This window comes from Thamnophis elegans, chromosome 16, assembly GCF_009769535.1.
Source record: "Thamnophis elegans isolate rThaEle1 chromosome 16, rThaEle1.pri, whole genome shotgun sequence".
Classification (NCBI taxonomy): domain Eukaryota; kingdom Metazoa; phylum Chordata; class Lepidosauria; order Squamata; family Colubridae; genus Thamnophis; species Thamnophis elegans.
This window is the reverse complement of record NC_045556.1, coordinates 11,554,487-11,626,575: the sequence shown is the minus strand read 5'-3', so window position 1 is coordinate 11,626,575 and position 72,089 is coordinate 11,554,487. Positions and strand designations below refer to the sequence as shown.

Below are 72,089 nucleotides of genomic sequence, written 5' to 3'. Positions count from 1 at the left end.
GCTGCCACAAAGAGGAGGGAGTCAAGTTATTTTCCAAGGCACCTGTAGGCAAGACAAGGAATCATGGATGGAAAATGAACAAGATAAGATTTAACCTGGAAATAAGGAGAAAATTTCTGACAGTGGGAACAATCAACCAATGGAACAGGAGTTGTGGGAGCTTCATCACTTGAGAGTTTCAAAAACAGATTGGACTGTGATTTGTCAGAAAATGGTGTAGGGTCTCCTGCTTGGGTGGGACCAGAGGTGGGTTCCTATCAGTTCGCACCTATTCAGTAGAACCGGTTCGTCAAATCTACCGAACCAGTTAGAAGAGGTTCCACCAGTGGACCCGGAAAGCAGGCATCACCTACAGAAGAGGTTCCAAAATTTTTTGAAACCCACCACTGGTCCTTGGATATGATTATTCTACACTATCATGCTCCTATTTATAAAACTCAGTGCCTCTGTGAAAGGTAAGGATGACTACTGCGTTTGTGGTGCAATCAGAACATTGCGTGTGTTGAAGTTGTTTTAACGCAAACCAAAGATGCCTTTTAAAAAACAAGCATACATCATATTCTTATGCATGCCAGTGCTGTGTGTGAGGTAATTTAAGGTGGTTCTGACAAGTGTCGTCGGCATCCTCATATCCAGTCACATGGGCGGCAAGCCACTCCCATCCGGTCACATGGGCGGCAAGCCACTCCCACAAAGGAGGCCACACCCACAGAGTAGGTTCAAACAATTTTTGAAACCCACCACTGGGTGGGACCTATATGACTTACAAAGTCCCTTCCAACCCTGTTAATCTCTTAGACCTCGGGATAATTTTGGGATGCAATTTGGATGAAAACATGAAAAAAAACCCAATTCTTTTAATTACAAATATATGAAACTTTACAACACACATTCTGAAAGTCGGAAATAGTTTTATTCCTGTTTGTAGATATGCTACAGCGAACATTATTAACCCAAACTCTTTTTGCAGGTACAAAATGCCCTCCTTTATGCTGAAAAGAAGCATGATTTTGCTGCTACTGTTCAAGAGGAACTGAAAAAAACGAAACTGAAGGTTGATAACCTCTCATCACAGGTAAACCAAAAAACCAGGGAAAACTAGGCCATACACGAGAGTGAGTAGATGCCTCTTGGGCTTTCCATTAGGAAGACTATTTTATTAGCTCATCAAAATATAAAATATAGAAGTGCAAATAAAAATAAAAATAAGGGGGAAATAAGGGAGGAAAGGGGGAAGAGAAAAAAGTATAGGGTAAGAGGGTAAGAGCGTCTCCTTCTGATGCAGTAGAATAAGTTAGTAGCATAACACTTTAACTTTTTACTTTTATGTAGTAAAAATGGAAATAGAAATAGCAATAGCAATAGAAGTTAGAAAATACCGCTTCATAGGGCTTTCAGCCCACTCTAAGCGGTTTACAGAATCAGCATATTGCCCCCAACAATCCGGGTCCTCATTTTACCCACCTCGGAAGGATGGAAGGCTGAGTCAACCCTGAGCCGGTGAGATTTGAACAGCCGAACTGCAGAAGTGCAGTCAGCTGAAGTAGCCTGCAGTGCTGCATTTAACCACTGCGCCACCTTAGCTCTATAAATAGCACTTATAGGACTTATATATGGCGAGATAGTGCTTTACAGCCCTCTCTAAGTGGTTTAGAGTTAGCCCCCAACAATCTGGGTCCTCATTTTACCGATCTCAGAAAGATGGAAGGCTGAGTCAACTTTGAGCCGATCAGAATTGAACTCTTAGCAGTGGGCAGAGTTAGCCTGCAATTACCGCATTCTAACCCCTGCGCTAGCATAAGGATACATACTAGCCATGTCTATAACAACGAATCTATCAAATTGGCAAAATCCAAAATAAAGGTTTCAACGCTGGCTTGGGCCCCTTCAATCTTCTAAAAACAGGCATCTGTTCTTAGAACCAGTCTGTTCTTAGCTCTGCGCTCAAGCCTGAAGTGCCTAAACTTAAAAAAAAACCCATTTCTGTAAAATCCAAGAATGCCGAATTGCGAGCCAGGATCAAAGAGCTGGAGACTAAGATCAAGGACCTACAGAGGGGGATTGATACGGAACGTGACTCTTCCAAGAGATGCCTGGCTGAGAAAAACAGAGAGATGGCAGAGATGCAGCAACAGATGCAGTCCCAGCTGGACAAATATGAGGATCTGTTGGACGTGAAGATGTCCCTGGACTTTGAGATCAATGCCTACAAGGTGTTGCTGGAAGGAGAAGAAAAACGGTAAGCTTGTACATCTCCTCTTAGGAAGTACACCGTTGAGTTATAACGTTTGTTTAGTAATAGCACTTAGACTCATATACCGCTTCACAGTGCTTTTACAGCCCTCTCTAAGCGGTTTACAGAGTCAGCCTGTTACCCCCAACAATCTGGGTCCTCATTTGACCGACCTCGGAAAGAGGGAAGGCTGAGTCAACCTTGAGCCAGTGAGAATCAAACTGCTGGCAGTGTGCAGAGGAAAGGAAGGGAAGGGAAGGGAAGGGAGGGAGGGAGGGAGGGAGGGAGGAGGGAGGGAGGGAGAAAGGAAGGAAGGAAGGAAGGAAGGAAGGAAGGAAGGAAGGAAGGACGGACAACAGCAATAGGACTTAGATTTATATACCACTTCATAGTAATTTTACAGCTCTCTCTAAGCAATTTACAGAGTCAGCCTGTTACCCCCAACAATCTGGGTCCTCATTTTACCCACCTCGGAAGGATGGAAAGCTGAGTCAACCTTGAACCGGTCAGGATCAAACTGCTAGCAGTCGGCAGAATGAGCCTGCAACACTACATTGTAACCACTGCACCACTATGGCTTGCTTGCTTGCTTCTTTCCTTCCTCCCTTCCTCCTTCCCTCCTTTTCCACTTAGCAATAGGACTTAGACTTATATACCTCTTCATAGTGCTTTTACCGCCTTCTCTAAGCAGTTTACAGAGTCAGCTTCTTGCCCCCAACAATCTGGCTCCTCAGTTTACCCAACTTGGAAGAATGGAAAGCTGAGTCAACCTTGACCCTGGTGAGATTTGATCTGCCAAACTGCAGGCAGCTAGCGGTCAACAGAAGCAGCCTGCAGTACTGCATTCTAACCACTGGGCCTCCATGTCTCTTGAAGCCTAAACCTGGATCTCCAATCCCAATGCAACAGCTTAACCTCCATGCTACACCGTCTCCCACACTTCATGACCAACATGCCTCTTAATTATTAAATTAACCCTTAATCCGGTTTGCAGGATGCATTAAACCCAATAGTCTAAATTCACACAAGATGCACAACCAGAATGGCAATAGCACTTATATACCGCTTTACAGCCCTCTCTAAGCAGTTTACACAGTCAGCCTCTTGCCCCCAACAATCTGGGTCCTCATTTTACCGACCTCGGAAGGAGGGAAGGCTGAGTCAAACTTGAGCCTGTCAGGATCGGACTGCTTACAATCAGCACAATTAGCCTAAAATGCTGTATTGTAACCCCTGCACCCCCATGGTTCTTCCTTGCTTTCCTTCCTTCCTTTCCTTCCTTCCTTCCTTCCTTCCCTCCCTCCCTCCCTCCCTCCCTCCCACTTAGCAATAGCACTTAGACATATACCACTTCACAGTGCTTTACAGCCCTCTCTAAGTGGTTTACAGAGTCAGCCTATTGCCTTCAACAATCTGGGTTCTCATCTTAGCGACCTCAGAAGGACGGAAGACTGAGTCAATCTTGAGCCTGGTGAGATTTGAACTGCAGAGATTCAAGATTGAGATTCAATCTGCTAAATTGCAGGCAGTCGGCAGAAGTAGCCTGCAGTACTGCATTCTAACCACTGCACCACCGGGGCTCTCAAAGTGACTTTCAAAGTTATAATGGCACAGGGAAAAGTCACATATGACCATTTTTTTTACCCCTATAACCATTGCACCATCTCCATAGTCATATGACCAAAATTCAGATGCTTGGCAATTGACTCCTATTTATGACGGTCGCAGTCTTCCCGGGGTCATGCGATCCCCTTTTGTGACCTTTCAACAAGCAAGGTCAACTAGAAAGTCTGACTCCTTTAACCATCGTGTTACTGACTTAAGAACTGAAGTGGGTTTGTGGAAATATCATCCCCAAGAAAACATAAACTGGGATTTGAAAAAGACACCTATAAGAATAGAAAAAGAAAGGGAGGGAAGAAGGAAGGAAAGGAGAGGAGGAAGGAAGTAGAGAAGGGAGGGACGAAGGAAGGGAAAGGAGTGGAAGGTGGAATGGAGAGAAAGAGAAGGAAAGATAGTAGGAAAGGAAGAAGAAGAGTGGAGGAGAGGTAAGGGAAGAAAAAAGAGGTAAGGAGAGGTGGGCGGAAGGGAGAGAAAGAGAAGGAGGGGAGGGAGGAAGAGAGAGAAAGAGAAGGAGAGGGGGGAGGAAGAGAGAGAAAGAGAAGGAGAGGAGGGAGGAAGGGAGAGAAAGAGAAGGAGAGGAGGGAGGAAGAGAGAGAAAGAGAAGGAGAGAGGGTAGGAAGGAGAAGAAAGAGGGTAGGGGAGAGGTAAGGGAAGGAAGAAAGGGAAGTAGAGGAAGAAGGAAGGAAGTAGAGAAGGGAGGGAGAAAAGAAAGAGAAAATAAGGTGGTGATACAGCAGGTGCTAGGGATGGTAAACAAAGCAATCCAAACTATACCTTATAACCTTTTAAATGGAATAACAACAGTATAAGAATGGCAAAGAAAAAGAATAATTATGTGAATGTATACCTATAATTGTATGTAAAAGAATAAATGACAGTAAAAATATAAAGCACAATATAGATAAATAATATTTGATTATAAATAGCTTATAAATAAATATAGAATTGTACATAAAAATGGATAACGAATAAGGAGATTATGAATGCAAGATAGAAATGTATAGAAGGGAAAACACTAACTGCAAAGAAACCGATACGGAACTGCTCTATGATATATGATGGAACTTATTGTTCCTAAGTTGTTTTAAGTTATGTGTCTGTTTCTGTTGATGTGTTTATGTGTATAAAATAAAAATTTATATATAAAAATAAAATAAAAAAAGAACTGAAGTGATCCGCTTAACAACTGTGGCAGGCAAGGTCGTAAAGTGGAACCAAACCTCGCTTTACAAATGTTTCACTTAGCAACATAAATTTTGGGCTCAATTGTGATCATAACTCGAGGATTACCCGTGTCTTCTTCATTTAGGTTGTGGCTTTTAAGAGTGACATTTTTTTGTGTGTTTCTTTGGTAGTTTGAAACTCTCCAAATTCTCCGCTGAAAGCCGGGAAGGAGAGAGGAGAAGCGATGGGAGTTGGACCACCGTAAGTCATGGCCACCGCCTCTTCCTGCAAGGAAGGAAACGGAAACGCGTATCGGCCAAGACACAGGCTCACAGCCTGAGCTTCAAAGTACTCCAACGAGCATCTTCTTCCGGGAGCATCTCCATAGAAGACATTGACATGGAAGGGAATTTCATCAAAATTAAAAACAATTCTGACAAGGTAAAAACCATCCTTCTCTAACACCTGGATGTCTGTTTGCATCTGGAAAAAAGTTATTATTTTGGGAAGACAGGTAGCCCTCAACTTGCAACCATTTGTTCAGTGAGTGTTCAAAATTACCGTTCTGACCCAGCTCGCCATACACGACAAAATCTCTGACGTGAACTCAAAAGATTCCTTTATTAGGAATGCCGGCAGCCCCGGGCAAAAAGTTTATCTCACAGGCTAACAAGCCCAGCCGGAAGATGAATTAGTTGTCTGCTGCACTTATTCATCTCCATCCCCTGCCTTTTATTCTCAGGACTAGGGTGGGGCTTCGCTAGCAACAGTGGCTCTTCCGTCCCAATGACTGTGTCAGCGTTCCAAATATCATGCAGAATTAAATCAGAGTCCAAGGCAAAGCTATCCTTAAAGTTCCAATTTAATAAGACAGACATGTTGGCATCATGCTATGGAATCCCAATTCTAAAGCACTTCCTGGGATTCCACCCAGTTAAAAGTTCATGATCTTGTCCCCACACCCACAAATCGATCACATGGTCCAATCGTCTTCTTCCACGCTGGCATCTCCACCCAGCTGCTTCCAGTCAGGTGCAAAGGCGCAGAGACAAAAGATGACCTTGGTCTTCTAGAAAAGAATGACGACAATACATTCCACAATCCTATTCCTTTCTATTCCCCCCTCCCAACTACTACCCTAATGAAAAAGCATAATGAAATAAGAGAAAGTGTGGCAGGCCAAAGATCCTAACAGGAATATAATTGCAGGCCTGACAGACTGGCACATAGATTTCCACTGTTCTCCTCTCCTCTGCCTTCTGTGCATCCATGCGTCGGGCACTAGACCCACCTGTTCCTCCTCTTCCTCATCAGCCACCTCCAGACCTGTGGGCTGCTGACTCTCCATCTGAAGGTTGATGGACGGCCCAGGCTCTGCCTCTGTCTCTCTCTCTCCCCTGACAGCTCCATTCCCTCTTCTCCCTCGGAGCTCTCAGGTTGCCTTGATGCTGACCCTGACTCCCACGCCTCCTTCTCCGAGTCAGCTGCTGGAGAGGCGGCGTATTACAACGGCACCGTAAAATGGGATTTAAAGCTTCTGGGAGAACAGCAAAATAGAAACACTAAACGTGAATAAATGAGCTTGAAGGGGTGTTCCAGAAGCTAGGATTCTTTGGCAAAAGAAGTTAAACATTTTCTCACCAGGACTTTAGATCAGTTTGTTTCTCAAATGCAACGTTGATTTGCAGGATCAACTACTAGGCAAATGGATGGTTAGGAAGCAGCACAGAAATGAAACTGACATGATGTACGAGTTTCCCGCACAATTCATTCTTCAGGCTGGTCACGTAGTAACTGTGAGTGTCAATTTTAATAGTCCTCTTACTTTCTTGGTGGGGGGAGGACTTAAAATTGCTTTATTTTGCTTCTCATCGGTAAGCCTGCTTGAATAACTATACACATTCTCTTTCACATCGGTCATAAGCCATTTAAAACTGGGTTTAACTTACGTACCAATATTTCTTTACAGATCTGGGCGAAAAGTCTGGGTTTAAAACCAAGTCCTAGCACCCTAATTTGGGAATCCCAAAGGGCATGTAGACTTGGAGAGACCCTGGGTATTGTTCTCCTCGACGGTGATGGGAATGTAAGTACCAAATTGACTTTACCCAATTATTACTCAGTCAGTTTAGCTTGATGGTTTAAGATGCCAGCCTAGAAACCAGGTGACTTACGAGTTCTGGTTTCTAATTTAGACACTTGGGTCAGTCACTCACTCTCAGGCTAAGAAGAAGAACACAAAACCGTTGCAAAGAAAACTCTATGGGTTTATCCAGGCAGTTGCCGGGAGTGAAGACTAACTTGAAGGCACAAAAATATATATTTTTAAAAAAGTTAATCAACATCTGCATTCAGATGCTGCATTCAAAACTGCATTCAGTTTTGGTCGCCACGATGTAGAAAAGATGTGGAGACTCTAGAAAGAGTGCAGAGAAGAGCAACAAAGATGATTAGGGGACTGGAGACTAAAGAATGGTTGCAGGAACTGGGTATGTCTACTTTAATGAAAAGAAGGACTAGGGGAGACATGAGAGCAGTCTTCCAATATCTCAGGGGTTGCCACAAAGAAGAGGGAGTCAAGCTATTCTCCAAAGCACCTGAGGGCAGGACAAGAAGCAATGGGTGGAAACACATCAAGGAGAGAAGCATCTTAGAACTAAGGAGAATTTTCCAGACAGTTAGAACAATTAACCAGTGGAACAATTTGCCTCCAGAAATTGTGAATGCCCCAACACTGGAAGTTTTAAAGAAGATATTGGATAACCATTTGTCTGAAGTGGTGTACGGTCTCCTGCCTAAGCAGGGGGTTGGACTAGAAGACCTCCAAGGTCCCTTCCAACTCTGTTCTATTTTATCTCTGTTACGTGTCTTCTACATTCAGGAGATTGCAGATGGGATGATCACGTATCTGGAAAGAGGAGAAGGTGAGGGAGAAGTGGAAGATGCTGCAGAACAAACCAAACTAGGGATTCACAGCCAGGTACGTTTCGCTGGGACCGTCAGCGACCCAGGCCTGCCATGCCCCCGGTTCCCCATGTGGCGCCACAGGTGCTGCCATGCGCAGAACAATTTTAATTGCAAATTATTTTATTTTTTTCATTTTTCTTAACGTTTTCTGCATGCGCAGAAAAACCTATTCGTGGTCAACTATGCATATCCATGCACGAACGAAGCAAATTCACTGAACCGGCAGTAATACCGCCAGCAACCCCCACCCCTGACACAGAATCCATCAGGTCTAAACTGTCCATTTCTTCCCACAGCACAATGAGACTCGCAGCTGTCCCATCATGTAGCCAGAAGTCAGTGCCTTACTTGGATCAGCTCGAAATGGGGATGCCCAGAATTGAAAATTTTCTTCAGAAATGTTTGGCTCCGCCCGGAGAGTTGATGCTGTAACTTTCCTTTGTTCTTCTCGACCTCAAGGCTTGTGACTCCCAATGGCCAACGAGCGAAAGACTTAACATGCAAGGATTATGGCGGATGATACTGTCTTGATTAAGGACTCTCTTGGACTTGACTCTATGAGCCTTAAGAGACCTTCTCTTTTTCTGGCCTGCTATGAAACAAGCGAGAACTACATCTTGCTCAGTTTAGGAGGACAGTAAATGCACTGGGTTATTTAATCAAGTATCCAGTCCTTGGCGGACTGTTGCTTATATTGCACAAAGTGTGGCCTTTTTGCAAAGAAGGCTCTCAACCTCCTTATTCCTCTGTAAACTGAGGTTCTTCACCCTATATCAGTGGTTCCCAAACTTGGCAACTTTAAGACTTGTGGACTTCAACTCCCAGAATTCTCCAGCCAGCTCTGCAGCTCTCTTCTCTGAAGAAGAGCTCTGAAGCTCTCTTCTCTTCTCTGAAGCGCTCTTCTCTGCAGAGCTGGCTGGAGAATTCTGGGAGTTGAAGTCCACAAGTCTTAAAGTTGCCAAGTTTGGGAACCACTGCCCTATATGTATCCAAACAAGAAGGCTGACTTTGTACTGAGGTCGCAATTCTAGTTTTTTTTTTCAATAGCTGGGGAGAAATTCCAACAAACAACAAAAATTCCTACATGAAGGAATTCCTTTTGCTCCAATTATATATGGTAGCCATATACTACCCGCTTCCTCTCTTTTTAACGGAAATGGCTGTATCGGAGCATGCTGGAGATTTTGTCTAGAAGTTGACTAATGCCAAGGCTGATTTCAGGGGTGGGATTGAAAAATGTTAGTAACTGGTTCTCTGCCCAGTTGCTGGTGTGGGCATTTCCATGGTGGGTGTGGCCTCCTCGGCCTCTTGCACCATTGGGGGGGGGGGCATTTTCTGGGCTGAAAACGGGCTCCGAAGGCTGGAATGCCCCTTTTCAGACTTCCGGTAAGCCCATTTTTCGCCCTCCCCAGGCTCCGGAAGCTTTTCTTGAGCCTCCAGGAAGGCAAAAACTGCCTCCCCTGGGCTCTGGAGGTCCGTTTCCAGACTTCCAGGAGGCCAATTTTTCGCCCTCCCAGAGTCTCCGGGCATTTACCTGGCAGGATGATGGAGACTCCTGGGAGGGGAGGGGTGGAAAGGGCCAGCAAGTCGTTGCAACCTCCGGTTCAGCGAATCAGATTTGCTTGAACCGGTACGAACTGGCTGAATCCCACCCCTGGCTGATTTGCAATAGGAAAGACAAAGCAGAGAAATCTCTCCTTACGCTGTCCTCCTTTCAGAATGGATCTGAAGGAACATCCAGGGAGGAGGTCAAAAGTGCCCATCAGATTCAGCATCTCTTTCCAATCCGTCCCAGCAACAGTGGACAAGGCCTAAAATCCAGAATGATTCAGGACTCTTGTATTAATCCATGGCCAAAGAATGCTTCTGTTCCTACCAGCCCTCGGGGTAGCTCTTGAACATAGTGTCTTTTTCTGGAAGGATTCCTTTCACTTGAATATCCTTCAACGGAGACTTTTAGAAATGGTTAAATTATTAACGCCTGTGGTTTTTGATGTTTTAGAGGACCTAAGCTGTTTTGCTGTGCCGCTTGCTGTTTGGGTGGCTTCTAGTTCTGTGTCGGCCTTATTAAAGGCACAAATCTGATAAATATTTGCTTTCTATTAAAGCAGGGGTGCCCAAACTTGGGGACTTTAAGACTTGTGGACTTCAACTCCCAGAATTCCCCAGACTGGGGAATTCTGGGAGTTGAAGTCCACAAGTTTTAAAAGTCCACAAGTTTGGAAACCCCTGTATTAAAGGGATGTCCTTTCAGCTGATGGCTCTTTACGGTGTTTAAAACAAACTCTATATTTGGCAGGCTTAAGTCATATTTTGTCCGTATGTTATTTCAAGAGAGCGAAACTTTCTCCAAACTGGGTCCCTCTGTCTTGACAATTTTTTTACTCTATTCTATTTTAAAATTGTACCTCACATCCCCGTTTAGGGGAGACTGCTTAATAAAATTTGCACCAACGTTGTCAATTTAGCCATAATAACTTGGTAACAACTTGTAGATTATATGGTTTATGAGAAAAAGGAAAAGGGGGGGGGGACTACCACTAGTTAGATGAAATTCCCTGGTGTTTTACCCCTTTTCTGTTTAAATATTGCTTTTTTCAATTCTATTTGCGTTATTTCTTTGTTTAGCATTCCTCTACTTTCCTCCTCTATTGGGGGTAGCCCTTTTTCCTTTAAAGACTTGTCAATTTCTTCCTTCTTTATTTTACCTTCTCCGTATAACTCCTTAAAGTAATTTCTTATAATGTTTTAGCTTACATGGTTTATGAGAAATAGGAAAGAAAGAAAAAACTATCAACAGTTAGATGAAATTGCCAAGAAGGCTGAAATAGCTCCTTTCTATAATAATTAGGAAGGTTGGTCATTTTGCTGATGGGCTTTAGAAAAATCCGGTTTGCTGCTGTGAGACTTAGTGAAATAGCAATAGCAGTTAGACTTATATACCGCTTCATAGGGCTTTCAGCCCTCTCTAAGCGGTTTACAGAGTCAGCATATCGCCCCCACAGTCTGGGTTCTCATTTCACCCACTTCGGAAAGATGGAAGGCTGAGTCAACCTTGAGCCGGTGAGATTGGAACCGCTGAACTGCAGTCAGCTGAAGTGGCCTGCAGTACTGCACCCTAACCACTGCGCCATAAAGTAAAGTCATTGGTTGTTGAAAACAATATTATATAGTGTTAAACAAGATAGTGTTGGGAGTCTCAAGAACCTTGCTTCATCCAATGCAGGGGTCGGCAACCTTAAACACTCAAAGAGCCATTTGGACCCATTTCTCACAGAAAACACCGGGAGCCACAAAACTCTTCCCATGCCTATTTCCTGAGCGTCCACAAAACTAGCATATATAGTTGAATTAAAGATTGTTTTCTTCTGAACCTTTTTTTAAAATTGGATTTATCCATGGTTGGCCTACGGGGGGTCGAAAAGCTTGATAAATTGCGCATCGGTGGGTGTGTCACATTGGAAATTGTGATGCATATTTGGAACGACGGCAGAGGTGAGTTCCTACCAGTTCGCACCTATTCGGTAGAACCGGTTCATCAAATCTACCGAACCAGTTAGAAGAGGTTCCACCAGTGGACCCAGAAAGCAGGCCACACCTACAGAAGAGGTTCCAAAAATTTTTGAAACCCACCGCTGGTCCTTGGATATGATTATTCTACACTATCATGCTCATATTTATAAAACTCAGTTCTTCTGTGAAAGGTAAGGATGACTACTGCGTTTGTGGTGCAATCAGAACATTGCGTGTGTTGAAGTTGTTTTAACGCAAACCAAAGATGCCTTTTAAAAAACAAGTTTACATCATGTTCTTATGCATGCCAGTGCTGTGTGTAAGGTAATTTAAGGTGGTTCTGACAAGTGCCGTCGGCATCTTTATATCCGGCCACATGGACGGCAAGCCACTCCCATCCAGTCACATGGGCAGCAAGCCACTCCCACAAAGGAGGCCACACCCACAGAGTAGGTTCAAACAATTTTTGAAACCCACCACTGAGCGAGGGGGAGCCATAGCAGAGGGATAAAAGAGTCACATGCAGCTCCAGAGCCGTGGGTTGCTGACCTCTGAGCAATAGCAAATTGTGATGCTTCCAAAATGAATATCTTTATATTGACAATGAGAGCCATCAACCCATGGAACCAGAAGTTGCCTTTCCAAAGTTGTGGGAACTTCATCACTGAAAGCTTTGAAGAAGAGACTGGACTGCCATCTGTCAGAAATGATGTAGAGACTCCTACTTGAGCAGGGGTTTGGACCAGATGACGTACAAGGTCCCTCCCAACTTTGTTAATCTGTAATCTTACTGTACATTTTGGGAAAGGGACACATTTTAGTTTTATCCTTAGCTATATGTTATAGAGTTGATTTTAGCAAGATTTGATCTCAAGCCGAATATTCCTCTGGTTAGCTTGAGCAAGAAGTTGGATTTTTGAGCCCCTAAATGAGAAGGTGGGAAAAACAGATCAGGATAATGTGAAAAAAGAGTTTTAAAGAATCTTTTGTATCGTAGGAGGGAAGCCCGAGCTGATAACTCCTAAAAAAAGGTTCCTGCAGAGATGCGAGAGAACATTTTTTTTTTCTTATTCTCAGAGCCATTTTTCACAAAGCTAGTTCACAAGCGCAAAAACTCAAGTACCAAAGTTTAGCTGAGGTACGGCGGATGGTGTGAAGCCAGTAGCCAAAGAATAGCATACCTTGTAAGATGTAAAGGAAATCTATTTCCCACAAGAGTGTTTTATTCTATCTGGTCAGTGAAGAGTTAAGTGTTGGGAGGGCAATGTTGACTTCATACAGGAATATCAAGGAAGCAATCATTTTTTTCTCTAGTCGAAAAATACATGGTAAGTATCAGCTTTCCACAGTTAAGTTCAGTGTAACCGGAGTGGCTCAAGGATGACCAGCTTAAGGGTAGCTGTAAAATTGTACCCCACAACTAAAATTAATCACTCGATGAATGGTGTCTCATGATAATGGGTGTAAATAACTTGGCTTTCAGGCAAAGCGTCCGTGAGATTTTCAAGGCACAAAAAGCACAGGGGCCAGCTGCTGCTTGTAACTAAAAGAAGGTAAAGGTTCCTGTCGCACATATGTGCTAGTCGTTCCCGACTCTAGGGGGCAGTGCTCATCTCTGTTTCAAAGCCAAAGAGCCAGCGCTGTCCAAAGACGTCTCCATGGTCATGTGGACAGCATGACTAAACACCAAAGCGCACGGAACGCTGTTACCTTCCCACCAAAGGTGGTCCCTATTTTTCTACTTGCATTTTTATGTGCTTTCGAACTGCTAGGTTGGCAGAAGCTGGGACAAGTCACGGCAGCTCACTCTGTTATGCGGTGCTAGGGATTCGAACCTCCAAACTGCCGACCTTTCCGATCGACAAGCTCAGCGTCGAAGCCGCTGAGCCACCTAACCAAAAGAAAGGCCATCATTTATAATACAAGTGGTACGGCTACAAAATAAATATATTTCTTCAAAAGGCGCGTACAAAAAGAGTCCGTTAAGTTTGTCGCAAGAAGCACGGGCTTTCGGAGGAAAAATGAAAACACCGCTTTGGGCACGAAGATGAATGTTTTGGTTGCACCGGCAGAGGGCACATTCATTGCGGCAGGGCAACAATGACGTCAACATAGCTGATGGGGAAGAAGCCGGATTCCCCTTTTAACATCCCTTCGTACCAGTTCTCATCAATCTGATTGGTCAGCGTGATGATGTCGCCTTCCTTAAAGCCAAGCTCCCCTTCGTTTTCAGGCTCAAAGTCATACAAGGCTTGGCAGCATGGTTGGTCCATGTGCAGCGAAGAACCTGGTCAGAATGAGCAATTGAGATGGTCAGGTTGCTTTCCGACAAAACTTTGACTCAATTAATTTACATAATTTCAATTAATTATGGGTGTGCATAAGTGTACCAGTGTGCTTACCATCCCTGTCCTACTGTCCTCGTTTATTTATATTCATTTCTTTCATTCATGTCCATGCCTATATTTATAGCTGCTATCTTGTACACGTTGGACACAAATACAAATTTGCAACAAAGTCCAAGATTATAGCAAATAGACTTTCAGATATAGACTTTCATTTAGACCAGTGTTTCCCAAAGTGTGGTATGCGTACCCCCAGAGGTACGGGAAGAGTTTGGTGGGGGTACGCGTTGCACCGGAGTTTGGTGGGGATCACGTGGGAATATCACAACAGGAGAAGGTATTTTTACTGTTATGAATACATTTATGCAAGAGAACAAAATTGATTGGAATAGATGTGTTGGAATAAGCACAGATGGAGCAAAAAGTATGGTCGGAATTAATAAAGGACTCATTGCAAGAATTCAAAATGATGCTCCAAATGTCATATCCACACATTGTTGCATACACAGAGAGGCTTTGGCAACATGTAAGATGCCCGCTGATCTACAGAAAGTTCTGGATGAAAGCGTGAAAATCATTAACTACATTTTTTTATGTAGTTATGAGGGGTACTCAGCGTTTTTTATGAGGGGTACTCAGCGTTACGAAAATTATAGAAGGGGTACACATATGTCAAAAGTTTGGGAAACACTGATTTAGACTTTACAGCCCCCTTTAAGCGGTTTACAAACTCAGCCTCTTGCCTCCCCCCCCTCCCCCCCGCCGGAAAATCTGGATCCTCATTTTAGCTACCTTGGAAGGATGGAAGGCTGAGTCAATCTTGAACCTGGTGAGATTCGAACTGCCAAACTTCTGGCAGCCGGCAGTCAGCAGAAGTAGCCTGCAGTACCGCATTGTAACCACTATGCCACCGTGGCTTTTATAAAGAGTAGATTGGACAAAGTTAATGCAGGTAAGCCTTGACTTAACAATGGAACACTTACCAACTCTTTGAAGTTACAACAGACTCAAAATTATGACTCATCCCTGAAGTTACAACTGCCGCACTCACCTCAATTGTATTTGGGATGCTTGGAAATTGCTTTGCGTTTAAAACATGCAGTAGGCAAGTGATTACGTTTTGAGATATTTTTTGCCACGTTCTTGCCAAAAATACTCATTGGTTAAGCTGGATTGGGACTTACGGCAATGTGATTTGTTTAATGACCTTTTAGCCATCATTGTAAAAATGGTTGCAAAATCTAACTTGGTCACATGGTGACTCAACTTATCATCAAAATTCCGGGGTCAATTGTAGTTGAAAGTCCAGGATTACCTGTAGTTAAGCACTAGTGCCTACTACATCTTTGAATGATTTGCTTTATTTTTTTCTAACCAACCCTTCTTTTGCACATATTTACAGTTCTCCAGATAGAATAGAATAGAGTGGAGTGGAGTGGAGAGAGGAATGGAATGGAATAGAATTATTTATTGGCCAAGTGTGATTGGACAGACAAGGAATTTGTCTTTGATGCAGATGCTCTCAATGTATATAAAGAAAAATAAAATAGAATGCATTCATCAAGAATCATAAGAATAGGATAGGATGGGATGGGATGGGATGGGATGGAATGGAATAGAATAGAATAGAAATGCAGAACGGAGTGGAGTGGAATAGAATAGAATAGAATTCTTTATTGGCCAAGTGTGATTGGACACACAAGGAATTTGTCTTTGGTGCAGATGCTCTCAATGTATATAAAGAAAAATAAAATAGACAACAATGGGAAAGGGAGAAGATGGGGAAAAAAGGGGGGGAGGGGAAACCCATCTTCACATACAATATGTCATTTAATCACAGGTGCATCCCTACTAAGTTTATACATCCCGTATCTCTCTGTTGTATATTTAATAAACACCACAATAAGCTAGGGTTTAAAAAACAAAAAACAACAAAATAAAACAAGAGGGGAAAAAAAGGGTGGGGGGAGGGGGGGAGGCCAAAAAGGACAAAAAGAAAAGTCCAAAAAGGAAAGGGGAAAGAAAAGAGAAAAAAAAACATCATCACATGCAGCATGTCATTTGGTTACGGTTGTTTTAACATCTACATCTTCAAATAATATTTACCATCTCAGATACTTCCTCTAATGTAACTAAAAATAAAATAATAATAAAAAAATAAATAAATAAAATAGAATGCATTCATCAAGGTTCATAAGAATAGGATGGGATGGGATGGAATAGAATAGAAATGCGAGTGGAGTGGAATAGAATAGAATAGAATAGAATAGAATTCTTTATTGGTCAAGTGTGATTGGACACACAAGGAATTTGTCTTTGGTACAGATGCTCTCAGTACCATAAGGAGAATAAAATACATTCATCAAGAATAAAAAGATACAACACTTAGTGATAGTCAAGGTTTGTCAAGATATTTGCACTGGCTTAATTATTTCATCACCCCCTCCAAGAAATGGGGCTCCGTTGAAGGTAACTGCTTGCTGAGTTTGTGCATGAAGGATGAGAAGCAAAAGTTCTTCAAGGAAAAATGAAGTCCAGTAGCCTTTTGAAAACCCACCTTTGGGCCCCCCCATGACCTGGATGACTAAGAATCTCCACCGATCCCATGGTTACGTACCTGATGATTTAATTGATGGACTGAAGGAAATTCCATTTTGTGGTTGACCGTTGCTTATTTCCAGATGCATCCGCGTGATCGGTTTGGGCTTAAATTCACGTTTAGGGCGACTTGAAGCTACATTTATCCTGAAAGCAGGATGGAGAATAAAAGATCAAGCTTTTCAAACAGTCAGAAATGCCTGCTCTAAGTGTTTTAAGATCACCCCGTTGGGGATTTCTGCTTCCATCACTGCCACCCCAAAAGTCCTTGTAAACCAAGGAATTCATTCATACACACACACACACACACACACACACACACACACACACACACACACGTATGTATATGTGTGTGTGCATATATACACATACTGGTAAAGGTAAAGGTTCCCCTTGTACATATGTGCTAATCGTTCCTGACTCTAGGGGGCGGTGCTCATCTTAGTTTCAAAGCCAAAGAGCCAGCACTATCCGAAGACATCTCCGTGGTCATGTAGTCAGCATGACTAAATGCCAAAGGCACACACAGAACCTTCCCACCAAAGTGGTCCTTATTTTTCCACTTGCATTTTTACGTGTTTTTGAACTGCTAGGTTGCTAGAAGCTGGGACAAGTAAAGGGAGCTCATTCAGTTACGTGGTGCTAGGGATTCGAACCGCCAACCTGCCGACCTTTCTGATCAACAAGCTCAGCGTCTTAGCCACTGAGCCACCATGTCCCTATACACCAGTGGTGGGTTTCAAAATTTTTTTAGAACCTCTTCTGTAGGTGTGGCCTGCTTTGTGGGAGTGGCTTGCTGGCCATGTGACTGGGTGGGAGTGGCTTGCCAGCCATGTGACTGGGTGGGCATGGCCAACTTGTAAAATGTGGTGAAACTCACTTAACAACGCTCTTGCTTAGCAACCAAAATGGCTCAGAAACTCTGGCATTTGAAGCACGCAAGTCTTAAAGCTGTCAAGTTACAAGACCCTTGCATCCCTAAACCCTTTAGAAAGAAAAACAACCCCAGGGGTGTTCAAACTTGACAGCTTTAAGACTTGTGGACTTCAACTCCCAGAATTCCTCCTCTCGCTCTTCATCTTGATGATGTGCGGATGGGCAGGGGGAGGGAGCTGGAACCGGTTCTAAATGGCACTGTAGATTTGTGGAACCTCTTCTATAGAAGAGGTTACAACTGGCAGGAACCCAGCCCTGCTATACACATATATACATCACATTAATTCATGGTTTGTTTAACCACAGTCCATGGAATAAACAATAATTGGCTTAACTACACAGTAAGCTTAACCCAAATACCCTATGTTTTGATTTAGTAGGAAGTACAAACACACCCACTGATAGTAATTTTGAGCTTCACAGCTCATTGCTGATGTGACTCAGTCCTCTGAGAATGAAGAGGAGAAACTGTCTTCTGAGATACATATACAATATTAAATCTGTCCTATTTCCTCCCTCACAACCCTTCAAGAAAGTAGTTAAAGTAGACATAAACACGAGTGGAAAATCACTCCATGAGATCTGGAAAGCCACATAAGCTAAATTCACAGATGGGCTGAAGTCGCAATATGATTTATTTAATTCTCACTTAGCTTATTTTCCTAAGCCTGGTCTGTGTTTTTAAGCCTTAGTGTACAAACTCAGGCAATTGTGGTTTACTTAGCCAAGGAAAGGTTAGCCGAACATGGAAATCTTGTCATAACATTGATTTGAATGAAGGAGGACAGTGGGATGGAGAGAGGAGACCTAATTTTGAGACCTTCAAAATTATTGAAAGAATCGGACTATTAACTGAATGTGGCTGATAAGACAAAGATCAGAATTATGCCAGTTTGGGTGAACCCCCAATAATGACACGCTTGGTGTGTTATCAAAAGCTTATACACTAGGATCAGATGGTGTGACAACATTATATAACCGTTTTTTTAAAAATAATTTTTATTGAATGTTTTAATCTTTAAAAACAGTAAAAAAGACAACAGGAAAAAACAAAACACAGAACATACATAACAATATACAGTAATTTTACAGCTTTCTATATCGGCTTTCCTGCATTGCCTTCCTATTGCTTTAACCTTGTCCTATAATATAGAAAACGTAGTATTAAAACTTATAATAATATTATTCGTATCGCCATATATTTATATTCTCTATTTTCTGTTTTGGCTTCTGATTTCTAGCCACTTATACATTTTATTCTATACTTTATAGACGTCCGATTCTTCTTTTTCTTTTAGCTCTAGTGTCATTTTATCCATTTCTGCGCATTCGAGTATTATACATTAATACAACTGTTATTTACATTATGACATGATACCCACGTTTTGATGTGGTGTCGGGGATTAGTAGATCTTACTAAATGAGGGTGGCCAGTTTTCTAAAATATGAATGAGTAACATCTTAAAGATTAAAGGAGGCACAAGTCTTTCACCAGCTGCCAGTAGTTTGGCAGATTGAATCTCACCAGGCTCAAGGTTGATTCAGCCTTCCATCCTTCCGAGGTGGGTAAAATGAGGACCCGGATTGTTGGGGGCAAATAGGCTGATTCTGTAAACCGCTTAGACAGGGCTGTAAAACACTGTGAAGCGGTATATAAATCTAAGTGCTATTACTATTACTATTATATATATATAGATATATGTTGTATTTGTGCTGATAAATAAATAAAGGGAGACTAGTATAGATCTATTTCAAGCTATTTAGCTCTCATCAGCTAGCCATACTCTTACTGGGATTCGAACCTGGGCTGTATTACATATTAGGCAGATGTATTAACCACTAAGGCACAAGGTTCTCCCCTTTTATCAGCTGAGCCAGGGAAATAGGTATGTAGTGTCACAACCCCTGGTATGCCCAAATATGGGAGGAAGCCTATTGCTTCCTTTCTCTGTCTATCCGCTCGTCACAAGAGACCATCCAGACAGAAACCCAATATTTTTTAATTTATCAGCACAAATACAACACAAATGTAACAAAGGCAACAGTAAAAATATTGGGTTTCTGTCTGGATGGTCTCTTGTGATGAGCCGATAGACAGAGAAAGGAAGCAGTATGCCTCCTCCCATATTTGGGCATACCAGGGGTTGTGACACTAAATACACACACACACACACACACACACATATATATATATGTATGTATGTATGTATGTATGTATGTATGTATGTATGTATGTATGTATGTATCTGCCAGTTGTTAACTTAAAAGCTCAGTTGTTAAGAGTGCAGTAGTGCAGGCTGCTTCTGCGGACTGCAATTTGGCAGTTCAACTCTCAGCAGGCTCAAGGTTGACTCTGCCTTCAATCCTTCCGAGCGAGGTGGACAAAAGGAGGACTCAGATTGTTGGGGGAAATAGGCAGACTGTGTAAACCGCTTAGAGAGTGCGGTAAAGCACTATGGGGAGGTATATAAGTCTAAGCGCTATTGTTATTTTATTGCTGCGTCAACCATAAAAGCAAGGATTGTTTGCAAAGGTAGATATTTTTTTTAACCATTGTAATTTGTGAATTGTTGCTAATCAAGACATACGTGACAGGTTCCAAGCACTCAACGTTTGATCGTGCAACCATGAGGATGTTTTGAGAGTAATAAGTGTGGGGACCGGTCAGAAGTGAAGTGGTATATAAGTCTAAGTGATATTGCTATTAACAAAACTGGTTTAGTATCCTAGACAACCAGCCCTATAAATAGCACTTCTTCAAACTTCTAAAGAACTTCCTCAGTTTGAAATGTAACCTATCCATGATGACGCTTACCTATTTTGTAGTTTTCTCTGCAGATCCTCCAAAATTTCCGCAGACTGCTTATGGTAATCCAGTGCAGCTTCTACTAAGACTAATAGCTGGCTCACTTGCTCTATCTAGAAAAAGGGAATCCAAAAAGAAAATGGTTGGGAGTGATTTTTCCAAGCAAGCTGGAGGAAACATGGGACTCCAAAGGAACAGTTAAGTTCTCATTCAGGGTGGCTTATTGATGCAAAATTGTCCGGTGAAAGAATGGAAGGAACTGTCCGGGAACAAGGACGATTTGGAAGAGTATCGCTGAGAAAATTAATGAGACAAAATGGTTTAGCAGTTAGACTTATATACCGCTTCATAGGGCTTTCAGCCCTCTCTAAGCGGTTTACAGAGTCAGCATATTGCCCCCTAACAATCCGGGTCCTCATTTTACCCACCTCGGAAGGATGGAAGGCTGAGTCAACCTTGAGCCAGTGAGATTTGAACCGCTGAACTGCAGATAACAGTCAGCTGAAATGGCCTGCAGTACTGCACCCTAACCACTGCGCCACCTCGGCTCTTAGTTTGTGGCTAAGATGCTGAGCTTGTCAATCAGAAAGTCGGCACTTTAGCAGTTCAAATCCCTAGCGCCGCGTAACGGGGTGAACTCCCGTTACTTGTCCCAGCTTCTGCCAACCTAGCAGTTCGAAAGCACAAAAAATGCAAGTAGAAAAATAGGAACCACCTTTGATGGGAAGGTTAAAGCATTCCGTGCGCCTTCGGCATTTAGTCATGCCGGCCACATGACCACGGAGACGTCTTCGGACAGCGCTGGCTCTTCAGCTTTGAAACAGAGATGAGCACCGCCCCCTAGAGTCAAGAACGACTAGCACATATGTGTGAGGGGAAACTTTACCTTTACCTTACTGTTCTAGGGAACCAGAGAATGCATATTTCTCTGTAGAAATCCCAAGCTTGAAATGTTGCACTGAATAAGTTTGGGAAAGCCTGCGAGGAACTCCTGTGAGATGCAGAATATGAGCCAAGAAGGGAACTTCCTGACTCTGAAACGTTCTCTTAACATGAAAAGATCTGAAGCCTTTATACAGATAAGTCTTCGACTTATGACAAGATTCCCCCCAAAGGTACTTCAAACCTGGATTTGAAGTTGTGATAGTCAGGTTGCCTCCTGGACAAGACCATCCCATTTTGAGTACGTGGAAACCAACTGAGCCGAGGTGGCGCAGTGGTTAAATGCAGCACTGCAGGCTACTTCAGCTGACTGCAGTTCTGCAGTTCGGCTGTTCAAATCTCACCGGCTCAGGGTTGACTCAGCCTTCCATCCTTCTGAGGTGGGTAAAATGAGGATTGTTGTTGGGGGCAATATGCTGACTCTGTAAACTGCTTAGAGAGGGCTGAAAGCCCTATGAAGCGGTATATAAGTCTAACTGCTATTGCTATTGCTAACTGACCCACTTCTGAAACCATTTGCCAGCATTCCTGTGGTCATGCGATCACAAATTCTGACTTTTCTTTTTTTTAATTTCGCCAATAACTGGTGTCAGCAAAAATGAGGACCCAGATTGGTTTTTTTTTTGGGGGGGGGAATATACTGACTCTGTAAACCACTTGGAGAAGGCTGTAAAGCACTGTGAAGCGGTATATAAGTCTAAGCGCTATTGCTATTACTTCCATTTTGCAGCAAAAAAATGGCCATTGGGTAAGCAATGGGTTCACTTAACAACTGCTATGTTGACTTAATGACCACTGCAAAAAAATTCCAAAATCCTTTTACACATAACTCACTTAATAACGAGGTGATATACAACTGTAATTCTAAGCTCAAGTGTAGTTATAAATCAAGAATTACACACACTATCAAAGTTTCAATTTTTTGGAGTCACTATTATCACTAGAGGGCAGCACTTCATAAAGCAATATTAAGTAAGTAGAACTGGGCACAATTTGACCTCTTCAAAGTGTGCGGAGTAGCAATGGCAATAGCATTTAGACTTATATCCCGCTTTGCGGTGCTTTTACAGTCATCTCTAAGCAGTTTACCGAGTCATCTTATTGCCCCCAATAATCTGGGTCCTCATTTTACCCACCTTGGAAGGACGGAAAGTTGAGACAGCCTGGTGAGATTCGAACTGCCAAATTGCAGATGATTGACCAAGGGAAAAAGAAGTTCTCCAATAATTTTTCAAGAGCAGGATGACTGCTGGATGGCAACACATGAAAGTGGTTAGTAGGAAGAATTCCATCATGGCTTTCAGTAGCAATGAATGAAAATGGGGGAGGCAGAGGAAAAAAGTTTTGATAGTTGGGCGGAAATCTGTAATCTCATAAGCAGATCACTCACATAGACCTGTCTTCAAAGGTGATTTTTCCAAAAGGAAAAACTGGACCTTCTTGATTTTTTTTCCCCCTCTGAAAACGTTTCGCTTCTCATCCAAGAAGCTTCTTCAGTTCTTCTGAACAGAACTGGAGAACTGAACAGAGCCGAGGTGGCACAGTGGTTAAAGGCAGCACTGCAGGCTACTTCAGCTGACTGCAGTTCTGCAGTTCAGTTGTTCAAATCTCACCGGCTCAGGGTTGACTCAGCCTTCCATCCTTCCGAGGTGGGTAAAATGAGGACCCGGATTGTTGTTGGGGGCAATATGCTGACTCTGTAAACCGCTTAGAGGGGGCTGAAAGCCCTATGAAGCGCTATATAAGTCTAACTGCTATTGCTATTGCTATTGCTATTGGATGAGAAGCGAAACGTTTTCAGAGGGGGAAAAAATCAAGGAAATCCAGCTGCCTTTTGGAAAAAGCACCTTTGGGAGAAACACGACCTACAGAGTGTGAGGGTGGAAAACCTGCAATGCGAGTAGCAGTCCTTGACTTATGGCAACAATTGGGATCAGAATTTCTGTGGCTAAGCAAAGTGGTTGTTAAGTGACCTGCATTCTGTTTGATGACCTTGTCACAGATGGCAAATGAAACGCCTGGTTGTTAAGGGAATCTCATTTCTGTCAGAATATTCATGAACCGGCAGAGGCATGGTAACAAGGTCAGCCAATGAATAGGCATGGTAACAGGCCAGCCCATACGGCTTGTTTGGAAAACAGAAACTTAAGCAAAAGGTCTGGCCGTGGCTTAGCTCTGTGCTCAGCTCTGAAACAGAAACTAATCTAGTAGCCTGCTCTGAACTCTGAACTGAAACAATCCCTCCTCTCTGCAACCTTGGAAGAATCTGCTGTTGCCATTGTACATTTATCCATGTGTTATTATGTATATAAAGAAGGTAGGAATCTTTCTGAATCAGTTATATTGTGCTTTCTGGCTGTGATTTCTACTGCAAACTCTGACAATTTCACCCATGGGTTTTCCTTGTATTTCCTGGTTGCTGAGCACCTAACAGGGACGTGCAAAATCTGTCGTTCCAAGAAAAGAGCCGAGGTGGCACAGTGGTTAGAGTGCAGCACTACAGGCTACTTCAGCTGACTGCAATTCAGCAGTTCAGCTGTTCAAATCTCACCGGCTCAAGATTGACTCAACCTTCCATCCTTCCGAGGTGGGTAAAATGAGGACCCGGATTGTTGGGGGCAATATGCTGACTCTGTAAACCGCTTAGAGAGGGCTGAAAGCCCTATGAAGCGGTATATAAGTCTAACTGCTATTGCTATTGCTATAAAATACATTTTCCCCACACATTGCTAATGCAAAAGAGATGATAAAGGGACCGAGGGAAGAATTTCTTGGGCTCTGGAAGGAGGCAAAACGTAAAACTAGTTCAGGGATGATACTAGATGCTGTTTTCCATTTCCTACCTTTTAAAATAGCAAAAAAAAAATGCATCACCCAACTACAGGGATGACAGATAACAGGTCTGGAGAGGTACGGACTGCCAGCTACTCCTAATGGCAGGAAGAGGGAAATTATACAGCCGTTCCTAGGTTTCCTTCCCTGTCTGGTTTGGGAAAGGAGTAGGCGGTGCTCAAGAGGTTTGGGCAACCTGTCCATCTTCCCAATTGCTAGTTACGCCACACCGTTTGGGTCATGAACACCCACGTAGAGACCGCATGTCTCTCTCCCAAGCGGCCAAAGGGAGGAAGGGCTTACGTCATTTTCCAACAAGTTGAACATGCTCCGTTCTGCCAACTCTTTGGATTCTTCAAACTTCTCGATGGCCTGCTTCACTTCCTCGTCTGGAATCCTCCCGAGGCGCTTCCTTTTGTAATCGTAATCTAGACGCCGGCCTTCTAATTTTTTTAGATGGTGCTATTTTACAAAAAAAAGGAAAGGAAAGGAAAGAAGAAAGCCAAGTGGTTAGAGCGAACAAGGAGAAGTCCTTGTGTATAGGGCAGTGGAGGATTTCAAAAATGTTCGCTACCGGTTCGGTGGGCGTGGCTAGGCAGGGGGGATGTGACTGAGTAGGTGTGGCCAACTTGACATCACTCATGCCCACTCAGTCACATGACCCCCCCCAGGCCACGCCCACAGGAAAAGGTAGGAATTTTTTTTGCAATTTCTACCTATCTACCTTTGCCCTCCCTTCACCAGTCATCCATGTTTCCCCTCCTTTAGCAGCCCTAGCCCTAACCCCGCTTCTTCCCACACCACTGCCTCTTTGTTCAGACTCGTTACTTTCCGCGGCGGCTGGTCCAGACTCCGGAAGGCAAACTGACCGGAGTTTTCGTTGCCCTCCCCCAACCAACCGCTGCTGCTGTGAAGCGGCTGGCTGGCGAAGAAGCCTCCCAATTGAGGTCCCTTTGAGAGCCGCTTTGTGAAGTGCCTCTCAAAGAGGCAGCAGCTGGCCAAAAAGTCCTCGGGTCGGCAAAGAAGCTGCTGCTGTTGCCACCATGTTCTTCGCGCATGTGCATCCCATTGCCTTGCAAGTCCGCAATGAATGGCATGGATAGAATAGAATAGAATAGAATAGAATAGAATAGAATAGAACAGAATTCTTTATTGGCCAAGTGTGATTGGACACACAAGGAATTTGTCTTTGGTGTATAAATTTTCAATGTAATAAAGAAAAATAAAATAGAATGCATTCATCAAGAATCATAAGGATAGGATAGGATAGGATAGGATAGGATAGGGTAGGGTAGGGTAGGGTAGGGTAGGATAGGTTAGGATAGGATAGAATAGAATAGAATAGAATTCCTTACTGGCCAAATGTGATTGGACACACAAGGAATTTGTCTTTGGTGCATATACTCTAAATGTACATAAAGAAAATAAAATAGAATGCATTCATCAAGAATCATAAGGATAGGATAGGATAGGATAGGATAGGACAGAATTCTTCATTGACCAAGTGTGATTGGACACACAAGGAATTTGTCTTTGGTGCATTGTATTTTGTTAACCTAAGTTTAATATATTATGCAAATCCAGGCATTAGGAAATGAAAAAGAGAGCGAGAGATAGAGAAATATCTGAGAAACACTAATATTATTCCAAGGATGCACCTCACATCCCTAGGCAAATATTCGAGGCTGAGATAAACTCACTCCAATCTCTTTTAAGTCCTTTTCCTGCAGTAGCTGCAGAGGGTCAATAAAATTCTGCTTGATGGTGATATCCAGGGAGTCTTTCACTTCTGCCATCTGCTTCATACTTTCTCCCACATCGATCAGCGCAGCGCCTTGTGGAGAAGAAACAACACTGATGCATCTCATGGGGAGGAATTGTTTGTTTGTTTTTTTAAAGAAAAAGATTCATCAACTTCCTAACTGAAATTTAAAAGGCTTATTTCCAGCCTCTTTTCTTTGAAACGTGTAAAAGCTTCCAACCTTCTTATTTTCCAGACCATTTCTCTGGCCACATACTTTAGAAGAGGCAATTCGTAACTAAAAAGAACTTCCTGCTCGAGAGAGGGAAGGAGAGACAGAGAGAGAGAGAAAGAGGCACAGAGAGAGAGAGAGAGACAGAGAAAGAGAGACAGACAGAAAGAGACAGACAGAGAAAGACAGAGAGAGGGAGGGAGGGAGACAGAGACAGACAGATAGAGACAGACAGAGAGAGAGAGACTGACAGACAGACAGAAAAAGACAGAGAGAGACAGAGATACAGACAGACACAGAGAGAGACAGACAGATAGAGAGAAACACACACACACACAAAGACAGACAGACAGAGAGAGAGACAGATACAGACACACACACACAGACAGAGACAAACAGACAGAGAGAGAGACAGAGAGACAGACAGAGAGAGACAGACAGAGAGACTGACAGACAGACAGAAAAAGACAGAGAGAGACAGAGATACAGACAGACACAGAGAGAGACAAACAGAGAGAGAGAAACACACACACACACAAAGACAGACAGAGAGAGAGAGACAGATACAGACACACACACAGACAGAGACAAACAGACAGAGAGAGAGACAGAGAGACAGAGAGACAGAGACAGACAGAGAGAGAGAGAGACTGACAGACAGACAGAAAAAGACAGAGAGAGACAGAGATACAGACAGACACAGAGAGAGACAAACAGAGAGAGAGAAACACACACACACACAAAGACAGACCGAGAGAGAGAGACAGATACAGACACACACACACAGACAGAGACAAACAGACAGAGAGAGAGAGACAGAGAGACAGACAGAGAGAGACAGACAGACAGACAGAGGCAGAGACAGAGAGAGAGACAGAGATACAGACACACACACACACAGAGAGAGACAAACAGATAGACAGAGACAGACAGAGAAAACAGACAGAGGCAGAGAGAGAGAGAGAGAGAGAGAGACAGACAGACAGAAAGAGACAGACAGAGAAAGACAGAGAGAGCGAGGGAGGGAGCGAGACAGAGAGAGACAGAGAGACACACAGAGAGACACACAGAGAGACAGAGACAGAGATACAGACAGAGAAAGACAGATGGAGAGAGAGAGACAGAGACACAGATATAGACACAGAGAGACAGACAGACAGACAGAGACAGAGAGACAGACACACACACAGATAGAGAAGCTTTAGCGTTCTTAAGCAAAGCCCTGCACAATTTGACGCTCTTATAGGTGTGCAGGATTACATCTCCCATCATCCCCATTCAGCACAGACATCCCCATTTCAGCACAGCTGCAGCACATCTCAGGGAATACACCTGAGCATCATTTACAGTCCTTGAACGTGGCACATCCATTTTAAAGACCACCATGGAAAAAGACAAAGGCCGTATTTTGTCACAATCCTGCCTCCACCCTCTTTGGCATCTTGTATCTCTATCATGTCCGCTGCCCTTTCCTTAAACATCCGGATGTACTAAGTGCCGCTTGCAAAGAACTACATAAACAATGTTGCGTGGCTGCAGAAGCTCACCAAAGGTGGAGTCTTCTCTCAGTTCCCTCCCATAGCGGAGCATACAGTCCCCAAGTAATCCTTCCGTCTGTGGGTATCCTGTGGCCTTCACTTGCCCTCGGATCTTGGAGACAGTGTTCAGCATTCCTAGCTTAGCTCTGTAGGCTTTAAAAGAGAGAGAGATTAATATTGGAAAGCCTAAAAAATACGCTGGGATTTCTCTATCGTCTGGAGAACATTTCTGCCCATTGACTTCATGTCTCCAGACCTGGAATGTCACTGAGACGATTGAGCGGGTTCAGAGGAATTTCACGAGAAGAGTACTCCACTCCTCTAAAAGTAAAGGTTCCCCTCACACATATGTGCTAGTCGTTCCTGACTCCAGGGGGCGGTGCTCATCTCCGTTTCAAAGCCGAAGAGCCAGCGCTGTCCGAAGACGTCTCCGTGGTCATGTGGCCGGCATGACTAAACGCCGAAGGCGCAGGGAACGCTGTGTTACCTTCCCACCAAAGGTGGTTCCTATTTTTCTACTTGCATTTTTACTTGCTTTCAAACTTGGTAGAAGCTGGGAGAAGTAACGGGAGCTCACTCCGTTATGGGGCGCTAGGGATTCGAACCGCCAACATTTTGGATTGTCAAGTTCAGCATCTTAGCCACCGAGCCACCACGTCCCTCTACTCCTCTACTGAATCCTCTACTCACAATATAATTCCTTATGCCTCCGGGTTTGAAATATTGGAAGACTGCTATCATGTCTCCCCTAGTCCTTCTTTTCATTAAACTAGACATACCCAGTTCCTGCAACCGTTCTTCATATGTTTTAGCCTCCAGTCCCCTAATCACCTTTGTTGCTCTTCTCTGCACTCTTTCTAGAGTCTCCACATCTTTTATACATTGTGGCGACCAAAACCCAAGCCCAAGTGGTCTTCCCTTTCCTTTTTGCCCATTCCTGCAGAGTTGTAGACTTAATACAATCACAATAGCAAAATTGGAAGGGACCTTGGAGGTCTTCTAGTCCAACCCCCTGCCTAGGCAAGAAACCCTATACCGTTTCAGATAAATGGCTATCCAACATCTTCTTAAAGACTTCCAGTGTTGGGGCATTCACAACTTCTGGAGGCAACTTCTGTTCCACTGATTAATTGTTCTAACTGTCAGGGAGTTTCTCCTCAGTTCTAAGTTGCTTCTCTCCTTGATTAGTTTCCACCCATTGCTTCTTGTCCTGCCCGCAGATGCTTTAGAGAATAGCTTGACTCCCTCTTCTTTGTGGCATCCCCTGAGATATTGGAAGACTGCTATCATGTCTCCCCTGGTCCTTCTTTCTATTAAACTAGACATACCCAGTTCCTGCAACCGTTCTTCATACGTTTTAGCCTCCAGTCCCCTCATCATCTTTGTTGCTCTTCTCTGCACTCTTTCTAGAGTCTTGTTGGAACCTGACTGGGAAGACTGCAAATGACGATCACATGACTCGGGATACCACAGTCCTTATAAAATACGTGCCACTTGCCAAGTACCTGTTTTTTGATCATGTGACCTTAGGGATCCTGCTATGGTCATAAGTGCGAGGATCAGTTTTTTTCAGTGTTGTTGTAACTTCAAGGGCCACTAAATGAATTATTGTAAACTAAGGACCACCAATAAACAGTGAGTAAAAATATAGGCCATAAAACTACGGCGACCTAAAAACATCCGTAGAAAACGAAACGAAGCGGGGAGGCACAAATCTGTCTGATTGGTTCTCAATCGGTGCTCAGCCATTTCAAAACATCTGGAACTCACGGAAACTATCTTGTTCTCACCTGGGTTAGGCTGGAGATATTCTGTAGCTCTGGATAAGAGTTCTGCCACTGCCTTGCCAGTGACGTCAATTTTCTGCAAGAGGGAAATGAAATATCTTTAGGTGGGCTGTGCAAATCATTTTCAATTGGATCCCGCTTTTTATTCAACGCCTCCGATTTTGACTCCTAAATTGGAAACAGGCTGTTTTGATCATTTTGGAAGTGTTTTGAACGTGAAACATTTCTAAAGTTAGTGCTAGAAGGAAGGGGGGCTTGTGGCGAGGAGGAGGAGGAGGAGGCAGCAGCTGTGGGGTCCTTGGTGTTCTCTGAGCTTGCTTGTTTTGTTACAGATGTTTCATTACCCTAACTACGTAGCTTCATCATAATCCTAGCACACTGATGATGTTACCTAGTTGGGTAATGAAACATCTGCAGGAAAACAAGCACACTCAGAGAGCACCAAGGACCCCACTGTCCTCCTCCTCCACTCCACAAACCCCACTTTCTTCTAATACTGATGATGTTACCTAGTTGGGTAATGAAATGTCTGCAGGAAAACAAGCACGCTCAGAGAGCACCAAGGATCCCACAGCTGCTCCCTCCTCCTCCTCTTCCTCCTCCTCCTCCTCCTCTCCACAAGCCCCCCTTCCTTCTAGCACTGATGATGTTACCTAGTTGGGTAATGAAACGTCTGCAGGAAAACAAGCATGCTTAGAGAGCACCAAGGACCACACTGTCCTCCTTCTCCACTTCACAAACCCCACATCCATCTAGCACTGATGATGTTACCTAGTTGGGTAATGAAACGTCTGCAGGAAAATAAGCATGCTCAGAGAGCACCAAGGACCCCTCATTTCAACCCTGAGCTACAAATATTCTCCTTTATTGATTTCTAAGGTTGTTGAAACAACCCGTGTCGGACATGAGTCAGGACGCTGGATTCAAAAGAATTCAATTTTGAACCATCGCTGATCTTTAACAATATATGACAGGGACTGTTTCTTTTGTATATTACACACAAATTTGTGCTCTCCTCTAGACCTTTACCTAACTATGGGCCTATTTTAGAAAAAAGGACGAAAAGGCCTGTGGAGTTATAATTAGAAATAAGCACCTTGCAATTAGCAGCCAGTACCACAGGCTTGCCTTACCTTCTCCATCTCTTGAAAGTCTTCATCAAGTTTGGTCCCTTCTGCTCCACTGATCTTCTCACTGAAAAGCTGCAGGAGGAAAAGAATAACGATATAACAATGGTACAGCAGAAAAACCAAAGTCTATGGAGATTCTCAGTCCTCCAGGTCATGGTTGTTCCAAAGATGCTTTGTCAAGAGGCAACTGGGGTTCCCAGTTTTTCTTCGAAGATGTTTGGCTTCCCATCCAAGAAGCTTCTTCAGCTCTGAAGAAGCTTCTTGGATGAGAAGCAAAATGTCTTCAAAGAAAAAAAAACAGAAAGTCCAGTTGCGTCTTGAAAAAGCACCTTTGGGAGAACCCCAAGTAGCAATAGCACTTCAATTTATATATCACTTCATAGTGCTTTACAGCCCTCTCTAAGCGGTTTACAGAGTCTCCTCCATACATTTGGGGAACATGTGTTTTGGCTATTCAGTGTATCATGTGTGCATGCTCTTTGTCGCACGAAAGTTGTTGCTTTGTCAGTCAAGGGAATTCCCATTTCAGGCGCAAGAACGAGACTTATCTCCCCTCCCCAGCTTATCTTTCTGGCCTGCCCCCTCCTCTTTATCACTTCTGGGCCTCGACTTTACCAGTTCCACCTCCAAACCACACCAGGTTGTAGCAGATGTTTCCTCATAGTCATAGATCTTCGGGTTTCTAGGAACCACAAGAGTTTCTGGCCCACCAACATCACACACACACCTCCTTTAAATGTCTTCTGCTCATAACTCAACTGGCACAGCAGTAACTACAATTACAATGAACGCACAACAATATGCGTGGACACCAAAGGGGCTACATTGGTGCAATCCAGACAAAAGAAAAGCACTCCATTTCCACTTCTTGAGACCACCATTATCAGAGAGAGAGAGAGGGAGGGAGGGAGGGGGAGGGAGGGAGGGAGGGAGGGAGGGAGAGAGAGAGAGAGAGAGAGAGAGAGAGAGAGAGAGAGAGAGAGAGAGAGAGATTTTCCTGGTTCGAATGCCATGCTAAACCATGATTTGTTTCAACCAAATTTAATAAACCAAGACTGGTTGGGATTGCACTACCAGCTAAGCCCTATTCAGCCTCCCAGCTTTGACAAGGTGGTCCTGCAAAAATTCAGCACTAAACCGATTCTCCTGCTCATTCCAACTTAAAAGATTTCTTGTTCTCACTCCTTTCCTTAAGTGTCCCAAACCCTGAAAGCTGACACTACAAAAAAAAAAAAATGATTTTGGTCTCATATACATGTGTGTTTTTTCATGGGTTTGAGGATGAGGGAAAGGAGCATGGGGCTTTTAAGCCTTCACAAAAATGAAAAGAGGAGGAAAAAATTCAATCCCACCTTTTCCAATGATTCCACTTTCTCTTTTATGCATGCACACATACACGCACATTGCCCAAGTGATATCAACTGAAGCTCTTTGGAAGCTGGTAGGCTAAATTACAGCCCTTAAAAGTTAGTAACCTTTAGCATTGCTATAAACTGAGCTGGCCTCGTTAAGGATCAGCTCAGTGTTAGAATGCAACCAGTGGGGTGGTGGGGAACTGATTTTACTACACTGAAAGCTACTAAATTCTATTCCAATCATGGACAGGCTAACCCTGGAGCATCTTCTGATAGTGTTTTACACCGTTACCAGCAGGAATTAGAAACAGAACAAAAAGCTCCTAAAGAAAAGGTCCACACACATTGTCAACATATATCCATGTCCCTATTAAAAGGAAGACAAATTCAAGGAATAAAAGGTCCTTTATCCATACGGAAGAAAAATCCTTCCTTCCTTATTTATTTATCAAATTTGGGTCTCCTCCGGATTCCATCTGCCAGCCAATGTCGGCTGGTGACTCCCCGGGGGAGAGCCTTCTCTGTTGCAGCTCCGGCCTCTGGAACGAGCTCCCTGTTGAGATCCGGATCCTTACTACCCTCCCGGCCTTCCGCAAAGCCACCAAGTCCTGGCTGTTCCAGCAGGCTGGGGGGAGCTGAGAAGCATCTACCTCCACGGAAATTGTGAATGTTGGTTCTGTTTTTAATATGTTGTCTTTGTCTCGTTCCCCCCTTTCCCTTGTCTTTTGTGAGCCGCCCGGAGTCCTCCGGGAGTGGGCGGCATACAAGACAAATAAATAAATAAAATAAATAAATAAATAAATAAATAAATAAATAAATAAATAAATAAATAAATAAATAAAGTTGCTGCCCATCTCACAATTCATATGATCCCTCCCTCCTCTCTTCCTTATCAAATTTATTTGCTACCCATCTTGCAGTTCAAGTGATTCCTCCCTCCCTCCCTTATTTCCTTCCTTTTCACTCTTGATTTAGCAATAGCACTTAGACTTATATACCACTTCACAGTTCTTTACAGCTCTCTCTAAGCGGTTTAGAGTCAGCAAATTGCACCCCAACAATCTGGGTTCTTATTTTAACGACCTCAGAGGAATGGAAGGCCTAGTCAGCCTTGTGCCTCTGAAAGTCAAACTGCTGATAGTCGGCAGAACTAGCCTGCATTCACCCTGCCAACAAAAGTGCGTCTAGTCAAGGCTATGGTTTTCCCAGTTGCAATGTATGGCTGTGAAAGTTGGACCATAAGAAAGGCTGAGCGCCAAAGAATGGGAGGCCTTTGAACTCTGGTGCTGGAGAAGACTCCCGTGAGTCCCTTGGATTGGAAGGTGATCAAACTGGTCAGTCCTAGGAGATCAACCCTGACTGCTCTTTAGAAGGCCAGATCCTGAAGATTGAACTCAAGTACTTTGGCCACTTAATAAGAAAGAAGGACTGACTGGAGAAGAGCCTAATGCTGGGAACGATTGAGGGCAAAAGAAGAAGGGGACGGCAGAGAATGAGATGGCTGGATGGAGTCACTGAAGCAGTCGGCATGAACTTAAATGGACTCCAGAGGATAGTAGAGGAGGAAGGCTTGGAGGAATGTCATTCATGGGGTCACGACGGATCGGACATGACTTCGCAACTAACAACAACAACTGCATTCTAACCACTGTGCCACCGTGGCTTTTTACCCACTCCTTGCCCAGAATGAGCCTGCTGAGGATTGATACAATATCCATCTCAGTGTGGTTGTGTCGATTAACCCAAATGCAACAGAAAGAATTCTCTACCATGTACACCCTCTTCCATGTGAGGCCAAAAAAATAATCTAGGGATGTCACACGGCCCATACTAACATGGCTATTTGGAGTGAGTACTGCAGCAGTGACAGTACAAAAGGCCAGATCCATCAATATGGAAGCATTCACCCTGACTATCTGCACTTAATACACTCCGTAATTCGATAAACAGAATTCTTAGAACTGTGTTTCCTCAATGCTGTCTCTCAAGCAGAGGTTAATGGGGGCCATTCATCTTGTTATGTTAAGTCAAGTCAACAATCACAAGCCCCAGGGAGCAGTTTAATTCAAACTTAACAGGTAAACCGTCTCCTGTAAGCACATTCTCACAGATACAATAATAGCCTGTTTTTAAAGTGACATAATACTTGTGATGACAACCAGGAAGCCAACCTGGGGCTTTTGGCCTCTGGAGACAGTTACTTACATGCTCTTTGTCCAAATTAATGGACCTGCCAATCATATTGTCTGTATTCTATTCACAGTCCATTCCCTTGGGTTCTCTACCTAATTATTCCAATGAATTCTGTTATCTAAAGCAGTGTTTTTCAACCTTTTTTGTGCAAAGGCACACTTTTTTCATGAAAAAAATCACGAGGCACACCACCATTAGAAAATGTTAAAAAAATTTAACTCTGTGCCTATATTGACTATATATAAAGTAATTTTCCCACGGCACACCTTACACTATGTCACGGCACACTAGTGTGCCGCGGCACAGTGGTTGAAAAACACTGATCTAAAGGGATGCGGTGGCTCAGTGGCGGAGAAGCTGAGCTTGTCAATCAGAAAGGTCGATCAGAAAGGGGAAGGAGGAGGAGGAGGAGGGGGGAGGAGGAGGAGGGGGAGGAGGAGGAGGAGGAGGAGGAGGAGGAGGAGGAGGAGGAGGAGGAGGAAGAGATAGATGGGACAATGACTATCTTGAGCCCAAATATTATAGGCAATGGAGTCTTGTAATGTTGTAATTGCCAATTTGTGCCTATCGGCTCAAAAATAAATCCTACTGAGCTTCTGTAGCCAAGCTGTATAACAAATGCCTTTTCCTTTTTAAAAGAGCTTATTGTTGTGCTTAGGCAAATATTACTACCTTGCTTAAAAGAAAGGGAAAGAACATTTGAGAAAGAGACCTGGGATAAAATGCAGTCATAATCTTGGAGCTCATAGCAACTCTACCCACACAATAACATTGCCCCATACTTTTGGCCACCTGATCCACAATGTTAGTCCTTGAATATTTGATTGTTTTGGGAGGTGGGGATCTGTTCTTTGCAAACTTGCAATATGATTTTTTTTAGGAGGAGGAGAAGGAGAAGGAGGAGGAGGAGGAGGAGGAGGAGGAGGAGGAGGAGGAGGAGAAGAAGAAGAAGAAGAAGAAGAAGAAGAAGAAGAAGAAGAAGATGAGGATGAAGAAGAAGATGAAGATGAGGAGGAGGAGAAGAAGATGATGAAGAAGAAGATGAAGATGATGATGGTGGTCGTCAGCCTGTGCAACTCTCCAGTCCTTGTAACAATGACATGGTGGGAAAATATTTTAACAAAAGCACCACAAGGTTGCAACAACTTGAGGCTGTTGTTTACTACAAGGGAGAAGCAACACTAAGCAACTCTCCCTGGACACAATGTAAGATACAGAGCAAACCTTTGTGGTGGAAACAAGAGAGCAACAATATAGCTTTAGAAAGGTTTTCTTTTCCTTTTCATTTCCTTACTCCCCAAATCAAAAGCCTATTTTTTATATATATTTTTGCTTCTGTTTGGGCCCAGGTATGACCTCACCACTTTCCTTTTTCTGTTCTGGAGCTGGAGACAAAAGACAAATATAAAACTCCAGCTTCCTAGTTTGGCCGAATCCCACCACTGTCACATAAATAAAACACCTTCTTACAAAGTAGCTTCTAAAACAAAAAAAAGCTGGCTGGCTGTTTTAACTCTGTTTTCACAGCTTGGCAACCGGGGAAAAGAAACTTTGCACAAAAGGGAGATGAAAGAAAGTGTATTTTCCAAAACAAAAGTAGATTGGAGAAGATGATCTTTAGATTTTATTCAGGTTTGTTAATTTCAAGAGGGCCAGCTAAATGTAAACAAGCACAAGTTTTGGGTGCACTGGGCTCTAAAGAAAACAACTTATGGATTAATATTTGTGTGATGCAGTGGTGAACATGCTGTCAGGCCTACAGCGGTTCCTTTAAGAATCTTTGTAGATTGTAGAAGTTTATTTATATGCCGCCCTTTTCCCTGGGGGGACTCAGGGCGGCTCACAACCCAAAGGGAAGGGGGAAGGGAGTGTGGCCTGCCACACTCTCATTAAGGGGGGGGGGGAATTAGCAAGGGGTAGAATGCGTTGTTTAAAAATAAAAAAAATCCTTTCTAGAAGCTCAAGGTCATCTTTTGTCTCCCAAACCTTTGCACCTGATCGGAAGCAATTGGGCGTAGGTGCTAGCGTGGAAGAAGAAGATTGGACCATGTGATGGACTGTGGGTGTGGGGACAAGATCATGAACTTTTAACTGGGTGGGATCCTGATGTAACTTCCAGAATTGGGATTCCATAGCACGATGCCAACAAGCCTGTCTTATTAAATTGGAATTTTAAGGATAGCTTTTCCTTTGACTCTGATTTAATTCTGCATGATATTTGGAACGCTGACACATGCATGGAAAAGTAACTTATGAGATTGTAATATTAGCAATAGCAATAGCAGTTAGACTTATATACCGTATATACTCGAGTATAGGCCGACCTGAATATAAGCCGAGGCACCTAATTTTACCACAAAAAAACTGGAAAAGTTATTGACTCGAGTATAAGCCTAGGGTGGGAAATGCAGCAGCTACCGGTAAATTTCAAAAATAAAAATAGATACCAATAATGTTTTTGAATATTTATTTCAAAGAAAAACAGTAAACTAGCGGTGTATTCAATGAAATACTTCACTCACCTCATGATGCTGATGTCCCGCTGTGATGATAATGTCCCGTGCAGCCGCGGGAGCGATGTCCCGCCTCCTATGACACACGGCACAGTGATTCCTATCATTGGATCACTGTACCAGAGGAGGTGGGACATCGCTATGTGGCTGCTTGCCATAACAAGGAGGAGGTGGGACATCGTTGCAGAGCGGCAGAAGGGGGAGGAAGGGGAATCGTAAGACAGCCCTGCATTACATTAGAACGTGAGGAGGGGGGATGGTGCGGTGCGCGCTGCGCGGCAAACTGACACAGAGGGAGGGGAAACTCACAGGGGCACTGGGCCATTCACGAGTGTCACCCAGCGGCATGGCCCCGCCCCTTTTTCTCCTCCATTTCGGGCAAATTTTTCACTGACTCGAGTATAAGCCAAGGCGGCTTTTTTCAGCCCAAAAAGTGGGCTGAAAAACTAGGCTTATACTCGAGTATATACAGTACTGCTTCATAGGGCTTTCAGCCCTCTCTAAGCGGTTTACAGAGTCAGCAGATCGCCCCCACAGTCTGGCTCCTCATTTCACCCACCTCGGAAGGATGGAAGGCTGAGTCAACCTTGAGCCGGTGAGATTAGAACCGCTGAACTGAAGATAACAGTCAGCTGAAGTGGCCTGCAGTACTGCACCCTAACCACTGCGCCACCTCGGCTCTTGTACAGTATAATCTTTTTTACAGTGTGAGTTCAAGAAGTGTGATCTGCCATCTCACGACTCACCATCTAATCCAGTGGTTCTCAATATGTGGGTTGAGATATAAGGGTCGAACGACCCTTTCACAGGGGTCGCCTAAGAACATCGGAAAACACATATTTTTTTCCCCAATTTTTTATTTTATCAATTTCATATATACATTCACAATTATATGATCTCATAACTGTTATTAATAATATGTATTTATAACAATTTTTCCCTACAGTTGACAATATACTTGAAAATTGCTTTCTTACCATAGATCCATCTTATCTTACAACGGTCCTACTTCTTCTTCCCTCCCTCCCTCTTTCCTTCCCTCGTTTCTTCTCTCCTACTCTCCTTCCTTCCCTCCCTCCTTCCCCCTTCCCTCCCTCCTTTCTTCTCTCCTTCTCTCCTTCCTTCCCTCCTTCCTTCCTTCCTTCCCTCCTTTCTTCTCTCCTTCTCTCCTTCCTTTCCCCCTTCCTTTCCCCCTTCCTTTCCTCCTTCCTTCCCCCTTCCTTCTCTCCTACATTCCCTCCTTCCTTCCCTCATTTCTTCTCTCCTTCTCTCCTTCCTTCCCTCCTTCCTTCCCTCCTTTCTTCTCTCCTTCTCTCCTTCCTTCCCTCCTTTCTTCTCTCCTTCTCTCCTTCCTTCCCTCCTTCCCTCCCTCCTTCCTTCCCCCCTTTCTTCTCTTTCTTCTCTCCTTCCTTCCTTCCTCCTCTCCTTTCCCTTCTCTCCTTCCCCTTCCTCCCCTTTACCCTTCCCCTCTTCTTCTCATTCCTCCCCTCTTTCCTACTCTTACATTCCCTCCCATTCTTCCTCTGCCTTTCCCTTTCTTCTATTCCTCTCCTTCCTCCTCTCCTTCCTATCTTTCCTTCTACTCCTCCCTCCATCCACTCTATCCGTTGTTGTGAAAACACATATTTTTGATGGTCTTAGGAACCAAGACACCAATTTTATGGTTGGGGGTCACCACAACAGGAGGAACAGTATTAAAGGGTCGCGGCATTGGGAAGGTTGAGAACCACTGGTCTAATCCAATGCTCCAGAGTCCATCAATAAACATTTGTGAGCCAATAAATGTTGTTTATAGGTCACAAGGGTATTTGGGGCATCCCCAATTCGCTAAGTAATTTCCATCCGGAATTTTGCTGCAGCCTTAGGGCTTGAGTGGAATTCATCCCATTTGGCTTTTCCTATCCAAGGCTGTGATCAGCCTGACCCTAATTGCAGGTTATTGTTTTTGTCTGTCTCGAATTGAATCTGAATGCAGGTTTGGCTCAGGGGTGGAGCAGAACTGGCTGGCACCTCAAGCTGTTACCGCATCTGTGAGCTCTCTGTGTAACCGAAGCCTTTGGCTGGGTCAATAATATTCTGTTGCAGAGTTTATTCCTCTAATTTCTCAACGGCATGCCCTGACCTCTTTGTGAGCCGCTGAAGAATGACAAGCATGGAGCAATAAACAAACTAATGAAAGGTTCTCGGGAGTCTAAAATATCCACCTGCCACAAGGAAGGACCACCTGCAGTCATAAACTGTTCTTCTTTCTCTGCAGGTTGTAGGATTCCCAACTGCTCTCCAAGGCAGGTCATTTGGGATGCCTCAATTCAAACAGCTGGAAAGGACCATGGAGGTCTTCTAGTCGAACTCCCTGCTCAAGCAGGAAACCCTGTCCCATTTCAGACAAATGGCTGTCTAATCTCTTCTTAAAAACCTCCAGTGATGGAGCACGCACAACTTCTGGAGGCAAGTTATTCCACTGGTTAATTGTTCTCACTGTCAGGAAATTTCTCCTTAGTTCTAAGTTGCTTCTCTCCTTGATTAGTTTCCACCCATTGCTTCTTGTTCTACCCTGGGGTGCTTTGGAGAATAGCTTGATTCCCTCTTCTCTGTGGCAACCCCTGAGATACTGGAACACTGCTTCTGTCCTTGCTTAATTTCCATCCGTTGCTTCTTGAGTTCCCAATCATGGCATCAATATTCCATGCTGAAGGATGTGTGTTGAAGAAGGCCACTGATCTTGCATCAGGCACATCTGAAGTTCAGTCCCAGTGGAGCAGATGTTACATTCAGAACAGTTGGGTCGATGTTATGATATATGATATAATTAAATATTATGGATGTTCAGCTAAAATAGGATATGAGGATTTGATGTTAATAGAGGATTTTACAAGTAAGTAAATGAAATGTCAGCATGTGTTATGGATTAATTCTTTGGCATAGCTAAGGATGAAGGATGTTTAAATAACTATAGGTAATTAAAACTGGAGGTATAATGATGTTAATATGGTAAACATTTGAGTTAAGATATTTGAATTAATATGAGTTAATGGAAGAGAAGCACCAAAGCATGTTGTAACCAGTTGATATACTTCTTCTTTTTTATAATAGATACCTGTGTTTTGTTTTTCTTCCTGCCTTGTCCTTTGTCGTTTTTGTCTTTTTATTTATTTATTTATTTATTTTGCCTTTTCTTTTTGATTTTTTCTTTTCCCACTGGTGTGGGCAGGTATTGTTCAAGATTATTACTTTTATTAATATTTTTAAATAATAATTACAGTCAAATGAAAATGGATATATAATAATGCTTGAGTTAATATGAGTTATGTTTGTTGACCGTGGAGGATCTGTAATCGATTGATACATTTTCTACAGATGTAAAGAAAGATGCTGTACTTGTTTCAATTAAAATTAAAAAAACATTTATTAAAAAAAAAAGTAATAATTGGATATGAATATTGAATGGTACCCATGAAAGGAAGATTAGAAATCCTTTTGGATTATATACAAAAGTTAATAAAAAAAGAATTAAGTTAGATGCAGTTTAAGTTTTGATTATTAGGGCTAAAATGTTATGATACAGGATATAGTCAAATAAAGGAGGGATAATGATGACAACCTATATACATATATATGAGTATAATATAAGGAAACTGGATGAAAATTGCCAACAGCGATTTGGAAAGGAGGATTAGAAAAGTCTGTTATTAAATATTATGGATGTTTAGCTAGAATAGGACATAAGGATTCAGCGTTATTGGAGGATTTTAGAAATATTAAATGAAATGCCAGTATGTGGTTATGTATTAAATTTCAGTATATTTTAAGGATGTTTAAATAATTATAGTTAAATATAAATGGAGGTATAAGGGTAACATGTATAAATATTTGAGTTAAAATACTTGAGTTAATATGAATTATGCTTGATGACTGTGGAAGAGATGCACAAAACCTTTTGTAACCGACTGATACACTTTCTACAGTATGTGCTGTTTGTTTTGAAAATAAAAATAAAAAATAATAGAAAAAGGCTCTCTGACTGCTTGCATTAATATAAGCTGACACAGCACTTGGGTCTTGCTGAGTGGGATTAGAAAGAAGCAAAATTCAACTATAGGGACAGTAGGAAGCAAAATTTTTGATAAGATGGAGCAGACAGACAAAGGGCCCTTTGAGTGAGGAGGGACTCAAGCATAATTCTCTGGCTTATTTCCCACCAGGCAGTGACATCGCACACCCGCTGCATTGTGTATGTATCACAAACCTTGTCTGCTGAAGCTGTCCCATCCCTAGTTTAAAAAAAAAAATCCATCATCAAGTGTACCCCAAGACCGACCTCCCTGTTTGCCACTTGCTAGCATGCAAAAACAACATACCTTCCAAAGAGAGAATGTCTCACCTTTCAAAGAGTTTTCCTTCAACAAATAAACAAGCAAGATGCTATTGGTGGAAGTCAAAAATAAATAAATAACCTGTTTCCCTGAAAATAAGACCTCCCCGGATAAGAAGCCCAATCACGCTTTTGAGAGCATGCGCTAAAATAAGCCCCCCCCTTGAAAATATTGCAACACAGCAGCTGCCATGAGGTGACCACACTCACCTCCTCCTGCATCTCAAAAATAATAAGACCTCCCCAAAAATAAGGCCAAGGGCTTATTTCTGTGGCACGACAAAACCACGCCCGTCAAAATAGCGGTGATGAAATCGCGTCGCTAAAGGTGCGACGTCATCACTGCGCGTCATCACCGCCACGACAACAGCACGGCAACAGAAGGGCGCTTTAAAACGGCGCCGTGGCAGAAAGCCGATTTCAATTAAGGTAAGGGTTAGGATTAGGTTTAGGGGTTTGTTTTAGGGTTAGGTTTAGGGTTAGGTTTAGGGTTAGGTTTAGGGTTAGGTTTAGGTTTAGGGTTAGGTTTAGGGTACTGAGTGCTTGGGAATCGCGGATTTGCCCTCCGCGATTATGTCATCGCGGTAGGGTCGCGTTTTTCCTTAGCGCTTCGAACAGCGCGAATTAGTTTTCGCGCTTATGTCTCCACGGATAAGGGCTTCACGGATTTGTGGTGGAACCGCTTATTTCGGGGGGGAATAAGACCCTGTCTTATTTTTGGGAAAACACAGTACTGGACTGCTACCATTCTCACTCCCACTTTTTTATTTTGTTGTTTCATTGTTTTAGTTTTCTTCTCCAAGTATGTGTACAGTGGCAAACGCAATAAATCAAAACAATAGCAAAACTATAACAACATGCTCTATGAAAAATCAAGTAAATCAGGAATGTTTAATGTGTCCTGTCCACCTAGGCCTAGATATTTTTTTAAAAAAATTCAATTGTAATGAGCTCATGAACAATTTGAGAAACTATTTTGATCATTGCCAAGTGGGTGCAAGAAGACCTTTTAAAAATATTTGGGAACTTGCCTTGAGGGCTTTATAACTTTTTCACTCCACGTTTGAGCGGGGAACACCAACAGTTAAGGATTAAAAAGTTTTAAGAGGAACACTTGCAGTTTTGGCAGCTCCCTAAATAAAATGGCATGAAATATTTGTAGCAAACATCTATAAACACAGCCTGGAATGTTAAAAATGCAATATGCTTCCTGGTTTAAAAATCTGATTACAGGCGGGGGGGGGGAGATCCTCACATGGAAACTCCCATGTACAGGAAAAGATGTTCAATCTGCTAACATGGTAAATTCGATGCACATCAGTTCCTATATTGTTGAATTAGCTTAAGATCTTGTTTGAAGAAATGTCCTTCAGGGTTCAGTTCCAAGTGGGAAGAAAGACACTGGAAATATGGAGGCTGCTTGGACAGATGGTTTATTAGTGAAGCAGAACCACCAAGCATGTGTGAGTGGAGAGTGAGTATTATTTATACCCTCTCTTGGGGCTTTGAACTTGAGCTTCCTGTTCCTGTGACAAGGGTATGTGTCCGATTGTTTGCAGTCAGACTCCAATGTGGAGTCATGTTTGTTTGAATCTAGTTTGGTTGAACCTTGCTGGGTGATATAACGTAATGAAGGGGCTTGGTCGTGCCATATGGTGAGCTCTATTGATAGATAATCCTATTATGTCCTAGAGGGTCATGTCTTAAAATCCCATCACCCTGAACTGTGGTCTTTTGTCTTGTAGATAAGCTGGCACCAAAATATCTGCTGCAGGCAGGGAGCTGAGGTTGAGTTTCTGTCTCCAAGCGCATGTTTCTCAATTTCTCATCCAGGGAAATATAATATTCTGCCTTTTTAATATTTACTACACTATTTCATTCTTCTAGGAGAGGGGTCCATTATTTCTCAAGATGATGCAGAAATACGAAGAGTGGTCAGACAGGACTGTATTTTATCTCCGCAGTTGTTTAATATTTACTCTCAGTCAATTTTTAATGAAGCAGTGGAAAACATTGATGCTGGCCTCAAAGTAAACGGTGTTCAGATCAACAAGTTAAGATATGCTGATGATATAGTTCTGCTTGCCAGTAAGCATGAAGACCTTCAGCTCCTCATCAACAGAGTTTCAGAAATATCTGAAAAATATGGCTTGAGGCTTAACACCTCAAAAACCAAGATCATGGTCGTCAGCAAACAACCCATTAACTTACCACCAATAAATTCGGAAGGAATACCACTAGAAAAAGTTGAAAGGATCATGTACCTCGGTTTTAATTTACATGAAAGCTGGGACATGATCAGTGAAGTAAAGACTAGGATAGAGAAAGCTCAAACAGCATTCTTCAAAATGAAAAAGGTCTTCTGCAGTCACGACATAAGCCTCAGACTGAAAATCAGGCTGGTCAGATGTTTACATCTTTTCTATTCTGCTGTACGGAGTAGAGAGTTGATCTCTGACACACACAAAAAAACACTTGAAGAAACTAGAAACATTTGAAATGCAGATTTACAGACGGCTGTTACGTATAAGCTAGGTTGACAAAACCACAAATGAAAAGGTGATAAGCCACCTGGGAAAACCATCAAAGCCATTAAAAACGAAAGAATATTTTGGACATGTGATGCGACGCCCAGAAAAATACGGCATCCTTCACTTCATCCTCCAGGGAAAGATTGAAGGCAAATGAGATCCAGGCAGAAGAAGAACATCATGGCTTCAAAACCTAAGGGACTGGTTTGGATAAAACTCAGCAGCACTTTTTCATGTGGCTCTTGGCAAAAATAGGATTGCCAACATGATCGCCAATGTCCAAAGACAGATATGGAAGAATAGCAATAGCAATAGCAGTTAGACTTATATACCGCTTCATAGGGCTTTCAGCCCTCTCTAAGCGGTTTACAGAGTCAGCATATCGCCCCCACAGTCTGGGTCCTCATTTCACCCACCTTGGAAGGATGGAAGGCTGAGTCAACCCTGAGCCGGTGAGATTAGAACCGCCGAACTGCAGATAACAGTCAGCTGAAGTGGCCTGCAATACTGCACCCTAACCACTGCGCCACCTCGGAGGATGAGGAGGAAGAGGAGGAGGAGGAAGAGAGGGGTGGGTGCTAACTTTCTTCAATCTATACTCAGAAGAAGCATATTCTCCTGGACTCAGAATGTTTTCTATGAATGGAAACGATAAGCAAAAAACTGAGAACCATTTTTTGACCTTCAGAAATAATAAAAAGGAATACCGAGGAAACATAAAACCAAAGAAAAACTTTTTGCATAACGATTGGGCTTGCAGGAAATCTCTTTCCCCCCTCAGGGCGCAAAACGCATCTCAGATTGACAAGGTTTCTTTGCCTTTAAGATGCTCTCTCTATCCAATCCAATTTCGGATGACACCGTGGCACGCAATTATGTTTCAATGTGTAGGCTCGATACGAACACATAAAAATATATTTTCACCGGTGTCAACCAGTTGGGGACGTGATGTTCCACATAAATCGCATTTCGCTGCTCCCTAATTTAATTTCAAGATTCAAACCTCTTGCAGGGACAAAATGTTCCAGATTGTCTTGCACAAAGCTCGAATAAAACAGGCAAATATACTGTAAAGCCTGGTGGCACTACCCCAGTGGTGGGTTTCAAAAATTGTTCGAACCTACTCTGTGGGTGTGGCCTCCTTTGTGGGAGTGGCTTGCTGCCCATGTGACCGGATGGGAGTAGCTTGCCACCCATGTGACCGGATATGAAGATGCCGACGACACTTGTCAGAACCACCTTAAATTACCTCACACACAGCACTGGCATGCATGAGAATATGATGTAAACTTGTTTTTTAAAAGGCATCTTTGGTTTGCGTTAAAACAACTTCAACACACGCAATGTTCTGATTGCACCACAAACGCAGTAGTCATCCTTACCTTTCACAGAGCCACTGAGTTTTATAAATAGGAGCATGATAGTGTAGAATAATCATATCCAAGGACCAGTGGTGGGTTTCAAAAAAGTTTGGAACCTCTTCGGTAGGTGTGGCCTGCTTTCCGGGTCCACTGGTGGAACCTCCTCTATCCGGTTCGGTAGATTTGACGAACCGGTTCTACACAATCAAGCCTAGAGAAGTCCTATTCTATTCTATTCTATTCTATTCTACTCTACTCTTCTCAATTACTTTCAAGCCATCAGCCTGGACATTCCAAAGGGCTGATTTTCTGTCTCTGCTACCATATCAACTATCCACCGACCTACCCCCTATAGTTGATTCAGTTTATCTTAAAGAGTCATTCCATTTTTACTCACATGATGGCAATTATTACTAAATCGCCATCTCTAGCCACCAATTAGCATGGACATATTTTACACAAACCCATGCCTTTTATTCCTGCAATGTCTCAGGGGCTCCCCCATCTACTGTACGTGCTCCACTAATCTATGATTCAGCAGTGTAACAAATCCAGCGCAACCCACAGAGAATATTTCATACTCTTGAGATGCATTAGAGTTATTGTACGCGCGTTGCTCGGCTATGCTTACGTTGCGGTTAGTCAAACTTTTATGAAGAATGCCTCTTTTGTTCTTGACATTGGAAAGGAGGCCTAACAGCTGCCGATGAGCAATTTACTGGTGGGATAAGCAGTAGCTTTTCTTTTTTAAAAACGAGAGCCAGGAAATTAAAAAAAAAAAACCATATTATCTAAACCTCTGGGGCAGTCAGAGAAAAGGGCAGCCCTGATTTCATTTGAAAGATTGAATGGGCAGTTCTCATCACAGCTTCACGACGTCATTTGTAAAATAAATTTGAAAAGGAAAACGCACGTCTCTCAAAATCATGGCTGGATTTATACGTTTTACTAAGCCAGTAGTTCCTAACATGGCAACTTCCAGACGGAGAACTAGAATAGAATGAATGAGAGCTGGAAGGGACCTTGGAGGTCTTCTAGTCTAGCCCTCTGCTCAAGCAGGAGAACCTATTTCATTTCAGATAAGTGACTGTCTAGTCTCTTCTTAAAAACATCCAGTGATGGAGCAGCCACGATTTCTGGAGGCAATGTGTATGACCTTCCAGAATTCTGTGCTGGTGCTGGCTGTGGAATTCTGGTTCAGTCTGGGCTAAAGGTGGCCCTGCCAGAAGCTTCTATTTCTGCAAACATCATTCTCAAAGGCAGTGATGATAGAGGGAATCTCCCTGCAACCCCTGAGAGACGCATCATAGAGATTCATGGTCTGTTTTAACCCTTATTTGTATAAGTTGCAGTGGATAGATGCACACGTCATATAACCATGCCCTAACATGGTTTATAAGTCATAATGAAGCCCAGACTGAACCCATTATGGCTTCGTACCCTGGTTCTCAACCAAAGCAATTTCCAGATGTGTGGACTTCAATCCCCAGAATTCCACAGCCAGCATCTGGACTAGAAGACCTCCAAGGACCCTTCCCAGCTCATTCATTCTATTCTATTCATTGTGACTTATAAACCATGTTAGGGCTTTGATTGACATGTGCATCTATCCACTGCAACTTACACAGATAAGGGTTAAAACAGACCAGGAATCTCTACGATGCCTCTCTCCGGGGTTTGTAGGGAGATCCCCTCTACTACTATCACTGCTTTGGAAAATGATGTTCGCAGAAACAGAAGCTTCTGGTAGGGCCACCTTTGCTAGTAAGTCAAAATGAGAAGGATGGGGTTCTACAACCGGAAGTCAATCCAAAATATTTAGAAGACATCCTGAAAAATCAAACCTGAAAAAAGGCAACAGGAAAAAAAAAACACCTTCTCTATTCTTGCCAAGAAAATAATATGGGCACAGCCATAATGTTTAGATCGGGGTTGGCAACCTTAAACACTCAAAGAGCCACAAAAATACTAACTGGAAGTCTCTCATTCAATTCTGTTGCTGACTGGAAGTCTGGTTCCCCCACCATAGAGTCTCTTTCTAGTGCGGCATCCTTTTTTGTCTGCCGACCTGAAGTCTAGTTATCCCACCATAGAGTCTCCTTCTAGTGCGGCATCCTTTTTTGTCTGCTGATCTGAAGTCTAGTTAACCCACCATAGAGTCTCCTTCTAGTGCGGCGTCATTTTTCGTTTGCCGACCTGAAGTCTAGTTATCCCATCATGGAGTCTCCTCCTAGTGTGGTGTCCTTTTTCGTCTGCCGACTGGAAGTCTACTTATCCCACCATAGAGTCTTCTCCTAGTGTGGCTTTTACCGACTGATAACAGGGAGCCGCAGCAGAGAGAGGAAAGAGCCACATGCGGCTCCAGAGCCGTGGGCTGCTGACCCCTAGTTTAGATGAATCTGGGTACCAGATGGTGATATCCTCAGGTTAGAAGGTTCTCCTCTAATTGCTGATTGGCTAAGATCGGCAGAATTTTCATGGGTAGATCTGGGACTCCGGCGATCGCTCAAACAGAGCCGGAAGGAGGCCACTAAATGGTACCTGCCTGCCTTCTTTTGGTTGGCAAGACAAAAACCTCAAGGATAAAGGACCCAAAAGCTCTTATAAATAGATCATAATAGAAAAGTTAATGAAGCCATCTTGAAAGAATTCTAACAAATTGTCCCTCTGTTGGAGAACTCTTTTATGTGATTAAAGCTGAGCTATCCTTTTGTTCTTCTGTGTCACTTTTCCTGGTCGATTCAGAGTACGTGTTTGATTTCTTGGCCAAGACAGATGGAGGAATATATTGTACTGTATTTTAAGATGCTTTTTATTTTGTTTTTACTCCTTGCTAGCTGGGCAAAGTCAAGGAAGGAAGGAAGGAAGGAAGGAAGGGAGGGAGGGAGGGAGGGAGGGAGGGAGGGAGGAAGGAAGGAAGGAAGGAAGTCACTTTTTTCAGAGCTGTTATAACTTCATACTGTCAGTAAATGAACTGTTGTAAGTCAAGGACTATCTGCATTGGGGCTATCCAACGTTTTAGATTCAATTCTGAGGAGAGGTTTTATAACATGGGGAGTATGCTTGTAATCCACACTGTATATCGGATATTAATACAATTGAGCAAGTCCAGAGGTATTTCACAAGAAGAGTCCTCCACTCCTCTGCTCACAACAGAATCCCTTATGCCACCAGGCTCGAAATTTTGGGCTTGGACAATCTGGAACTATGCTGCCTACGGTCTGATCTAAGCATAGTACACAAAATTGTCTGCTACAACGTCCTACCTGTCAACGACTACTTCAGCTTCAACCTCAATAATACGCGGGCAAACAATCGATACAAACTCAAGTTAAATCGCTCCAAATTCGATCGCAGAAAATACAACTTCAGCAACAGAGTGGTCAACGCCTGGAATGCTCTACCTGACTCCGTGGCTACAGCTTCAAATCCTTACAGCTTCAACCTCAAACTGTCCACCGTGAACCTCACCCCATTCCTAAGAGGTCTGTAAAGTGGGCGTGCATAAACGCACCAGCGTACCTTCCGTCCCTGTCCTACTGTCCTACCCATTTATTTGTACTCATTTCTTTTGTCCATGTCCACGTTTATGCTTATACCTGTTGAACTGAATTGAATTTATTGCATTTATATGCCACCCTTTTCCCCAAAAGGGACTGTTGTCTTATACATGTCTGACAAATCAAATAAATAAAATGAAATAAAATAAGTGAAAAGCCCAACACATCTGCTTCCAAGGTGCCATGATTCTAGAAAGAAGTGGCTGTTTCAGTGAGTTGCAGATGTTTCATTTATTTTATTTTTTTATTGAAAATTTTTAGAAAAAAAAACTTTTGCAAATATTTACCTCCCCCCCTGCCCTCCCCCCCTGAACCCCCCCCAGTCTACCCCCCCCCCCCGACTTCCCAGAACAAATACAGGGTATAAATCTTTAACAAAGATGTTCTAAAATAAACTTAAAGAAAGTTAGTATCATCCTTCATTTGAGCTTTAACTCCTCTTTGCTAGGCTAACTCTAAACAGATTATATCATTCCTTGTTTCTTCAGTCAGAAACTATCTGGAATTTCTTAGTCCCGTATTTGTTTTGAATATAGTCAATCCATCTTCTCCACTCCAGTTTATATCTCTCATTTGAGTGGTCCTTGAGATATGCAGATGTTTCATTTATTTATTTATTAAAATTATATGCTGCCCATCTCGCTGCCACAGATAGATGCCATGCTCGTTCTCCCTCATATTCCAAGCACCCCTTCTGAACCCAATTTGAAGCCCCCCAAAGATCGAGAAATGATTAAGGCTAATGCCTGTATCAGAATACATCTAATTATTTTTTTCCCCCTAAGGAACATTTACAATGAACAAATAGCTACTGTAATAACTGAAAAAAACCTCAAGAAAAGCAATGAAAAGACTCAGAAAAGCAGTGTAAGAAAGACAAGGGAGCATATTGTCTCTATGTCCACTTAATGTATACAAATGCAAGGCGGGATACAAGATTAGACAATAGGGCAGTTGGAATAAAAATTGGAAGTTGACCCCCTAACAATTTGAGACACGCAGAGGATGGCATTTTGTCCTCGGAAAATAAAGAGGACTAAGAAAAGCCTGTGATGAAAGTTGTTTTTTTTTAACTAGATTAATGATACACATTAAGTATCCCAAAGTAACATTAACCACAAATGAAATGAACTCTGGGTTGACCATGAAGATGACATATAATTGAGCTCAAGAACAGTTAAAGATAGTCTTCTGTACTCAAGGAATAAAATTTATGGAGCATAGCAATGAAAACCTAAGACGGGATTCAAAGAATCAGCCTTCCCAGTGACAGTGCTCAATGTTTAAAATTAAACTTTTGAGAGAACGAGAGTGGAGACAGATCTGGGATTTGGAGGTGGTTACTAATAGTCTCTGTGAAAGTTGGAACATAAGGAAGGCTGAGCGCCAAAGAATGGAGGCCTTTGAACTCTGGTGCTGGAGAAGACTCCTGTGAGTCCCTTGGACTACAAGGCCATCTAATTGGTCAGTCCTAGAGGAGATCAATCCTGGTTGCTCTTTAGAAGGCCAGATCCTGAAGAGGAAACTCAAAGACTTTGGCCACCTAATGAGAAGGAAGGACTCAACTGGAGAAGAGCCTAATGCTGGGAAAAATTGAGGGCAAAAGAAGAAGGGGACGACAGAGAATGAGGTGGCTGGATGGAGTCACTGAAGCAGTCGGTGTGAGCTTGAATGGACTCCAGAGGATGGTAGAGGACAGGAAGGCCTGGAGGAACGTTGTCCATGGGGTCGCGTGGAGTCAGACACAACTTCACAACTAACACAACTATTTTCCTAACCTGAAACACCAGGTCGGGAACAGTGCATCGTGGTCTTCAAATCTAGTTATCCGGTCAGGAAAAGCTCTTGATTTCACACACTAAATCAATCAATAAAATTCCCGAGTCAATCATCTGCAACAGATATTTCACAGGCCATGAGCATATAATTAAAATTATGACGAACTGGGGGGGAGGGGGGGAGAGCCATGCTTGACAAGATTGAAAGAAGCAAAAGATGGAAAAGGCAAAGGATAAATTGAATCAAGATGATTGGAATAGATTGAGTTAAAAAGCTGAGGGCATTTATTCATATATGTAGTCATCAGGCCTGGGTCTGAATGCACTTTAATCAACTAGTCTGTTATGCAGATACAGGTCCTTTTATTTTACAATACAATCCTTCCCTTATCTAAGCATCCGATGAAGATTATTAGCCCATTGTTAGCATCTTAAAGAGTGGAGGAAATCCTTTCTTCCTTCAGATTCCGGAGATAACTGTTGTCAGTTCTGCTTAAGAAGAAACATTATCTATATGCAAACCTTTACTAAGTAGTTGTATTGGTTGAGACACAATATGCAGTACAGATTAGAGTCTCAGGCCAAGAAGAATTCCGCCCCACCCGAATGCTGAATGAAAGTTGTGTTTTATTGTTTTATTTTTTATTTACGCACTGTCTTATGTTTTATCTTGCACCCCCCTTCCCATGAACTGTAAGCCGCCCTGAGTCCCCTCAGGGAAAAGGGCGGCCTATAAATAACAAATAAATTCTAAAAATTCTAAATTCTAAATTAGGGTCTTAAAATTCTGACTTTGAGCCAATTATTATTTGTCAGCCTAATCTATCTTATTGGCTGTTTTAAGGATAACAGGGTGGGGAAAAAATATCTCATTAAAAACTCCCTATGAAGGTTGAGCATAAGCATACTTGATATCAAAAAATTAGACAAAAATCTTAAAGGTTTGAATGACAGGTTTCTATTTGCAGAGGTTTAATTTTAATAGCTTTCCACCCTGAAGTAATGTTAAAGGTAAAGGCTCTCCTCGCACATATGTGCCAGTCGTTCCCAACTCTAGGGGGCGGTGCTCATCTGCATCTCAAAGCCGAAGAGCCAGCAGTGTCCGAAAACGTCTCCGTGGTCATGTGGCCGGCATGACTCAATGCCAAAGGCACATGGAACGCTGTTACCTTCCCACCAAAGGTGGTTCCTATTTTTCTACTTGCATTTTTACGTGCTTTCGAATTGCTGGGTTGGCAGAAGCTGGGACAAGTAACGGGAGGTCACTCTGTTACGCGGCACTAGGGATTCGAACGGCCAAACTTTCTGATTGACAAGCTCAGCGTCTAAGCCACTGAGCCACTACGTCCCTTGAAGTAATGGAGGGGGGCGGGGAATTAAAATAGCTGTTCCCAAGCTAGCTGCTCTCCAGAGGTACAGACTTCAACTCCCAGAATTCCACAGCCAGTATGGTTGGCTGGGGAATTCTGAGAGTTGGAGTCCATATAGCTTTAAGTTGCAAAGAAGAAAGTGTCCCTTATTAGAAAAAAAGCCCCCCCCCCCAAAAGAAAAGCAACACTTTGATGTCCAGGCACATAAACCTAGCCCCCACCAAGGGGCAACAGGGATCTAAAAACCAATGGAGAAGAGAAATCACCTATTCAGCTCTGGACAAGAATATGATGAAGCAACACCTTGCTAAGGATTAAAACAACAGAAGCTGCTGTCTTCTGCAGCCTCTCATCACCCAGCCCGCCAACTCCATCACCTTCAAAGCAACCAGAGGCAGCATCTCAAGTGAGAGAAGAGAAGCGAATTCCCAGAGGGACTTGCTGGAAAAATAAATACGCTGGAGTAGAATTGGCTGCTATCCCCGGGGGAAACAGGACCGCCCCAAAGGCTGCTTGGGAATTCCTTTGTCCTCTAGTATCCCTTCACACAGGCTACCTTTCCAAGAAGATTTGAAAAACGTAAGCCCATGCACAAGGGGCAGAGAAATTTGTTACAGCTCAGTTATAACTCAGAGCAAACTCAACTTTGCTCTGAGTTATAGAGACAATTCCCAGAGAATGGGGGAAACTTTTAATCCGGGGTCCCTCCCAAGAGGAACGGAGAGAGTCAGTTAATATATAGATGTAGACCTAAATCTGTTTATTTATTGGATGTATTTGCCACCTGTCTCTAAATAATCCACTCAGTTGGCAGGAAAATCAAGTAGTCAACCGTCCCTTCGGATAAGGCCCCCTCTCTGCCTCCGACACAGAGCCCTCATCAGAGCCTTCCTGAGACTCCAGGACTGGCCCATGTTCCTCCCCAACCTCCTCACTGTCCGAATCTACTGCTAGCTCCACTGGCCGGCCACAACAGAACTGTCCCCGGCTGGGTTTACACAACCAAATGTCTCAGTGGTAAACTCTACAGGGGGTTAGTGTGCCATGCGAATCCAGTTACAGGGCTCCTGTGCCCTCATTCTCAGCTCTGCCAGGCGGATTGAAGTGTTTAACCCCCATTAGATTTAATAAACGAGAATATCTGTAGCTCAAGAGTCTCTGAGCTTGCCTGTTTTCTTACAGTGCTGGTAGCACTGATGATGTTACCTACTTTGGATAAACATCCATGGAGATTCTCAGTCATCCAGGGTCACGGTTTTCCCAGAGGGGGGGAATTTTAATTTTGTTTATACACACACAGCATCTTTGCAACACATTATACTTCTTTTACATATCCATTGCATTTCCTTTATCTGTACATATAAATCTTATATAACTATATCTATCTACTTATATACATATTTAGTTTCATATATCTGTTCTATCAATTCTATATATAACAACCTTTATATACATTTAAATCATCGTTTTATTTCCTACTGTTATTGCCTACAGTCTATTTTGTATTTTCCACCTGTTGTTCATTTTCCAGTTTCGTAGTTGTTTTGTAATTTCTTGATCTTTCTCCTTTTCTTTATCGCTTTCCTCCTTTTTTCCTCTTTCTTCTTGCCAGTTATACCATAAGTCTCATACCGAGTGATACTATACTTTTCTTGAAGACTTTTCCCTTCTCATCCAAGAAGCTTCTTCAGTTCTGACCGGATGGTGGGGAAGAGAAGGACTTCTACTCCTTGCAGACAAGCTGGCGGTTGGCATTCTTTTCAGAGAGTCCTTGAGGCCAACTTGGAGGTTTTCTCTGTGTCCTGGGGAATCCCTTGAGCAGTGCAAATGTACGTGGAGTCTTGTGGGCTGCAGGATCGATGCCAAGGACCTGCGGCCAGCAACGAATAGAAATCCTTCCCTTCCCCAGTCAGAGCTGAAGAAGCTTCTGGGATGAGAAGCGAAACGTCTTCAAAGGGGAAAAAAAACTCGCTTGGGGTAACGAAACGCCTGCAAGAAAACAGGCAAGTTCATAGAGCAAAAGGGGGACGGGCGGACAGACAGACAGACAGACAGACACACACACACCCATTAGATTTCCCCTCTACCTTACCTGACTAGCTTTATGGAACTGCTTCTTTAAGCCCGCCACCGACATGTTTCCACCTCGGGACGTAGCAGCAGCAGCAGAGAAGGCGTAAGTCCCAAGTCTTCGGTGTCCCGTCCCCCCCTCACCTCCCCAAAAAAGAGCAGGGCCGCTCCCGGCTCGAGCTCCGTCCCCACGACGGGTTCGCGAAAGGGATCCCCTCGCTTCGGCGTCGCTCGGCAGCGCTCGGCAGCACTCGAGCTGGCTGCAACACCGCGTTCCAAACACGCTCCGAACCCTGCCAACCCATTGGCCCGCCGCGACCGCTATGCAAATACCAGGGGGGGCCATCTCGGCCGCCTATTGGCCCGTCGGCGCAAGCTATGCAAAAAAAAACATGAAAGCGTTTCGGGACGCCCACGTCCTGTTATCACTTGGAGACGGGGCGCTCGGGGAGGGGAGGTAGAGCGAGCGAGCGGGGAGTCTGTACGTCGGAAAGGGAAGTCGCGGGAATGGCGAACGTGTGAGTGGGTGCGCGCCTTACCTCCGCGTGCAAGAGCGTGAGCGGCGTTCCCATAGCTTCTTCCTGGGATGCGCACACGTGGCAAGTAATATATTTGGCGGAGGAGTGGGGCTGGGAGATCGTGGAGGTAAACAGTAAACAGATAAACCAGGATTCGACTCGGCTGCTTCAATACCCGTGCCAAAGGGATAGGGCGACAAATGCCGGACGGACAACCTGATCTGTTTGGCATCTAAATCACAGTTTATTTAGCTACAGTTTATTGAACGAGGCAGAATTCCCACCGCGCGTTTGCCCGTTCATGGATCCTGTGTACAGTTGTTTCTTTTCATGATGGCATAGAATGAATCGTAGCTATGCATTGTCTCTGGCTCAGGGAAAGACTGAATTCTGCACGCCTTCCCTGTTATCTCTTGGCTACATTGGATTGTGCATACCAATATCTGGATTATAATCTTGTTGCTGAACTGTCTATGGAGAATTTCAGTCATCCAGGTCATGGTGGTCTCAAAAGTGCTTTTTCAATTGCTACCAACGTGCCTTCTATTGAGGACTTGTATACTGCAGGAGTCGAAAAGAGGGCAGTGAAAATATTTACAGACCCCTCGGCAACGTGCCTTCTATTGAGGACTTGTATACTGCAGGAGTTGAAAAGAGGGCAGTGAAAATATTTACAGACCCCTCGCATCCTGGACATAAATTGTTTCAACTTCTATCCTCAAAATGACACTGAAGAGCACTGCACACCAAGACAACTAGACACAAGGACAGTTTTTCCCCCCCAATGCCATCTGCTAAACAAATAATTCCCACAACACTATCGAACTATTTATTAAGTCTGCATTACTATTACTATTAATCTTCCCATCATTCCAATCACCCATCTCCTCCCACTTATGACTGCAGGACTGTAACTTTGTTGCTTGTATCTTTAGGATTTATATTAATAGTTTAGTTTAGTTTTAGTTTAGTTTCATTTTATTTATATGCCGCCCTATTCCCTTTGGGACTCAGGGCGGCGCACAAACCCGAAGGAGGGAAAGGGAAAAACACAAAAACTACAAAAGTACAGGGCATTTAAAAAACAACCAACAGCCACACGATTCGAGAGGGGAAGGGAACTCATCGACCCCAGGCCTGCCGACACAGTCGGGTTTTAACGGCTTTTCAAAAGGCCTGGAGAGAGGTGAGGGTCCGAATCTCTGCAGGGAGTTCGTTCCAAAGGACCGGAGCCGCCACAGAGAAGGCCCTCCCCCGGGTAGTAGCCAGATGACATTGGCTAGTAGACGGAACCCGGAGGAGGCCTACTCTGTGTGATCTAATGGGTCTTTGGGAGGTAATTGGCAGCAGGCGGTCTCTCAAGTACCCAGGTCCAATAGTTTCCTGATTGCTTATTTGTGCCCTGTGACTATCATTAAGTTTGTACCTTATGATTCTTTTTTTTTAAATTTTTTATTGTTTTTTATTAGTAAAAGAAAAATACAACAGCCAATAGGTTGCAAAAGACAATACAACATCCACCACTGTTTTGCTTTACATTTGACTACGTTTCGAGACATTTCCCTAATAACAAAATCGTTATAGACATCAAAAGTTAGGCATCTTCTTCCCTCCCTCCCTCCCTCTTTCCTTCCCTCGTTTCTTCTCTCCCACTCCCCTTCCTTCCCTCCCTCCTTCTCTCCTTCCCTCCTTCCTTCCCTCCTTTCTTTTCTACTTTTCTCCTTCCCTTCCCCCTCCCTTTCCTCTCTCCTTCCCCCCTTCCTTCTCTCATACATTCCCTCCTTCCTTCTCTCCTTCCCTCCTTCCTTTCTTTCTTTTCTCTTAGATTCCCTCCTTTCTTCCCTCCTTCCTTCCTTCCTTTCTTCTCTCCTTCTCTCCTTCCTTCCCTCCCTCCTTCCCTCCTTGCTTCCCACCCTGCTTCCCTCCCTCCTTCCTGCCCCGCTTTCTTCTCTTTCTTCTCTCCTTCCTTCTTTCCACCTCTCCTTTCCCTTCTCTCCTTCCCCTTCCTCCCCTTTAACCTTCCCCCCTTCTTCCGATTCCTCCCCTCTTTCCTACTCTTACATTCCCTCCCATTCTTCCTCTGCCTTTCCCTTTCTCTTATTCCTCTCCTTTCTCCTCTCCTTCCTGTCTTTCCTTCTACCTCTCCCTCCATCCACTCTAACCGTTGTTGCATTTGCATATTCTCCTCTACTGAGGACGACCTGGTTCTCTTTTTCTTTCCTTGTTTAAAAAAGGCAAGATTTACAAGATTCTTGATGAATGTATCTTGTCTTTTTATGTACACTGAGAGCATAGGCACCAAAGACAAATTCCTTGCGTGTCCAATCACACTTGGCCAATAAAGAATTCTATTCTATTCTAAAAGAGGCAACTGGAGTTTCGGATTTTTCTTTGAAGACATTTCGGAGGTCTTCTTCAGCTTCTTGGATGAGAAGCGAAATGTCTTCAAAGAAAAAGAAGGAAGTCTTAAATTGCCTCTAGGAAAAAAGCACCTTTGGGATTGTTGCTTGAACTGTTAGGGTTTCTCCTGCTTTTAATCCTTCCATTGAGTTAGTTCTAATCTACGGTGCTCATCTCCATTTCAAGCAGCCCCCACTAAATTTCTTTAAAACCTTCAGGTGGTAAATAAAAAGCAGTGAGCCACAGTAGCTATGACTCCTAGTAATAAGCATCCAAGGGATGGTATGTTAATTCGTGTAACAGCTGAACAAACAAACTGCCATTTTTGCCAGCAGAGGGAAATAACCTCTCTATCACAATTTCTGCAGCCAAGTCTTATGTATTGCCTCTAGGCCAGGAGAAGGCTACCGTAAATTAAATAAACATGTTCTTGAAGTATGCATAAGTTTTCAACTGCAAAACCTGCTAGTAACCATCAAGTGAAATGCTCCCACCGTGAAATCTAGTCTTCTTTGCAAGGAAGTGATGCTGATGCTGTTTCACTTAACAACGGAAATTTTGGGCTCAGTTGCGATTGTAAGTCGAGGACTACCTGTATCTTCCTTGAGCAAATGAAAATTTAGAGAATAAAGGGGTTTTTTTTCAGTTTCCAAGATTGGTTGTGCATTGGGTAAACATAAAGGTTCCCCTCGCACATATGTGCCAGTTGTTCCTGACTCTAGGGGGCAGTGCTCATGTTCATTTCAAAGGCAAAGAGCCAGCGCTGTCCGAAGACGTCTCCGTGGTCCTGTGGCCAGCATGACTAAATGCCGAAGGTGCACGGAATGCTGCTACCTTCCCACCAAAATAGCAATAGCAATAGCAGTTAAACTTATATACCGCTTCATAGGGCTTTCAGCCCTCTCTAAGCGGTTTACAGAGTCACCATATTGCCCCCACAGTCTGGGTCCTCATTTTACCCACTTCGGAAGGATGGAAGGCTGAGTCAACCCTGAGCCGGTGAGATTTGAACCGCCGAACTGCAACTAACAATCAGCTGAAGTGGCTGCAGTACTGCACTCTAACCACTGCGCCACCTCGCAGTGGTCCCTATTTTTTTCTACTTGCATTTTTACATGCTTTCAAACGGCTAGGTTGGCAGAAGCTGGGACAAGTAATGGGAGCTCACTCCATTACACGGCACAAGGGATTCGAACTGCCGATCTTTCTGATTGACAAGCTCAGCATCTTAGCCACTGAGCCACCTGCATTTGGTAATTGTAGCTAAAAATTCAGGAGGGAAACAGAGAGAAAGTAAACACGACCATTGTGTTTGCACCAGTCTCTGTTTTAAATGAGTTATGGAAGAAACAGTGTAGAATACAGACATTAAGATCTATCATATTTCATCATGATCATATGATGACTATGATCATGATTTATCACTTATATTTCTTATGTACACTGAGAGCTTATGCACCGAAGACAAATTCCTTGTGTGTCCAATCACACTTGGCCAATAAAGAATTCAATTCTATTCTATTCTATTCCATCCCATCCTATTCTATTCTATTCTACACTGGAGACAAATTCCTTGTGTGTCCAATCACACTTGCCCAATGAAGAATTCTGTTCTGTTCTGTTCTATTCTATTCTATTCACCTATAATTCTCTACTCTCATCTAGGGAGCTCAACCAATTGCAGAACTCACAAATCTGCCCTGTTTATCAAACATAAGGTTGTATTAAGGGAATGATTCATTTAATTGGATTCAGAAACACGGCAACAGGAAAGCTATTGACTCTGGCTTATGCCACAAAATGGCTGGGATCACAGGACCTTCAGCCAGTCACAAGAAGTGCCTTAAAACCAGAATACAATGCTTGTCTGAATGGTGGAATTTGCCGACATGTTTCACACTTGAGAGTTTATGTAATTTGTTGTGTGGTGGAGGCAAACATTTCTCAACATGGCTGACCGCATTCGTAAGTGATATATTTAAGGAATTCAAGAAAGTGCTTCAAATACTTTCCATGAATTGTCACAACAGTGTTCTACAGCCAGCATCTGAATATTTTAACCAACGAAAGGAGCGTGAAATAAGTCGGAGTGTAAATTCTGCAGCTGGGCAAACTAGTTTCTCTTTGCATGACACTCTAAAGAAGAAACCTTTGAAAAGCGAGCACCGCTGTGTCATTTATAATCCAGCCACTCACCCGCTCCGTTTTGCTTTAATTTATCCCCTTATATAGAAAATGTATGTTCTGACCCAGGCTTCCCAAAAGCATGAAGCAGATTCCTCGTCCCGATAAAACCTCTTCTTTAGGTTAAAGGGAATTCCTCTCCAGCAAAGTCCCGGCCAACAGTCTTTCGAGAGATTTCATAACTACAGACCTTAATCAGGCTTGGAGAGCTGCCAGGCTGATATCTTCCAAACGCCACTCTGTAGCAGACAATACTTGGCAAGAAGTCAGGAAGAAATCTTCACCCTAATGAATTGAATTAATTGTCTCCTGCAAACTCCACTCCCTTTTTGCTTCTCTTTATTCCTTATGGGAGGGGTCATTTTCACCCTCCACCTGTGGCTTTGCTTCCAAGTCAACCCTTGCTCCTTAGCTGTTCCCTTCTCCTGGCAGATCTGCGCATGCGCACACTGGGAACAGGTTCCAGCTGTTCTTCTGCCCCGTTGATCTCCGACTCTGAAGTAACGGGAATTCACTCCGTTATGAGGCGCTAGGAATTTGAACCGCCGAACTGCCGACCTTTCTGATCAACAAGCTCAGTGTCTTAACAATCAACCATGTAAAATGTTTATTCCTCTGTTTTTATTTGCAATTGTTATTTCTAGGAGTAGTAATTTCAGTCTCGACCATCAATCCAGCATGGGTATTTATTATTATTTTTTTTGCAATAATCTTTGCCAATGTTGTAATGCTTTCAGAGAAACTTGCAAGGGACTTTCAGGAATGGCATAAATCCTACATCTGGGAACCATCAGATATATCTGTTGGTGAGGCAACGGGAAAGGCATGATGACTCATAGATGTTAAATATGGAGCTGAGCCCTCAAAAAAAGTTTGGTTAACAGAGGTCCATAAAAAGAATTTTGAAAGAAGCAAAGCCAACACTAAGGCAGAATAGGATTATCAGTCAAAATTATGTAGAGCTAACTTTCTTTAAATATGCCCATAATTAATCTTTGGTGTTTATGCACAAATTCACCCAGCTTCTGAACAAGACACACTGCTTAAAAGAAATTTTAAGATGGGGCGGTTCAGCAAAACCAAGAGTCAAATAGAAATTGAGGGAAATACTTGGAAAATCTGAAATGAAAGGTTATAGATTTTCTTTCAATATACCAGAACAGATTTTTAGGGCAATGAGTTTATATACCACCGATTAGAGTAAAAAAGAATGAGTAACCGGTGTTTGGCTACTTGCTTTTGACATTAATAGTGTTAGCATGACATTTAATGGATATAGTCTTTGGCAAAAAACATAATCATTGACAGACCTTGTAGCTGGTTCCTTAAATGTAAATTCCTTAATTTTAAGGAAATCACATTCTGCAGCCTAATTTTAGTCACGTTATGCCTCGTTAACCATTTTGAATTAGGTATTTTTCTACATTTGTATCCTGACTTTCCTCTAGAGATGCTGAAGAGAGTAAATACGGTTCCTTCATCCTGTTTTTTCCCCTTATAACAACTTTTTCAAGTAGAACAAGTTAACTGCTACGTGGCACTCATATGTCACTTTAAGCTGTGACTTAAACTGATGATTGGGTTTGCAAAACTCCCTCTGATTTAATGGGTTGTAAAGACTCTTACCGCATTTCAGTTTGCGAATATCTTTGATTTCTACCATGTACTTCTCAGTCCTAGCCCAGTACTTTAACAGCTACATTATACTAAATTCATGCCACAAAACACAATTGATTTGCTTATGGCTTAGCATATGGTGTGACCCAACCAGACAGCCAGTTTTATCTAGTGCAGTGATGACTAACTTTTTCCAGACCAAGTGCCCAAAGCTTGCATGTGCATGTGTGAATGCACGCATGCCTGAACCCCCAAATGCAATGCACCCCACACCCTGAAGACAAGCTGGCTGATGGGAGGTGCGCGCACATGCAAGGCATAACAGGAGATGAACTGGGGCAACGGTTCGCGTGCCATAGGTTTGCCATCACGCATCTAGTAGTTTAGGCACCAGGCTAGAAACTGGGAGACTGTGAGTTCTAGTCCCAGTTTAGAAGTGAAAGCCAGTAGTTTGTCTTTGAGCAAACTAACATGTTTCACAAAGTGGTGGTTGTGGAGGAAATAGGAGGAGGGGGAAATTGTAGGTGTGTTAGACACCTTATTTATCAAAATAAAGGCAGGAAATAAGGGGAAAAAAACAAAGGAAAAATATAGTTTGTAATCCATTGTTTATAGCATATTATAATGTGGGAATCAGATTATGTTTTAGTGTAATATGTGCCCTTAGCTGTATTAAATACACCATGGTCCTATTCAGAATTTTTTAAAAAATAAACAGGACTGTTTCTAAGCAACTGCATATACATTGGATTGAGAGCTTCATCCTTTCTTTACACTATTTTATTCTTTTCTTTTCATTGTGATTCTGGTTGTAGACTCCAGGTGGCAGTGACTTTCTATAATTATTTAGAGACAAGATTCTCCACTTTTGGATATTGAATGAAACGCTAGTTCTGTGGTGCTCACCAAAAAGTATTAATCGTATATACACATTTTTAAATGTGTCAGACATGGTTTCCTGGGATGTTATACAATTTTGTTCAGTTATACACTTAGAATTTCATGAATAAGACAAAAATCCTCATGGTACACTAAACACAAGCACCCTGGTTGAAAACCACTGCTTTGAAGGTAAATACAGTAAATACTTCAGAATTATTATAAAAGTCATGAAGGACACTCTCTCTTTCAACAGTACACAGTTGCTGCTCACTGAATCTCATGTCTTTTAATAAAAAGTATTAGTCAGAAAAGCTCTTATCAGATGCTTGATTTCGTGCCCCAGTAGACTAACATGGTTTTCCTCCTACAGTGTCTACAACAAGCATAAAAGTCACTGTGGTTTCAGTTTCAGAAGTGTAGGATTGAGAATGAAGCAGAATATTGTTACATGCTCATTAACTAATACCGTCATTCTCTCTTTGTTGTTTTTTAAAGAACAGGACACACCTTAAAAGTTGCTCAAGGGAGCAGCAGTTGCAACCTTGAGCCATCTTTAAGCAGTTGTATGTTGTGTGTTATCTTGGTCATTGATCAAAATAAACATGATCATCCTGGAAAAAACCGTATGGCTGGGTTCACACATTGCAACTACATTTTAAGCTGATCAACTTGCCTTGATGTGTGAACCCAGCATATCTCTGTTCTCATTTTGTAAACTGTGGTTAAGCTCAATAAGGCTTAGCATAATGGGTGGCCCCAATCTCTTTCAATAATTGTTCTGGCATGATTTAAAGAAGATTTTTTTTGCAAGATAACTTAAGTTTAAGATGTCGTTGTCTTTTACGTAACCTGGATTCAAGATTTGCTATTTAGTCCTGCTGCCTTATCATTAAATTCAGATGCCTTCAGAGCCAATATTATTTTAAAAAATAATAATCCACAATTGGCTATATTCTCATAACATGGTAAACCCATAAACCATGCTTTAAAAATGGCACTGGTTGAGTTGAAGTCATCCAATACCCTAAGCTAAGGAGTAGCTAATCACATAATTGTTGAGCATCAATGTAAGATAAAGGTAAAGGTTCCCCTCAGACATATTTGCTAGTTGTTCCCGACTCTAGGGGGTAGTGCTCATCTCCGTTTCAAAGCCAAAGAGCCAGCGCTGTCCGAAGATTTCTCTGTGGTCATGTGGACGGTATGATTAAACCCTGAAGAGGCACGGAACGCTGTTTCCTTCCCACCAAAGGTGGCTCCTATTTTTCTACTTGCATTTTTACTTGCTTTCGAACTGCTAGGTTGGCAGAAGCTGGGACAAGTAACAGGAGCTCATTCTGTTACGCAGTGCTAGGAATTCAAACCGAACTGCCGACCTTTCTGTTCGACAAGCTCAGCGTCTTAGCCACTGAGCCACCGCATCCCTAATTGAGCATCAATGTATAAACCTAAAATAAGTCATACTGAACACCAACTGTATAAACTTGCAATACTGATTAAAACACAGAATGTAGGGCAATACATGAAGGCTGATCTAGTGTAGAAACTGAGCCAGCTCAAGTTAAATTCAGGTCAAGTGATGTTTAGGAGCATATTTATAGAGATTAGGAACAGTGCTGAACAGCCAGAAATGCAGATTTCACTCCTTCATTGAAGTCAAGTTGAACGTTTCTTGAAATGTGACTCAGATCCATAAATCAAACGCCAGCTAACTTTGATGGCAAAACAGTTTGTTAGCCAATAAACGGATGTTTGTTCTGACCATTATGAAGACAATATGAGCAGTTTGTGATCGTTGGGCTGCTGCTTGCAAGCGTTCTGAAAAATGGACACCAGTTGGTCCTTTCAAGATATTTTCCTTTTAATTTTCTTTTCTTTCTTCCAAGGACTTGGGAGATTTTCTGCCTTTTTTTAACAAGGCAAAATGTGATTTCAGTGCGTGTAAGGAGCTCCAAACATTGGCTGAAAGGGCATTTGGAATCATGGAGCTGTTTTGGGGACATAATGGAAAACACAACATCGAGGTTTTGTGCGTATTTTACCTCCAGCATGCCAAATCATCTATAATTACCTATTTATATTCCACATAACAAATGAAGTATCTGGAAAGCCTTCAGTATGTGGTATCTATTCAAAGATTGGCCATCCAGTTAATATTTATTCATCCAACACTATCCACCAAAGAAAGATTTGCCAATGAATTTCATAGAACTAAGGAGAAATTTCCTGACAGCTAGAACAATTAATCAGTGGAACAACTTGTCTCCAGAAGTTGTAAATGCTCCAACACTGGAAGTTTTTAAGAAGAGATTGAACAACCATTTGTCTGAAGTGGTGTACGGTTCCCTGCCTAAGCAGGGGGTTGGACTAGAAGACCTCCAGGGTCCCTTCCAACTCTGTTATTCTATTCTATTTATTTTAGCTGGATTCAGGCAGGATGTATTTATTTAGTCAATGATTAGCAATTTAAAATAGTGAAATAAAGAGATAAAATACAGCAAATATAATCAGGGATGAAGAAAGAGAAGTGCAGTTATATATTGTCAATTATAAAATAGATAAAATAGGCTATACTCTAAACACCTTATAACAATAATACCTTCTTTATCTAACAGTAATAAAAATGAATATAATAAAACTATACATAAAACATAAAATCTATGTTCTCTAAAAATATTTAAAAAATAACTAAGCAGGTTACTAATTTATCAACTGCAGTGATCCACTTAATAACTGTGGTAAGAAAAGTTTAAAATGGGGTGCAAATGTCTCACTTAACAAATGTCTCACTTAACAACAGAAATTTTAGGATCAATTGCAACTACCTGTACTAAAAACAATGAGTACCAAACAAATCACGTGACTTACCTCTGTTTTGGCTGGGAAGGACTTCCTGACCTTCCCAATATGGCTGACTTCCTGTCCATCCTCTGTTGCTGTCCCCCGCTTCATTGTGCAGCAAGCTTTCCAATATGGCTGACTTCCTGTCCATCCTCTGTTGCTATCCCCTTATTCCAGGGGTGGGTTCCTGCCAGTTCTAACCTCTTCTATAGAAGAGGTTCCACAAATCTACAGTGCCGTTTAGAACCAGTTCCAGCTCCCTCCCTCCCCCCCCCGCCCGTCCGCACATCATCAAGATGAAGAGCAAGAGGAGAAATTCTGGGTGTTGAAGTCCACAAGTCTTAAAGCTGTCAAGTTTGAACACCCCTGGGGCTTTTCTTTCTAAAGGGTTAGGGGTGCAAGGGTCTTGTAACTTGACAGCTTTAAGACTTGCGTGCTTCAAATGCCAGAGTTCCTGAGCCAACATTTTGGTTGCTAAGCAAGAGCGTTGTTAAGTGAGTTTCACCACATTTTACAAGTTGGCCACGCCCACCCAGTCACATGGCTGGCAAGCCACTCCCACCCAGTCACATGGCTGGCAAGCCACTCCCACAAAGCAGGCCACACCTACAGAAGAGGTTCTAAAAAAATTTGAAACCCACCACTGCCCTCTTCCTATCGTAGCTCATTGAGAACTAAACAAACCAGTAGTGGGACAACATTTCTGCATATCAAAAATTATCAATTACTGAATTCAAAGAGTTTTGAAGCAATGGAGATGCCATTCTATGAAATAACTTTTGAAAGGAGAAGGACTGTGGTGAAAATCAACTCCATTCCTTCCGTTGGGAGTGCTTTAGAGAAACATTTCGGCGGCTTCTTGTTCTTTCTGTTTTGGGGCCTAAAAATTCACCACATTCCCTGAGGAGGTGAACATCAGAAATTTGTAGACTGTATAGAATAGATTGACTTCATAAAGTACACAAGTTCTCTAGAACAGGATTCTGAAGTGAATTCAATCTGTGACAGTAGAAAGAACCCGACAGGTTGTCAAACGGTTCTCTATTGATATACAAAATGCAAAAGGAATAATTGTTTAGGAATGGGAAGGTCGGCTGGTCTTAAAGCACTAGAGAGCACACAGTAATCCTCCACTTAACAATCATTCATTTAGCAATGAATTCGAAGTTACAGCAGCGCAGGAAAAAGTGACTTAGAACTGGTCCTCGCGCTTACGACTGGCAGTGTCATGTGATCAAAATTCAGATGCTTGGCAACTGGAATGTGTTTATGATGTTTGCAGCATCCTGAGGTTGCGTGATTGTCATTTGCAACCTTCCCAGCCGGCTTCCGACAAGCAAAGTCAACCCGGGAGCCAGCTTCACATAAACGACTGTGTGATTCACTTAACAACTTCAGAAAAGGACATAAAATTAAGCACAACTCACCGAAGAACCAACTTGCTTAGCAGTAAAACCTAACCACCAACGTGGTGGTTCAAACAAATTGGCCAACCCCACATTATAAGATTGCAGCGCCTTTAAGCAGACTGGCAGAAATTCCCTCTTGTCTAGCCCAATCTTCCTTCACTTACTGCACAGAGGAGACAAAGGAATCCAGCTCCCATAATCCCCAGCAAGACCGGCTGGGCTGGTTGAGGACGAGGGGAATTGAGATCCCATACTTTTGACAAGGTTGACCGAAGCCACCTCCTTCCACCTGTAACCTGATGTAATGCGAGGTGACTCGTAACTTAGCTCCCTTTACGGCTGGAGAAAAGGCAAGCTCGCTTCAGATATTCTAGATGTAACCAGTTTGATCTTGCAGACGCTCGACCGGCTCCCCATGGCTAAGCCGATGGCTGGCTCAGCACCCCGAGAATAATCCGATCCTATCACTTTTGAAAACGGCACACTGGGAACACTCGGCTTGACAGTTACGGAAGACTGCCATTAATCTGCCCTTGCGTTAAAGCCCGATGCTCCTGCTTCACGCTCTCTTCACATGCTCACCAGAGCTCTCTGCTTGGCATTTCCTCCCGGCCTGGCGTGTCAGAGTCTATCAGGTTTTCCTGAAACCACTCAACATCAGGATGACATTCGAAAACTAGCCAGTTTAACTACAACACTTTACACTTCACATGCTTCCACAGTATGAAGACTTGGAGTTGCAGGGCGCAGGGGGGAGAGAAGGCGAAGGACGCAGAGGTTCTCACACACACACACACACACACACACACACACACACACACAATATTGCCAAAAGTATTCGCTCACCCGTCCAAATAACCAGAATCAGGTGTTCCAATCACTTCCTTGGCCACAGATGTATAAAATCAAGTACCTAGGCATGCAGACTGTTTTTACAAACATTGGTGAAAGAATGGGTCACTCTCAGGAGCTCAGTGAAGTCCAGCGTGGAACTGTGATAGGATGCCACCTGTGCAACAAATCCAGGCGTGACATTTCCTCACTCCTAAATATCCCACAATCAACTGTCAGCTGTATTAGAAGAACGTGAAAGTGTTTGGGAACGACAGCAACTCAGCCACGAAGTGGTAGGCCACGTAAACCCGTCCAACATCAGTGTGTGACCTCACAAATGTGCTTCTGGAAGAATGGTCAAAAATTCCCATAAACACCCTCCTGAACCTTGTGGATAGCCTTCCCAGAAGAGTTGAAGCTGTTATAGCTGCAAAGGGTGGACTGATGTCATATTGAACCCTAGGGGTTAGGAATGGGATGACATTTACAGTAAATTCATATGGAAGTAAAGGCAGGGAGCGAATACTTTTGGCAATACAGTGTGTGTTGGGTTCTTTCTCCAAAATCTTCAGACAATGCCCCAATTCCTCCTAAAAAGCGGTGGTAGTGAGTGGTTCTCTTCCTAAAAAGACAAGGGTACATTGCATTTATATTTACACTGAGACTTTATCAGTAGTAGGGGTTCCTCAGCAGGAGGAAAGGATATATTGCACTGATGTAAAATATTTGACATTTTTCAACATTTAACATAGAGCTTCAAACGGAAACAATAAGAAAAACAGCTTGAAAACAGGGAAGAGTAGAACAAACGAGATCGTCCCGAAGATGCTTCCCCCCCCAAAAAACCAACAACAACAACAACAACAACTGGGTTTTCTTGGAGTGTTTTTTCCCAGTTCAGAACTGAAGAAGCTTCTTGGATGAGAAGCGAAACGTTTTCAAAGAAAAAACTCAGGAAAGTCCAGTTTCCTTTTGGAAAAAGCACCTTTGGGACAACCATGACCTGGATGATTGAGACTCTCCAGAGACAACAAATGAGAAAAAAAATCAGAGATGGCAATCATGTCAGTTAAAATAGTAGCCAAATACAGGTAGTTAAGGGTCAACTTAAGACCCTTTGTTTAGCAACAGTGGAAGCTGAAAAAAGTAATTTATGACCAAGTTCTCACACTTACGATGGCCTCGGTGTTCCCAGAGTCACAAGTCAAGAGCTTGCCAACCCGCATTTCTTTATGATGGGTACAGCATTTCAGTGCCACATGTTTGCCATTGGCAACTTTCCCCCACTGGCTTCTAACAAGCAAAGTTCTCGTGGATAATGATCTTCTAATTTAGATATTCTGTAAAATTGAAATAGGGACCTTGTGCATAGTGGAACTGAAATCTGGAAAGGGAGCTTGCGAGGGTCCTGCGCAGCGAGCTCGGCTTTCACTGGCAGAGGGTTGCAGGAGGCTGTCGCAGCTGGAAATGGAACTCGCGAGGGCCGTGCGCAGCGAGCTCGGCTTTCACTGGCAGAGGGTTGCAGGAGGCCATCACAGCCAGAAACGGAGCTCGGGAGCCCGTTTTTCATTGGCCGAGCGCTCGGGCCACCACAGACGCCCCGACATGAGTGATGTTGAGCTGGCCATTCCCCCCACTGCCCGGCCATGCCCCACCCCGAAGATAAATACAACCCAGATGCGGCCCTCTATAAAATCAAGTTTGACACCCCTGTATTAAGCTGTAGTCAAGGAATGGTTCCCGGTTTGATTCCAGCTTGATTTGAATGCTGTATCCGATTTTCTTTTAAGATACAAAGCTATTCTAGGCATCAAAGTACACTCCCATGATGTACGGTTATGGATAGGATAGCATAGGATTTGGTCTCTAGACTTCTTACTAAATCCTGCTTAGCAAGATTTGCAAACTATGGGTGATTTTAGTACTGTTGAAAGAAATATCAGTCTGGGTTCGGCTCCAAGTGGGGGGAAAGACACTGGAGATATGGAGGCTGCTTGGAAAGATGGTTTAATGGTGGACAGGACCACGTGGCTTGAATCCTGAACAGTATAGGTGATCACATGCGTCAATGTTGGATGCAGAAGAAGAGAAGGAAGGGCTGAGATGCTGAAAGTCCCTGGTTTTATGCCCTCTCTGGCCTTTGATCTTGTATTCTGATCGGTTGTCAGACTCCCATGGGGCCAGGCAGGGGCAACTCTCTAGGCTGTGTTTTGAATCCAGGTTTGGTTGACTTCTCAGATGCCATGTGGTGAGTGGGTGAAGGCTAATCATGCCTTAATCCCTTCATCCTGGACCTGAAGGGGAGAACCCTTTGTTATGTAAAGGGACTGCCTTGGGCATCTTAATGGCCCATTGACAAAGGGTGTGGGGGCAGGAAGCTGCAGGGAGCTATTCTGTCTTTAAAACATGTTTCTTTCTTTTCACATCCAGGGAAATATTCTGCCTTTTATATTGGCCCACTTACCAATTCCTTTCATTGCTATATATGCTCCTCTTTTAATTTTAGGTGGGGGAGGGGGAAAGTAACATCAAAAGCCCGTGACCTTCATTTTAAACCTCAACTTGCTGCTTCACAAGTGAAAGGAAAAATGAAATAAATAAATAAATTTGCATCAGCCACCAGAAAATATGCGGACACCGATTAACATCTTCACTCCTCTCGTCTTTATACCATAATTATGGGTTAACATGATGGCTCATCCCAGCCAGTTTGTTAAAACAATCGTGATTCAGCACAAAGGATAAAACCCAGTTATCTCCAGTAACTCCAATTAGAACAACTGGCCTATTTCACACGTAATGTTAGACCATTAACTGTCCTTTACAAACCAAATGGATGGAGCTCATTAATCACCTTAAGCCAAAACCCAAACCAATCTACATTCCAATTGAGCATGAACTCAACTTATGCCCTTGGAGGAAAATATTTATATAATTGAATTATTACGGGAATCTCAAGGCTGACTTCTGAAGTCAGAGTTAAAAACATCCACGAGGACCCAGGCTGAGTGTCTTAAATCCATTCCTTCCACCTGACCTGCAGGAACACACAGCTGCTGAGCGTTAGCCTTCCTCTGGCTTTTGATAGCGAGCCACACTTAGCGTCACACTCATCATTTTGATTAAAGCTAAAAGATTTGGTCCAAATGTCATGTACAGTATATCAGAGGAGATCAGTAACCAGTCAGAAAGTCAGATGACAAAGAAAACAACCAGAACATGCCCAGTTAAGCAGTGTTCCAGAATGAGACAAGGCTCATGTAATGAGATATAATTTTGGGGAAAATATCCATGAGGCCGCTTGAACCACGCGGCTTACATCTTAAAAGGTTTTGGAATTAATTAAAGCTTGGCAGGCCAATTTCTAATCACAAGAGAACTGTTCGTCTTAGGCCAGGGTCCTAATTAAAGTACAAATTGGGGGATCTCGACCAATATAACTTACAAATTTGAAGCTTTTGGAAGGGATAAAATCAGAACATTTAGCACCATGGTTTGTTCAACGGTGCCTTAATAATCTAAGATTAGGAAACCATGTTCTTAATTCCTTTAATCACTGTCTCCATGAAAGGATACACATCTTCAACTTGTATAGTTAAACAATGCCCGTATTTGGACGATTGCATGAAAAACGCACTGTTTCGACCATTATAATAACGTCAGCAATTATGGAATTATGCCTTTGCTAATGATCAGATTTCTTTCAGTGGTTATAGCTTTAGAGCTGTGGGGTTTTTTTTAGGAGAAAAAGCAACCTTAATTGCTGTCATATCCACAAAGGAGAACATATTTTAAAAGAAAGGATCTTCCAGAGTTGGTGAACTAATCAAATGTTAATGTCTTGTTGTTAGTTGTGAAGTCGTGTCAACCCATCGCAACCCCATGGACAACATTCTTCCAGCCTTCCTGTCCTCCAGCCTTCCTGTCTACCATCCCCCGGAGTCCATTTAAGCTCACACCGACTGCTTTGATGACTCCATCCAGCCATCTTATTCTCTGCCATCCCCTTCTTCTGTTGCCCTCAATCGTTCCCAGTATGAAGTTCTTCTCCAGGGAGTCCTTCCTTCTCATTAGGTGGCCAAAGCCTTTAAGATACCTCTTCAGGATCTGGCCTTCTAAAGAGCAGTCATGATTGATCTCCACTAGGACTGACCGGTTTGATAGCCTTGCAGTCCAAGGGACTCACAGGAGTCTTCTCCAACACCAGAGTTCAAAGGCCTCAATTCTTTGGCGCTCAGCCTTTCTTATGGTCCAACTTTCACAGCCATCCATTGCAACTGGGAAAACCATCGCCTTGGCTATACCCACTTCTGTTGGCAGGGTGATGTTTCTGCTTTTTCGTATGCTATCTAGATTTGCCATAGCTTTCCTCCCCAGGAACAAGCTACAAGCTTCATTTTGTCTTTTACCTTGAAACAGTTCATGGACTTCCCGAAGTAAATCATTATTCATTTAAATTATGGCTTTGCGTGTTGTACCCCAAATCCCCAGCCAAGTTGGAAAAGGATGGGGGTTTGTTTTCGCTTTAAAATGGCAGGGCCTCTATCCTTGTATTTCCAGTTTGCTCAAAGTCACTGTTTCTGCTGCTTTTTTATTTTTTATTTTACTAAGGTTCAGACAGAACTGCTCAAGCATTGTTAGTAATGCCCCCATTCTGTATTTAAGGCTGTGATGCAGCTCTCAGAGCTGATGTGATCCGAAAGAGATCCTTTGCTCAAGGAAATACAATTTCCCTTGCCCGGAAGTCACTTCCATTTGCATTTTATCAGTTGCCTTTACCCAAGGCAGATATTAGTCTACCTGATGGAAAATGTGTGGCCCATATGTTTCACTCGTTGAAGGATATGCCAAGGAGGTTCCAAAGGGGGGATAAATCCACGTAGAATTAAGAACAAATACGTTCCAGCTGTTGAAATTAAAAACCACTGTAAATAACATGCAGCGACATGATGTTTGCCTATCCCAGTGGTGAAATTCAAATGTTTTTACTACCGGTTCTGTAGGCGTGGCTTGGTGGGCATGGCAAGGATACTGCAAATTCTCCCCTACCCCACTCTAGGACCAGCCAGAGGGAGCATTTGCCACTTCTCTGAAGTACTCAAAATTTCCGCTACCAGTTCTCCAGAACCTGTCAGAACCTGCTGGATTTCACCCCTGGCCCATCCTGTTCAAAGAAGGCCTTGATATCTAAGTGAGGGGACATCACGATTTGCACGTAAATTGGATTAGAGTGAGGGAGAGGTGCGCAGAGTCAGCCTCACTCTCTCTTCCCAGATTCCAGCTTGCTCCAGTAGCAGGACAAGAGTCGAGACAGTTGGAGATGGGAGGGCACAGTGGTTGACCAGGAAGTCTTCTGTGTCTTGCCGTGCTCTTAGCGTACCGCATCGCTTACAGACACCGCCTTCATGACCGCTGTCCTATTCTAGTAGATTTCATCCGCTCAATCCCCCAGAATCTGTCTTCACATGCTCGGGATAGACAAGTTCCCTATCTCACCGAAGGTCAACGACCCAATGGCTACTCTCAACCTGGTTTGGCCAGCCTATCGAAGCTGTTGCCCGGGGTGTGGCCACTGCGCATGCTACAGCTACTAGGAGCCACAGATGAGAGCTGAGTGACAGGTGGGGACCATAGGTGGAGGAGCTGCCCTAAAAGATGCCATAAATGAGCTGCCCTCAAAGGACACGACATTCCCCGACACCTGAGGTGCTACCCCTCCCTGAACACCCCAGACACCCCAACAACAATAGCAATTAAGTCTTTTTCATTAGTAGGGTTTTAACCGTTTAAGCCTGTTCTGCAGTATCAGCAGCGCTAAAGGGAAAATGTTGTAGCAACCGACTTGGTTAAATTCTGCCCAGGATGCTACTTCACGGTGACCTTAGAAGCTGGGAGGTTTCCACAATCTAGGTTTGTT

General features: G+C 43.1%; 2 protein-coding genes across 2 annotated transcripts in view; one reads left to right on the top strand and one right to left on the bottom strand.

Moving 5' to 3' along the window:
* The window catches only part of LOC116519302 (lamin-L(III)-like), an 18,768-nt gene extending 7,930 nt beyond the window's left edge, over positions 1–10,838 (top strand). Inside the window, exons 5-9 of the mRNA XM_032233140.1 lie at positions 971–1,075; positions 1,998–2,239; positions 5,212–5,461; positions 7,902–8,000; positions 10,740–10,838. Of these exons, the coding sequence (XP_032089031.1) occupies positions 971–1,075; positions 1,998–2,239; positions 5,212–5,461; positions 7,902–8,000; positions 10,740–10,838 (795 nt within the window). The remainder of the gene's footprint in view (positions 1–970; positions 1,076–1,997; positions 2,240–5,211; positions 5,462–7,901; positions 8,001–10,739) is intronic.
* A 2,470-nt stretch (positions 10,839–13,308) lies between these two features.
* SH3GL3 (SH3 domain containing GRB2 like 3, endophilin A3) lies at positions 13,309–53,648 on the bottom strand. The gene is made up of 9 exons (XM_032233299.1): positions 53,513–53,648; positions 30,391–30,459; positions 29,261–29,333; positions 27,480–27,623; positions 25,660–25,793; positions 24,263–24,421; positions 20,195–20,298; positions 16,463–16,590; positions 13,309–13,787 (listed from the first exon to the last, which is right to left on the bottom strand). The coding sequence occupies exons 1-9, from the start codon at positions 53,555–53,557 to the stop codon at positions 13,582–13,584; spliced, it is 1,062 nt and encodes a 353-aa protein (XP_032089190.1). The 5' UTR covers positions 53,558–53,648; the 3' UTR covers positions 13,309–13,581.
* Positions 53,649–72,089: the final 18,441 nt, after the last annotated feature.

Excerpts from the sequence above, each read along its gene's own strand:
- SH3GL3 (XM_032233299.1), bottom strand. The coding sequence starts at position 53,557 with ATGTCGGTGGCGGGCTTAAAGAAGCAGTTCCATAAAGCTAGTCAG. Across the intron at positions 30,460-53,512 it reads AGTTCCATAAAGCTAGTCAG|CTTTTCAGTGAGAAGATCAG; the intron begins GTAAGGTAGAGG and ends TTCCTCCTGCAG. Across the intron at positions 13,788-16,462 it reads TCCATCAATTAAATCATCAG|GTTCTTCGCTGCACATGGAC; the intron begins GTACGTAACCAT and ends CATTCTGACCAG.